This window comes from Vicia villosa, linkage group LG7 (assembly GCF_029867415.1).
Source record: "Vicia villosa cultivar HV-30 ecotype Madison, WI linkage group LG7, Vvil1.0, whole genome shotgun sequence".
NCBI lineage: Eukaryota > Viridiplantae > Streptophyta > Magnoliopsida > Fabales > Fabaceae > Vicia > Vicia villosa.
In genome coordinates, this window is record NC_081186.1 from 28,189,753 (window position 1) to 28,261,841 (window position 72,089).

Genomic DNA, 72,089 nt, shown 5'->3' on the forward strand with positions numbered 1-72,089 from the left:
GTACCCGAAAATTATGCGCCATAAATCCCTAAGATCCTTGAAAAAGGTTAGTCAACATATTATGTAAAAGCATAAGGTAGTATGGACAAGTAAGTCCTAAAAACAAAACTTGCAAGGAAATCAAGTGGTTAGATAACAAACAAGTCACACAAGAGTCCTTAGGTTTAAAGGCTTGCATGAAGTATGACCAGTTGACTACCCTTCCCCAATAGGTACTTCTAAGGATATGAGTGAATTTAGTAACAGGGTTCTACCAGTTACTCGGAATTTTCAGTCCCTCTAAAGCACCCTCGAACATGATACATACATACCATGCAATGATACATTGAGAAAGAACCTATCTGAGTTGTAGTATTGGGTAGCGACTATGCCCTCAACATACATCAAGAGTAGTCCCCCCACTACGTTCCTAAAGGCCAAGATGGATTAAAGGTAACTAAAGGTCATTAAGCTCTGACTCACCCAAGGTACATACGTAAACCTCCCTCATACAAGAGAAGTGTGTACATACCCATGGAGGCCTAAGTTAAGCGTGAACTCTCATATTGACTCATCTCCCACATACATGAGAAAGGTCACCATGACTATGTCACTTCCTATCTTAAGGTGCACTTGAATCTGGGTATAGGATTCATCTTCCATTCAATGCCCAAAACAACCTCAAAGAATAAAGCAAGTAAAACAAACAAATATTAAGTGATCTAAGCTCTAAGGTAACCCCTCTTTTAAATAATTCCCTAGCAGAGTTGCCAGTTCTGTAATACGGTGGGAGAATTTACTTTGAAAATGTTGCATATAGCAAGAGTCGCCACCAACTTTTATTTTATCCAATTTAGGAAAGGCAAAAGTAACAGGAAATACCTTTTTAAAAAATATTTAGTTCGAGGGGTAGGTTATACAAAGGGAAGGTGTAAGCACCCTTTGTATCCATGGTTATCCATGGGCTCTTAATTGCTTAGATCCCTTGTTTTTGTTTGAATTGTTTGAAAAGAGTGTAGTGTGTGTTTAGAAAAACAGTTTGTAGAAGAACTTGACTTTGTAATGATTCATCATTCGAATATATACAAATGATTTTTGAAAAACAGTTTGTAGAAGAGCTTGACTTTATGATGATTTTTTAATCGAAGGCAACATGCTAAGGTGTCTCTATGCTCGAGGGACTTGACTATTATTCGAAAAGGCAGCATAAGAGAGGAAACCCTAGAGGTGAGTGTGTGAGCAGTAAAAAGGAGTGTATTATGTTCACATATTTAATCTTTTGAAGTTAGTGAGCTAACGATTCAGTTTTAGTCTTTCCATGCAATCCTATTAGCATACATCTAAGCAGTTCATAGGTGCGGAAAGTAAAAGTAGAAAGATAAAGTCCTACGCTATTACAGGGCTTCGGGATGGGGGATTACATAATAGGAGGTGCAGAAAGTAAAGAGCATAAATTAAAATCCTAATTAAAACTATTACAAACCCAAATAAAATAAAAACGATAAATATACAAAAAGTTTATAAATGTCCGTAAAAGTCCGAAGGCCTCAAGCGTAGTACCTCGCAACGGTAAACAGCAGCATCTCCAGATTCGCGCAGTGTTAAATGGTGTGCGGTGCTGACGGAGATCTCGTGGATTGCTACGGTGATGGTGGCAGTCGACTTGTCAGGCATCGTGTGGAGACAAGGCCAGTCACTTGGCAACGACAACTCCGGACCGCAGATGTTGGAGCACTTATTTTCCACTTCTTCCTCTTTTTGATTCCTGTAAACAAATAATCAAACTTTGCGCAAATATAGTTAATGATGAAAGTTTGAGATTTTTGAAAATAAGTTTATTGAAGGTTTATGGCTTTTTGTTTAAGAAGAATATGAACATGGTGATGGTACAATAAATGGTGAGGTTTGATATTTAAGAGGTTTTGTTAGTTTATTGGAAGAGACAAATTCACATGAGGGAGTGAGGCTCTTCGCTTTATGTAGTATAAGGGCTGAAAATCGATGGGACCTCTATGAATAGGTTAGGTGGATTGCTTGATGTATGTGATGATGATGGTTTGCTGTGAAGGGTTGGTGAAAAAATATTATACAAATTTTGCTACGTGAAAGGAAAAAAATAGGATTAGAAATTGGTTAGTGTATATTTCCGTGAGAGAGGTGGAGAAGGGTTGGAGATTGTTAGTTGTTTTTTTAAGTGTTAGAATGAGGACATATTTATACACATAAAAATTAGGTCAAGTAAATAAAGTAATTAATCAAATATAATCAAAAATTAAATCAAATATAATTTGATTTTGATTTCTTACCCTTTTTTATTAATTACAATTAAATTGCTTGATTGCCTAAAAAGATGCTTGAAATAACAAATCGAAATTTAAAATTTTCTTTTTTACGATTTTTGGACTAAAAAGGCATAAAAATGAAGAATAGTGAAAAATAATTAATTTTTAAAAAAACCTAATTACTAAATACGAAAATTAATAATAAAATGATAATGTAGATGTTTTCATGTTGGCTGCATTTGTGGTAAAACATACATGGGTGTTTAATGTCTTGACTGATGTCATGACCTGATTTATAGTGTGTTATGCAGGTTGCATTTGTGTTTAGCTAATACAGGTTTTGTAAGTGAATGTCATGACCGATGTCATGACATCCTTGTCTGACACCAGAGGCTGTTATATTTTATTAATGTGTTTCCTGATTTCTCTCAATCTACAATTTAGGAAACCTTTTATTGTATGCTGAATATTTCGTCTAGAAGATTTCGCTGACAGCACATTCTGTAACAACCAGATGGTGTGTAAATTAGGTTAACTTGGTTAACCCTAATTTGATTCATGAAAAGCCCAAGGCCTTAGAGCTGCATATAAGAAGACTGCAATCCTAATTTGGAACACAGAGAGAGTATTTTTAAATGTGAAGCACCGTAGTTCTGTAGCTGTCTCTTGTACTCCAAGCAATTGTCTTTTGATGATTGTATTGGAATAGGTTGTTTGTTAATTGTCACTCTAAGCTTTTAAGCACGAGTGTGTGTCTCTTGATTGAAACTTTTAAGCAAATCAAGTTGTGTTTTTGAAGTGTGTCTTCTCTCTGAATTTGTTTAATGTTTGTTTGTAGTCACTACTGTGATTAAGGGGGGGTGAGTGGAGATACTCAGGTCTAGGTATAGATTGGAATTTCATTGGGTAGGTTTTAAGTGAGGAGTTGTAAACGGGGGAGTTTAACTCCGAATTAATTCTACTTATATTGGATTCCCTCCCTGGCTTGGTAGCCCCTAGAGTAGGTTGTTTGAACCGAAATGGGTAAACAATTCTGTGTGTTCTTTATTGTTTTTATGTGTTTGTGTTTTAACATTTTGTGCTGTGTAAATTGTGGATGTCATAACATCCAGTACGACATCGCGTGAGTTACTATAATTTTCAATTGGCATCAGAGCAGGCACCCTGCCTGTTTACATTTGGGTGAGATATAGGGACAACAAAATTCTGGTACTATGGAGAAAGAATTGTTAGTGTTTAGGAATAGACCACCCATCCTGGATGGCTCTAACTATGACTACTAGAAACCTCGTATGGTAGCTGTCATAAAGTCTGTGGATAGAAAGGCCTGGAGAGCTTTGGAAAGTGGATGGAAATAACTTGAGAAGGTTATGGAAGATGGAACCACTGCTCTAATCCCTGAAGCACAATGGAACAAAACTGAAGAAGAGTTGGCTTTGGGAAATTCCAAGGCCCTAAATGCCTTGTTCAATGGAATTGACAAGAACATATTCAGGCATGTGCAACACTTTGAACTAGCTAAAGAGGTTTGGGATATTCTCAAAACATTTCATGAAGGCACATCCAAGGTAAAGATGTCTAAACTTCAAATGCTTACCATGAAAGAGGATGAAACCATTTATGAATTTTACATGAATGTCCTTGAGATTGCAAATAACTCAGGAGCCTTAGGAGAAAAAATGTCTGAAGAAAACCTGGTAAGAAAGATCCTCAGATCACTGCCTAAGAGATTTGATATGAAGGTGACTGCCATAGAAGAAGCCCAAGACATCAGCAACATGAAGTATTTGTGAGTCTGTTGAAAAGAAGAACAAAAGCATATCTTTTGTTTCCAACACAGAAGATAATTCAAGAGGAAGCAATGGTGGAAGTGATGAAAATCTATCAGAAGCCATAGCCATGCTTGGAAAACAATTCAATAGATTAATTAAAAGGGTTGATCAGAAGTCCAGACCCAATGTTAAGAACACTTCCAATTACATCAACAAGACCTATGATCCTAGCAGAAGATTCAATGCTGAAGAGAAGCCCAATCAAGGAAAAGGGGTTCAGTGTCATGGATGTGAAGGATATGGACACATTAGAGCTGAATGTTCTACCTACCTCAAAGAACAAAGAAAAGGGATGTCTGTCACTCGATCTGATGGAGATTCAGATAGTGATTCTGAAGAGGAATGTGCTGCACTAACGAGTGTGTGTACACTTGAATACAAATTCGGCAAAGAGGATCCTACCTTTGAACAACTTGCTGCCTCATACAATGATCTATGTGTCAAGAGTACTGAAGTGTGTAATATAAGGGAGAAGCAAAATAAAATTATAAAAGAGTTGGAAGTCGATAAGAAAGAACTTCTAGAAACCATAGCACATCTCAATGGTGAAGTCAGCACACTCAACTTCAAACTAGATCAGATGTCAAGATCAATCATAATGCTAAACAATGGGACTGACTCCCTGGAAAGGATTCTGGAACTTGGACAGGAAGTAGGGAATATGTCTAGATTAGGTTTTATGAATAAACCAGAATACAATCTAGGATGCAAAAGGTCAAAACCTGAAGCTCACCATGTCAACCAAATGTCAGCATCGATGTCACGACATCAGGAAAAGAGAAACTAGAACCAAACAAAGAAGGAATTTCAAAGATGGAGATGCCACTACTGTGGAAGGTTTGGCCACCTAAAACCATTCTGCTACAAACAATTTTGTTATCCCTATCAAACAGCTCAGGACAATCTCAAGCAGCATAACCCTATCAATAAACAACAATGGGTTGCCAAAGTTTTTGCCTTGATTGCTCACATCTCCTTGAGGGTGTCAACCAAAGGAGACTGGTATTTTGATAGTGGATGTTCAAAACACATGAAAGGAATGAAGAACTTGTTGGAAGAGATCAAGCCGCATTCCACTAGCTATGTAACTTTTGGTGATGGAGCTAGAGGAGAGATCAAAGGGGTAGGAAAACTAGAACATTCAGGAGCCAGAGGAGAGATCAAATGGGTAGGAAAACTAGACAATGTTCTGCTGGTCAAAGGACTTGCTGCAAACTTGATAAGCATCAGTCAACTGTGTGATCAAGGACTAAAAGTCAGCTTTACCAAAGATGAATGTGTAGTCACAAATGAAGAAAATGTAGAGGTCATGAAAGTAGTTAGATCCAAAGATAACTGTTACTTGTGGGAACCCAAAACCGCAAGTCATTCATCTATATGCTCCATGGCAAAAGAAGAAAAAGAAGTGAGACTATGGCATCAAAAATTGGGCCATCTACATATGAGAGGAATGAAAAAGATCATAAAAAAGGAAGCTGTGAGAGGAATTCCAAAACTACAGATTGATGAAGGCAAAGTGTGCGGAGAATGTCAGGCTGGCAAGCAAACCAGGACTTCTCATCCAAAGATTAATCAACTCACTACTTCCAAAACTTTGGTTTTATCGCATATGGATCTAATGAGACCAATGCAAGTGGAAAGTCTTGGAGGGAAAAGGTATGCATATGTGGTGGTTGATGATTACTCTAGATACACATGGATAAGCTTCATTAGAGAAAAGTTAGATGTGTTTGAAGTGTTTAAGGATCTCTGCACCAGACTGCAGAGAGAAAAGGAAAGTGCTATCATCAAAATCAGGAGTGATCATGGAAAGGAAATTGAGAATGCCAAATTTGCTGAATTCTGCTCAATTGAAGGAATCAGACATGAATTTTCTTCTCCTATTACACCTCAACAAAATGGAGTAGTAGAAAGGAAAAACAGGACTATACAAGAATCAGCCAGAGCAATGATTCACGCAAAGAAGCTACCTATGAACTTTTGGGCTGAAGCTATGAACACAGCCTGCTATGTCCATAACAGAGTAACATTGAGAAAAGGAACCTCCTCTACTCTTTATGAACTCTGGAGAGGTAAGAAACCAATTGTCAAGTACTTTCATGTGTTTGGTAGCAAGTGCTATATCTTGACAGATTGTGACCAAAGAAGGAAAATGGACTCCAAAAGTGATGAAGGTATATTCTTCGGATACTCCACAAACAGCAGAGCTTATAGAGTATTCTGCACCAAAATACAAGTGTTGATGGAATCCATCAATGTTATTGTTGATGATCAACATAGAGAATTCAATGTCACAGAGAATGTCGAAACATTCCTTGAAATTCAGGCTGAACAGACAAATCAACCTGAAGTGAGTAATGAGGCCCCTTCAGAACCCGAATCTGAAGCAGTGAGCAAAGATCCATCTATCATAATTCAGAAAGATCACCGTAAGGAATTATCATAGGAGATCTCAATGGTGGAATAATGACCATTTCAAGAGGAACCATAGACAACTCCTTCTTTGTGTCCAAATTTGAACCAAAAATTGTGAAGGAAGCTCTGACAGATGAATTTTGGATCAATGCCATGCAAGATGAACTTGCACAGTTCAAAAGAAATGAAGTATGGGAGCTGGTACCTAGACCAGAAGGAACGAATATTATTGGTACCAAATGGATATACAAGAATAAGTCTGATGAACAAGGAGTCATTACCAGAAACAAAGCCAGACTTGTAGCACAAGTATATACTCAAGTAGAGGGAGTAGACTTTGATGAGACTTTTGCGCCTGTAGCAAGACTTGAGTCAATCAGACTACTACTAGGAGTAGCCTGCATCTTGAAGTTCAAGCTATATCAGATGGATGTAAAAAGTGCCTTTCTCAATGGATATTTGAATGAAGAAGTGTATGTGGAACAACCTAAAGGTTTTGTTGATCCAAATCTATCTGATCATGTCTACAAACTAAGAAAAGCTCTATATGGTTTGAAACAAGCTCCCAAGGCTTGGTATGAGAGGTTAACTAAATTTCTGACCACGAATGGATAAGAAAGGAGGAATAGACAAAACCTTCTTTGTAAAGAATGAAGATGGAAGAATCATGAGTGTACAAATATATGTGGATGACATAGTGTTTGGAGGAATGTCTGATGCAATGGTAAAACACTTTGTCTGTCAAATGCTGACTGAGTTTGAAATGAGTATGGTTGGAGAATTGACTTACTTCCTTGGTCTTCAAATCAAGCAAATGGAAGATGTGGTGTCGTTTTTTTTTACCTTCCCGTTTCACTTGGGAGGACGGCACGCTAAACCCTTCATGTGAAGTTTGGAAGGAGAGAAGCGCCCTTGTGGGATGAATTTTGTTTCAGTACTTCCTACGATAGCACACAAACTTTTTAAGTATCCTACAAGGAGGAAGGGGAAAAAGATCTCAAATAGACCCTAGGAGTTTGCTAAGTGTGGGGATTCACCTAGACTAGAAATTCTGGAGTCCGGGAGGTCGGTTATACATAGGGAAGGTTTTAAGCACCCTACATATCTGTAGTACTCTACGGGAACCTTCTCTATGTCTATGTGTTTGTGTTTGCTGCTAATTGATTGGGAAAGTTTCTCCTTTGTGTTAGGAGAGAGAATTGAATTGAATTAAATGAAAGACAGACAGACTGACTATTTTTGTTTTTTTGATTAGCTCGCTGAGATTCCTTGTGAATCTCATGCCTACATATCCCTAATGGAAGTCAGAGCTTTTTGTAGTTCGGGGAATTAATTAGGGAAATGAATTGTTTTTGGATGCGTTGCTTGAAGCTCAAGATTGAAGCTTGAATTAAATCTCTGTTTACAGTAAAGAGACATGAAGTCATCTTTATAGAGAGGTATTTCTACTATTCCACCACAAACATTTAAAGTTACAAAAAAGCTGAGTTCATTTCATTAAGAGAGGGACCTTACTTGTGTGTGTGCAAGTATGCCAGTCGCGTGTCTCTTGAATGAAAGAAAGATTCTCGACCAAATTAGGGAAAGTTACACAAGCCTGGGGATACAAGCCAGAGCATGTCTTTCAAAGTCCTAAATGGGAGAATGTTTGAAATTGAAATTGAAATGTTTATTTGTTTGTTTGAATGTGGTAAGATAGGAGAAATATCTCTCTATAGAGATAAGCTATGTCTATCTATTGTATGAAAGATTTGATTTTTAGCTGGCCTGTATGAGGCCCAAGCTTGAGGCTTGAAAGGTTTTTTATTGACTCTGGGAGATAACTCCACCGGGAATTTCACTTTAACTGAATGATTTGTGTTCTGTATAAAGCCCAGAATTAAGGCTGACTCTAGCTGGAGAGTGTTTATTTTATTTTTGATTGAAAGGTTTATTTAATGTTCTGTACAAAGCCCAGAATTGTGGCTGACTCTACCTAGGGAGACTCTATTTTGTGCCTTGTATGAAGCCCAAGGTTGTGGCTGACTCTAGCTAGGGAAGACATTATTTTCTGGTTGTACGAAGCCCAAGGTTGTGGCTGACTGCTGAGGAGACTGAGTATGGATGACTCTATTTTGTGTGCCTTGTACAAAGTCCAAGGTTGTGGCTGACTCTCTAGGGAAAAGATCCTGAAGGTTAGGAATCTTTTGACACAGGAAATGATGTTTATCTGCCTTGTACAAAGCCCAAGGTTGTGGCTATTAGATGGGGAAGGAATCACTGGGGAGACTCTATTATCTGCCTTGTACAAAGCCTAAGGTTGTGGCTAACTTTGGATAGGGAAATACCTATGAGTAGAAGTTTTGACTCTAAGGGGGGTATTTGCCTTGTACAAAGCCCAAGGTTGTGGCTGACTCTTAATGGGGAAAAGATCTACCAGTGTGGGATCTTTTGACTCACAGGGGACTATTCTGGTGAGGATTACTCTATTGTTTAGAGATTAAAGGTTGACCCTTCTGGGATTGTACTTTTGTTAAGCAGGGATTGATGAATGAAAGATCCAAGTTTGAAGATTGACTCTACTGGGGGATTTTGTTTGAGTGATTGATACTAACCCTAGGGTTGACTCTACTGAGGAGTTTTTGAAGGTTTGAAAGATGATTTAGAAGCTAACCCTTTCCAAGGAAATTTGATTTGAAGAATTGATTTTTGAGGCTGAACCTTTCCAGGGGTTTTTGTTAAAATAAAGGAATTAAGGGAGGCTAACCCTTTCCCGGGGATTTTGTTTAATGAATGAATGGGTAGCACTCCATTGATATGAAAGGATGAAAGGATTAATTGAGACTTCTTGTTTAAAGCCCAAGATTAAGGCTGACTCTGACTGAGGATAGACAGATGTGGAACCTAGACTCGACTAAGGAGGAAAACTATTGGAGATTGAGAATAAAGGTGACAGAGACTTTTCATGTCTCTCATTCCAAAAGTTGAACTTAACATTGAGGTTAAGACATTCTTAGCTTGTTTAAAGTCTGGTTTTAAGAATAGAGGAAACTCACCAGGGTAGGCTAAAAGGTGACTAAAGACTTGTTCCTATGTTTATAAGAAACATGATGGGTCCTTGTATACAAGCTCAAGAGAAAGCTGGGAATATGATTTTAAGAAGCCTGTGGGTCCTTGTATTGTAAGCCCAAGAGGAGGCAAATCGAGGGTCATCGAGGGTCCTTGTCATAGCACAAGAGAAAGCTATGTGGTTTTGAACTTATTTTGGCTCTAAGCAAATGGGTAAAGGTTTCACCGGGAATAATTCCTCTTGGGTGGATGTACCCTATTTTTGTTCTAAGGCTTTTTCAAGATGTTTCACCGGGAATAATTTATCTTGAGGTTTAAACTAAGGAAATCTAATTAGGAAAGAGCCTTCACCGGGAAGACATTCTCAATCCTAGGCCATAGTCCTATAATATATATATATATATATATATATATATATATATATATATATAGTTTATTTGTCCTAAGGTTGTACTCAGACGTAGTTCTAAACAATATATATATACAGTTTATATTTGACAAAAATTTAAATGAAAGCTTGTAAATTGAAAGCTATGAAGCCTAACCTAGATGAAGAGGAGGCCTTTGAAATATGTATGTACAAAGCCTTACCAGTAGCTTGGTTGTTTATTGATAACAGTTGAATGTTCATTGGAAACAGTTTTGAAATGTTTTTGTTTTGAAAATAGAAGAAGTGAAGATGGACACTAGGTCACATAGGTATCTGAAGAGTTTCACCGGGAATAATGCCCTTCAAATACAAGAAAATGTTTTGAAAACAGATGAGAAGATTTTGTAAAGAAATACAGTTTTGAAAAACAAACTATGAAAAGAAAAAGGTGTTGGGTCTTACACTCTATTAGAGGCCCATTGAAAATGATTTACTGTTTAAAAAAACAGTTGAAAATGATTTGCTGGATATAAGGTTTTGTTGAATGAAAACCTTAATCGTTGTTTGATCGAAGTTGAAAACAGTTCAAGTTTTGACAAAAGTCAACTTAATTAGGGTAAAGACAAAGTCTATACCTAATTAAGACCTAAATGATTAGGGTTTTATCACAAAATTACTTATGAAATGATTAAGTTTTGAAACTTAAAAGAAAAAACTATATTTTAAAGTATTAAAACATACTTAAAACATATGATTTTAAACCTAATTAAAATATATTAAAATAATATATTTTTTGTGATTTTTTGGATATTCTCAAAATAGATATATTAAATGAGAAGTGTGTGAAAAATCAAGTGAAAATGATTTAATTTGAAGTGTGAATCAAATGGTTAAAGTTGTGAAGAAAATTAAATGGGAAAAGTGATAAAAAATATGGTTTTTTCTCCACCAAGGCTTGAACCCACGTCCTCATGGTCACCACACAAAACAAAGCCAACTGAGCTACACGCTCAGTGTGACTAAAGAGGGGTTTTGTTTGGTTATATGTGAAACAAGCTTGATAATTGGAAAAAAATAACAAAAGGTCTGAGGGGGGGATCGAACCCCAGACCTTGTGGCAAGAGAGAGTGGAAGCGCATGTGACCAAGAGAGTTTGAAAAATGGCGTGCTTCACCATTTTCATCTTCAACCTCCAGCTCCACCATTTTTGAATTTCCAAATCTCTCAAATCTCAACCATTTGCAAAGATGTAAAGAGCAAACTTGCTCTAAATTCACTCATGATTCCAGATATATAACTAATATGAATTTATATTAACTATACCTACTGAATTAAATAGAATACGTGAAGAACCCTAAAATTCAAAAATAAAATTAAATGATGATGCTGATGAATAAATGCATCAGAGTAGAGGGCTTTTGATCCTCTAATGACACTGAATGAACTGGTATCGAGCTTTACCATAATAGGTACGTAAATTAAAGAGGTGGAGTTCAAAAACTTACCTCTGAAAATGAAGGTCGTGGTGATGGTGGAGAGCTTCTGGCTATGATTGAATGATTGCAAAAGCTTCTTGGGACCTTGTTGATGCTATCTGGCCACTTGAATTACTTTGAAAGCTTCTGAAATGCTCTGCTCGACTCCTTCTATTTAAGCTTCAAGTGAACATGCAGGTTAGTGATTCTGCACTTACAGATGAGCTGTGACCATCTGGATAGCTTCACTACTCCCTAAGGAATGTGTCTGAATGCTTAGACTTGTTTGACACCTTCTGAAATGTTCTACAGACCTCCAACTTCTTAGGCTCCAAAATGAAAGTGAAGATGGTGTTCTTGCACTTACAAAAGTGTTCCAGGTACTTGGATCACTTCTAATGAACCTCCTTGATATGTTAGAAGGCTTACTTTCAAAAGAAAAGCTCTAGTTTGAAGAATTCGATTCTTCTTGCCAAAGAACTTTTGAAAACCATAAGCATGAGGGAGAGAATGAGAAAGCAAGAATTTGATGCTGCTTTGGTGTGCTTATTACTGAGGTATCCACTTCTATTTATAGGCAGATGATGCAGAGTAGTTTGGGAGAGTGAGCTTTCTTAGTGAAGTCATTTTGGTTTCTTGGCCATGAAGAAATTCAAGGAATCTCCAAAATGCAATGATGAAATTTCGAGCTAGCTCCCCATCCATCGATCTCTTCTGATCTTAGGGGACAATTCTGATGTGTAGAGCTCCCTAATTGGCTTTGAAAAGATTCCAATTGATTAATCACCATTTGCCATATAATGATTACATAATCACATGTTTTGGTTTTGGAATATTCTCTTCAATTATTTGTGTAATGATGCAAATGATTCCATCCTATCCCTTATGGTAATTCTGAAGTTTAGAGGTACCATTTGGTTAAGGCATTGCATAAAATTGCAAGTTTCAAACTTAGGCATGACCTATAATTTCACTTCAGATGCCTAAGTTTTATCCATCATATCTCTTAGCTCAAAATGTATTTGGAGAAGGTTGAGAACAATTTGGAAAGCCCTTAACATGTACTCCAATTCATTAGTTTGGAGTTTCTTCAAAATCATTTGGGAAATTTGTGAAAAATGGGCTTAAAGTTTGAAGAAAACTAGGGTTATTTGCTAGTTTCACGAAGGCAGCAATTTTGAAGCTTCATATCTCTTCAATGGTTGATTTTTAGCAAAAAATTTATTTGTGACAAAGTTGTTCATTGGATCAAAATCTACAACTTTGATGCTGGAAGTTTTTTTCAGTTTGTACTTGAAATTTAGAGATATTCCCTTCCAAAGTTTTGAAAAAAAGACCTTTAAACACTTAGAAAAATTTCTAAGTATGAAAAGTCAATCTTTGACTTTTTGATACTTGACTGATTTTTTTCATTTTTCTTGGTCAAATGACTTCAATAATCATATCTTGATGATATTGATCCTTAAAAGTCATGGTTTGACCCAAAATCCTCTGTAAGTATGAAATCTTGGACTTTTGTGATGAATCAAGTTCTCCTCCCTAAATGAATGATGTGAATGGAACATATTGAGGTAACAGAAGTTCTTGAACCAAGTTTTGAGTTGTGGAGCCATGTCCTGATTAAAAGTCAACTGTCTAGATGAACTAGGTCAAAAACCCTAATTTGTAGGCCAGATGAAATTGATGACTATAAATCTTGAATTGAAGTACAATTCTCATTGGATATTGTCATAGGGATCATTTGAGGATGATTGAACACTTTGAGTGATGCCCTGGAGCTTTTTAGGGTTTCCCAGATGTGGTCCCTGATTTCAATCCTTGATGGGCTCAAAACCCTAGTCTGGTGACCTGAGCAAACCTGAGTCCTGATGACTGGTGTCTAATCAACATAGGTGAATAAATGAATCATTTGAGTCCTATTATTTTATTAGAGGTTGTTCTCTTATTTATTGATCCTTTTCTTGAGCTTCTTTATTCTTGAACACCCTCGATTGAGTACCAGATAAACAAGTGACTGCTCTGAGTACCTGTCTTGAGTTGATGAAATGTCTGGAGGTATGAAATCTCAGGGGGGTCAAAATTAGGGTATGACAGAAGACTTCACCTTTTTTTCTTAAAGCAAATATGCCAAGAACATAATGAAAAAGTTTGGAATGGATAATGCGAGTCACAAAAGAACTCCTGCACCAACACATCTAAAGCTAACCAAAGATGAAGGGGGCATAAGTGTTGAACAGAGTTTGTATAGGAGCATGATTGGAAGCTTGATATACCTAACAGCCAGCAGACCAAATATTGCATTTACAGTTGGAGTATGTGCCAGATATCAAGCAGAGCCAAAGGTAAGTCACTTAAACCAAGTCAAGAGAATATTCAAATATGTAAATGGAACTTCTGACTATGGCATACTGTACACTCACGGGTGTGATCCTGTTCTGACTGTATATTGTGATGATGACTGGGCCGGAAGTGCTGATGACAGAAAAAGCACATTTGGAGGATGTTTCTTCTTAGGAAACAATCTCATATCATGGCTTAGCAAGAAGCAGAATTGTGTCTCGTTATCAACTGCTGAAGCAGAATACATAGCAGCTGGTAGTAGTTGTTCTCAAATGTTTTGGTTGAAACAAATGCTGACTGAATATAATGTTTCACAGAATGTCATGACTTTGTACTGTGACAATCTCAGTGCTATCAACATCTCCAAAAATCCAATTCAGCATAGCAGAACCAAACATATAGATATCCGACATCACTTTATCAGAGAACTCGTAGAAAACAAGGTGATCTTCTTAGAACATGTATCCACTAAACTTCAGCTAGCTGACATTTTCACAAAAAGCCCTTGATGCTACACAGTTTGAAAACTTGCGGAGCAAGTTAGGATCTGCATCTTTGAGGAACCATAATTAAAAAAAAATTATTCGGGAGAAGACAGTTGTTTGCTTTGGCAACTTTTATGGCCAAACAGGGGGAGAAGTAATATCACCCAAGAACAACAAGTATGTGTTTGTGTGATCAACAATTCTAATGTGCTTATTTTGTGTTGATCTGTGTGTACTACTCATGTGGTGTGGTTGGTTTAGCTTTGTGAGCACTGTGTGCATACTGGTGGTGTATGCTGTTTGTACTGTATTAGCTCTGATTGTGTTTGGTTGTTTTGTTTCTACTTCAAGTTTTTCTCTAATATGGTGTGACAAGTTGTTTTAGCCAAAAATTTGCCAAAGGGGGAGATTATAAATGTTTTTATGTTGACTGCATTTGTGGTAAAACATACCTGGGTGTTTAATGTCTTAACTGATGTCATGACATGATTTATATTGTGTTATGCAGGTTGCATTTGTGTTTAGCTAATACAGGTTCTGTAAGTGAATGTCATGCCCGATGTCATGACATCTTTGTTTGACAGCAGAGGCTGTTATATTTTATTAATGTGTTTACTGATTTCTCTCAATCTACAATTTACGAAACCTTTTATTGTGTGCTGAATATTTCGTCTAGAAGATTTCGATGACAGCACATTCTGTAACAACTAGATGGTGTGTAAATTAGGTTAACTTGGTTAACCCTAATTTGATTCATGAAAATCCCAAGGCCCTAGAGCTGCATATAAGAACACTGCAATCCTAATTTGGAACGCAGAGAGAGTATTTTTAATTGTGAAGAACCATAGTTCTATAGCTGTCTCTTGTACTCCAAGCAATTGTCTTTTGATGATTGTAATGGAATAGGTTATTTATTAATTGTCACTCTAAGATTTTAAGCACGAGTGTGTGTCTCTTGATTGAAGCTTTTAAGCAAATCAAGGTGTGTTTTTGAAGTGTGTCTTCTCTCTGAATTTGTTTATGTTTGTTTGTAATCACTGCTGTGATTGAGGGGGGGTGAGTGGAGATACTTAGGTCTAGGAATAGATTGGAATTTCATTGGGTAGGTTTTAAGTGAGGAGTTGTAAACGGGGGAGTTTAACTCCGAATTAATTCTGCTTATATTGGATTCCCTCCCTGGCTTGGTAGCCCCCAGAGTAGGTTGTTTGAGTCGAACTGGGTAAACACTTCTGTGTGTTCTTTATTGTTTTTATGTGTTTCTATTTTAACGTTTTGTGCTGTGTAAATTGTGGATGTCATAACATCCAGTACGACATCAAGTGTGAGTTACTAGAATTTTTCAGATAAAAAATATTATTTTTATTATTTTTTTTAATAAAAGATTAATAAAATAAAGTTAGAAATAAGTAAAAAAGTTAGAACTAAATAAAAGGGAAAAATTTTAGAAATGGGATTCATACACGGGACCCTGTATTTGCAAACCTTGCTTCCTTACTGACTGGGCTATGTCAACCATTCGAAATGAAATGACATATAAAAATATATACGGGCAAATTTCGGGGTACAACAACCGTGTTGAAGGCTTTTCCTTATGCCTCAGAATTACTGGCAATGTTCTAAGTTAGGAGTTTTACTCCAATGGTACCACATGCATATGCGCAATTGAGTCGCATTCAAGTCGTCGTTAGTTGTAGTTGGTTGAAGTTTTTGTTTATGCATTGTGATGCTTAGGTGTTGATTTATTGAAGATGCTTATGTGTTGATATCAAGACTATTCTTTGATGATGTTCTTTGTGTTGTTTATGTTGATGTTGTATGGAGCGATGATTCATTTATATTCTTTACATAGTGTACGGTTTATCATAATCTTGTTTATATAGTTTGATATCTCACCCCTTTCTGTTTGACTGTTGCCTCCACCAGGGTAATGTGCAGGTATTCCAGATGAGTAGTCGTTTCCGCTTATAGTCGAGTCTTGGGTGTTATTATTCTGATACGTAGCACTCGGGGGGAATGAACACTTACTTTATGTTGTTATTTGTTTATTGAACCTCTTATGTTGTACTTGAGGAGGTGTTGGTATTGTTGATATTTTATTATTCAAAGATGTTATATCTTAATTGTTGAATCATTGAGAATCTGTTGCATGTTGAACCTAAGTTTGGAATATGATATGAAAACTATGATATTCAGAAGTTGAGATATATGTTATGAGTTTATTCATTGCAATCCTGATAGTGTTATGTATTAGCTTAAAAAGCATGACAGGTTATGTATATGTTGAATGTGTGACATCCTGATTCCGTCGAGAATTTTTATACTTCGATATTTTCCGCATAAATGCTTGGGGTAGAATTGGGGTGTCACACTAATACCTTCCCTCTGTATAACCAACCTCCCAGACCCCAAATCTCTATTAGGTGAAATCCCCACACCTAAGCACCTAGGGTAGATTGAGAACTTTTTTCCCTTCCTTCTCGTTAGAATAAATTAAAAGTTCGTGTAACTAGGAAACATCCCCCCAAGGGTGCCTTCCTCCTTCCAAATTTCACGTGAAGGGTTGTGCGTGCTGTTTCTGAAAAAGGTTTCTAAAAACCGCGTTACAGGGAGTAATATCTATGGGGGGCCTTGATAGAGTATGACTGTAAAATGGATGGTCATGCTCAAATAAGTCGATATCAGATATTAGGCTTATTTGTTGTTTTCAAGTATACTCCGGGATCAAGGAATAAAATATTGAACTATACAGGGGGTGACACATTATATGTCTTCTGTTCAATGTAGATATAAGGGCAAAAGGACAATTGTACACATAATCATTATCACAGGAAGGTTATGTCAGATTACAAAACATTCTCGTCACTTGGGTAGCAGTGATGTGTTGCTAGATACCGCTAATTGTTTATAATATTAAATAGGTGATTTAATATTATTTCCAACGTTAAGAGAACCTACAAGGTCACACTCATAGAGTACTTATAGTGAAATGAATGATTGAATTGAATATGATTTAATTTAATTATGTGTTAATAGTATTTAAATTGTTTAATACATTAGCACATATATAAATTATTTGGTTAAATATGATTTAATTAAATAAATGAGAATTGACAAAGGTGGCGCAATCTTTACCCTCATTGTATCCATTCATTTGCAGCTAAAATCTTCACCCTCTTCGTTCATTTGTTTCTTCGGCTTCCCAGTATGGTACTCTTTAACATCTTCATTCGTTTTTTCTTGGTTTATGTTGGACATGCTTAAATATTCAACCTCTTCATTCAATTGACTCTTCAGCTTCGAAGTATGGTACTCTTCAACATTCTCATTCCTTACGTGCATAAGATTCTTCAACTTCGAAGTACGGTACTCTTCAACATCTCCATTCCTTTTTTCTTTGTATATATGCTCAAGTCAGTATGAAAGTAAATTTTTCATATGCTTTAGGTTTAGATTTGCTTTAGGTTTAGATTTCTGTGTGTCATTCACATTATTATACGTGTATAAATTTCAGAAGTTGTTATGGATTGTAGTTGGAAAAAAACCGATAGATTAGATCCGTTTTATGAAAAAAGAGTTATTGAATTCCTTGAATATGCTGATAAACATCTTCCCGACAATAATGGTATCTTTTATTATCCTTGTGTTGTTTGTGCGAATATCAATAAAGGTACAAAGAAATAAATATTCCAGCACCTTTGTTGTGATGGTATATGTTAAAATTATATAATATGGACGTGGCATGGTGAGGTGGATAAAGAGGAAAGTCGGGTGTCACTAAGTAAAAGAGTGAATGAAGATGAATATATGGAAGATCAACTAGAGGATATGTTATGTGATATTGGGGAATCTTCTTTTAAGAATCCTCATATTTATAATACCTAATGTAGTGATAAATACACCCCTTTATATAAATGATGCATAAATTTTACACGATTTTCGGCGGTATTAAAGTTGTTTAATTTGAAGGCAATAAATGGATGGTCGGATTAAAGTTTCACGGAATTACTTGAATTACTAAAGGAAATGTTACTAGAAGTTAACAAATTGTTGGATCTGTCATACCCAAAATTTTGACCCCCATAAGATGTCACATCGTATGACATCTCACATGCTCCATCAATTCAAAATAGATACCCAGAGCAGTCACTTGTTCACCAAGTACTCGGAATAGGGTTTTAAGCCAGGAAATTCAGGAAAAGGATCAATCAAAGATGGAAATGATCCTCAACACAATCATAGGGCTCAAGATGCTTCAATCATCTACATGTGATCTTCAATCTCAGGGCATCAAGCCTCAACTCCCTCAAAGGCACCAAATTAGGGGTTTGAATTCATTAGGGACTGAAATCAAGGCTTTCACTTGGGAAGACCCTTAAGCTTCAAAACATGATTCAAAGAGCTTAAGCATCTTCAAATGATCCCCACATTAATGTCTAAGCCAAGATGTACTTCAATTCAAGTTCTACAACTCCCAATTTTCATTTGGTCCACAATTAGGGTTTTTTTACCTAATTCACCTAGGAAGTTGACTTTTGATCAAGACATGATCCTATGGCTCAAATCATGGCTCAACAATCTCTAATACTCTATTATGAGTCACTCATATAACTCATTTGGCTAGGAGAGATTGCCTCAGTTAAAATCCAGAAGATTTCAGTTCATTTGAAAAAGTCAACTATTCAAGATCACCTTTGACTTTTGAGAAATTTGGTCAACTATAGACTTGTAATGATCAATATCATTCACATATGATTATTGAAGCCATTTGATCAATACAAATCAAGAAAATTAATCAAGAATCAAAAAATCAACATTTTAGGGTTTTGACTTTTTAATGAAGAATTACATATTCTTCATTCAAACTTTGAAAAGTCATGACTTTCTCATCCGTTGGCCAAAGTTTCTCAACCAAAGCTCATTTTGAAGAGAAAATCAAGATCTACAACTTTGTCGCATATAACTTTTTCTCAAAAAGTCAACCATTTGAGAGATATGGGTTCATGAACTTTCTTCCAACACTAAGAAAATTTTTCTAAGTCATTTTTAGCAACTTTTTCGCCAACTTCCAAGTCACTTTTCACAATGATCCAGGAAGAATTATTTCAAGCCATCAACAAGATAGTTTAAGTACATCATCTAAGCTTTCCAAAAAGTCTTAGAACATGATTGGATCTTACTTGAGAAAGAAGTTATAATTTTCCAAAGAAGGCTCCATAAAACTAGTTTTATGCATAACTAGTTTTGCCCCTGACCAATTTTTCACATGTTCTTCACCAATTATGCACATGTTCTTCACCAATTATGCACATGTTAATACATTGTCATCAACCAAGGGCAAGTGGTATAGTTTTGCATCATTAAAGATAATATCAAAGTACCATATTTTTCACTTGCCATGAGAAAAAGTAATGATTACTTTTTGGAAATCATTAGCAAATGTTGAATCATCAAACTTATCTCCAAATTATCAATTTGATTACATCATATAATCTGAATCAAACTCATAGTTAAAGAAATGAGAATCTAGATGATTGGAATAAAATTGTAACGCCCGTTTTTATTTTGCGTATTTTATTTAAATATGTCATGTTATGCTATGTGTTTTATTTTACTAATTAGGTGTTAATTAGGTGCTTATGTGATGTTGGTGTTATTATTTGGGTTTTTATAATAAATAATATAAGTTGATAAATTAAGAGAGTTATTGGGCTTGAGATAGCATTAGTAAGTGTAGGGTGTGATTTAAGGCCCATTAGTATTATGAGAAAGTTAGAAAGGTTAACTAAAACAAGGGTTTTAGAGGTTTAGAGGATAGGGACTCATTTTACACAAAATTGGGGAATAGAAGAGGAGAGTGAAGAGAAGAGAAAGGGAGAATTCCAAGATTCAAGTTCATAGAGTTGGCTTCAATCCAAACCTAAGGTAAGGGTGGGATTCTTTCATGCTAAAGGGATGTATGATGATGTTTTGGGTGGGTTTGATTGTATGTTTGTATCCATGGAAGTCGTGTGTAGAGATTTAGGGTTTATGAACAAAATGCATGAATCTATGATTTGAAATGTGTTTTAATTAATATGTAGTGATGAATGATGATAAATTTCATGCTTATACCTGATTATTTGATGTTTAGAACGAGTTATGGGTGAGGGGAGGGGGATTATGCATGTCTGATACTGTTACTGAATTTTTGCACAATCGCGCCTCCGCTAAGCGGAGCTAGTCCGCTAAGCGGACCTTGTTTTGCTTTTGGCTTCTAACACGGGTCGCTAGTGCTTCGCTAAGCAGACCTCGTGTGTATTTCGCTTCTGGAACCCTTCGCTAAGCGGACCCTGTTTTACAAAAATGGTTCCAACTTTGAAATGATGTAACTTTTGAACCGTAATTCCTTTTTAAGTGTCGTTTGGACCTACGTGCAGCTCTAATTGATGTTTTACCATTGAGTATGCTTAGTATAACTTTAGAAACACTTTGAATCTTTTCTTGAATTGGATTTTTGGTTGACATTGGAGATTCGAAATTGACCATGTCGTTTAAGTTGATCATGTCGTCTACGTGGAATATGTCGTTCGAGTTGATTATGTCGTTAAGTGTGATTGTGAATGTGCATCATTGAGTTACATTCATTGCATTGTTTGAGACGGCCCATGTGGCAAATGTTTGAGACGGCCCAATGGCAATTGTTTGAGACGGGAGTTTACTCCAATGGTACCACATGCATTTGCATTGTTCGTGTTCATAAGTAAAGTCGCATGATGAGTTATAATTGAATATTTGTGTGTGCTCAACATGAATGTTAACTTGTGTCGAGGTGATGGTTGTTTCGTTGATCATACTTGATAATTGACTATGTGTGCCTTAATTGAGATTGATATTATTGTTGTTGGTAAGATGTTGAATAATGTGAATTGTAGTAAGTGATATATGTCAAGGAGTGGTGACTAATGTATGATTATTTCTCCGCTTTAAATATTATCATACATTTCTTTATAATGAATGTTACCCTTCGTTGGCAATGTGCAGGTAATGACGCGGAGTAGTCGTGTACCTATAGCTCGAGTCGGTGTGTGTCGATGCTCTCATACGTAGCACTCGCGGGACGTTGGATTACTTGTTTATGTTTTGTTTCTTATCGTTTATGTTTGTTAAAAATTCTCCGTTATGTTATGTTGAGACTTGTTGGATATATTGTGCCATGTGGCCATGATGTTATGACTTATATTGTCGTTGATACTGGATTTCCGCCGCGACGTGAACACTTCTTTTATATTGATGATTAACGACTTCGATATTGTTCCCCTATATGTGTGTTATGTATCTAAGTAAACGAGCATGATATGTGCATGTGACTCTGGTTGTTTCAAATTGTGATGCCCTGAATCGTTCTGTTACATTTATTTTGAGATTCTGTACTCTGGTATTTCCTGTTAATTGCGGGGTAGATTTGGGGTGTTACAAAAACCATGGCCAAAAAGCTCATCATTACATAATTGGAATATTCCATAACCTACATACGAAGTTGTTCAAACTCAAGCTCATTTCTCTCAAGGCTATCTCATTTTATTTGCCTATAAATAGAGAGCTCATTCTCATTCAAAATCACACCAAAGCAACTACAATTCTTTCTTTCTCACTTCTCCCTCTTTCTCACATATTTCAAGATTTTCATGGTGTGAAGAATTGAATTCTTCAAACTTGGAATACTCCCTTGAAAGTTAGCATTCCTACACTTCCTACATATAATGTAAAAGTAATCTAAGTCCTCATTGAGGTTCTGAAACATCAGAATTATCATCTCCATCTTCAACTTGGTGCTGCTGCAGTTGAAGCCGAGTGGAGCAATTCAGAACGTCTCAACCCAATTGGAGCATCCAAACACCTTCTATGATCATCATAAAAGCTTCCCATATCAAAATGTTGCAACTGGAACACCCATATCAAGATACCATATTCTCCCTTTGAAGGGTAGTAAACTAAACTCGAAATCTATGATCAATGCATGATAAATGTTAAAACAATTTTCGATCATATTTTTGCACCTATTTAGATCATTAACCCTCAATCAATTGAACCAAATTGAACTCACACACGATTTCATATCATAAACTTAGAATTAGGGTTCTTCGTGTTCTTGTTGAAATTCTTAATCTACTCTTAAAATAAATGAATTCTAAGACCACCATCGTATTCCTTGTTAAAAAATGAGCAAAATCCATGTTTACGTCATTGCATTTGGTTAAGAAATGAGATAGTTAGAAATTTGAAAATCTAAAAACCTTGAGGTTGAAGATGAAGATGGTGATGCGAAGGTTTTCAAAATTCTAGGAAAATCGTTAGTTTTAATATATTATTAATTGAACACGTGTGTTGAACAACCAAAATGCGTGGCTTAGTTGGTAAGAGTTTTGAGTAGTGAGTATAAAGATGTGGGTTCAATACCTTGGAGGTCCAAAACCTTCTTTTTACCACTATTTTTCTTCATTTTTTTTACAACTTCACTCAATTAATTCACCTAGCAAAATTAATAATTTTTAAATAATGTTTTGCACACTAATCACTTATCATATATATATATATATATATATATATATATATATATTATGATCACACAAATATATTAATTATTTAATATATTTTTATGAGTTTAAAAAGGGTTACTTTTTTAGTATTTTTAAATACTTAAAAAATAAGTTTTCTCTTGATTTTTCAAAACCTAATCAAAGCTTAAATAATTATGTGAATAAAAATTCATCTCTAAGTCTTAAACAAGTATGGATGAGACATTTCCCTTTAACTTGGTATGTTTTTAATTGCTATACAACAATTCCCAATTTAACAGACGATTAGGGTTTTTCAAACAACAAAACCCTCCAAACTTTCAATCAAAAGAAATCAAAACCTCTGTGAATAATTCTTGGGTCTCTAATAGAGTGTAAGTCCCAACCCTTTTTCCTTTTAATGTACTTCATTCAAAGTGTTTTTTTTCAAACCATTACTATTTTCAATTAAAACATTCAACTGATTTTAAATAAACCTCTCATATGTTTGTATTCAAATCAATGGGCTTCTCCTTGAGTATAAGTCTCATCCCTTACTTCTCATCTCAAATTCTTGGGCCTCTATTACAGTATAAGACCCAACACCTTTTGTTCATACAATAAATAAATCTTCTGGGCCTCAGTGTAAGACCCAACAACTTTCTTTTCTTTCATAAAACAGATAACTTATCAACACATTTAAAAAACATCCAAAAAAACATTTCTTTTCATTCATATTTAAATTACTGTCTATAACTTATTATAACTGCCACAAGGTGAAGCCTCTCCTAATTGGACAACATAGTTTCTTACCCCACAAGATGAATTATTCCTGGTGAAACATCTTGAAACCCTTAGATCAAACAATAGGGCACATCCACCTAAGGAGGACTATTTCCCGTTGAAACCTCTTACCTCTTGCTTAGAGCCAAATAAAGTCAGACCAACATAGCTTTCTCTTGTGCTACAACAAGGACACTCGATGACCCTCGACTAGCCTTCTCTTGGGCTCACAATACAAGGACCCACAAGCTTCTTAAAAGAGTTTCCCTCTGCTTCCTCTTGAGCTTGTATACAATGACCCTTCAGGCTTTCTAAAAGCATAGGATAGTGTTGTACCCCAAAATATGCCCACCATCTTCAAATATTCAAAATTATTTCAAAATTGGATTTTTATAAAAATCTTGGGGTCATTTACATTGACATCTTGAATTTTATAAATATTCGATTTAAAGTCTATTTTGAAATATAATAGTTTACTCTTAAATTATTTATATTTTAATAAATAGCAAAATATTTGACTATGCCTCATACACCTTTAATTGGCATTTTATTTCAAATAAGTGACATAGCCCAGTTGGTAAGGATTTGAGAGTAAGGCTTGCAAGTATAAGGTCATGCGTTTGAATCTCACTTTTCTAACTTTTGACATTTTTTCCCTTTTATTTTGTTTCTAACTTTATTTTTAGTTTTTCATTTAAAAAAATCACAAAATCGTATTTTTTATTATTTTAATTTCCATTTTTGTATTTTTAATTAATACATTTTAAAAATATTATTTTTTCATTAAAATCATTATTTTATGCAAAAAATAGTCAAAAATCATAAAAAAATAAATCAACTCATTTTCAAATAAAATCTTGCACTCAACCACAAAACCATCCAGATTCATAATCTTGCTCACCAAGACTTAAATCAAATCTCAATCAATTTTCAATCTTCAAAACCATGCCAAAAATATATTAATTTCATTTAACCATAAACATAATTCTCATCTATAAATAGGACTCTATTTTCACAATTTTGGCAACTAACAATCTCCCCCTTTTCTAACTTTCTCACGTACAAAAATTCCAAACTAACAACTCTCTAACAAAACCAACAATCACCTCCGAAACCTCTCCTAATTCTCCTTCCACAGGTGAGAATCAAAATGTTTTGATCATATCTTATTGTTTGTATGAATGCATAGAATGTTTCTGGATCATTTGTTTTGAGAATTAGTGCAGGTATGGTGAATTGCCATGGCTAGGGTTTGTTCTTCGTGATTTTGGGCAACTGTGGTTTATGAACAGGTTTCCTATGAATTGGCTAAGTGGATGGAGCTTTACCACTTGACCTCAAGAGGGTGGGTTCAGGTCCTGCCCCATGAAATTTTTTTGGTCATTTGTTTTTTACTCCATTAACCCTTTTTACACTTCTTTTTCACTCCATTTAATTACTAACACTGATCTTCTTTTTATCAATAAATCTCTAACATTTTTTGCCAAAATCTTTTTTAAGCCAAATTAGGGTTATTCTTAAGTTTTGGCCATAATCTAATTTTCCAAATCATTTAAATATTTAGGTTTAGGTTAAACAATTGGGGTTAACAATAAGTCATATTTTCATTAATTTAACCTAATAATTAACCAACTAGCCCTAAAACTTTTTTTCAAACCCTAATTGCTTTTTTTTATTTTTTTCTGCCTATTATTCATTTTTGGGAAATTGTATATGTTAATCAAAGTCTTGTAATAGTTTAGATTTTACTTTCTTGCATTTTTAACCAATTATTGTATCTGCTTTTCGGTTGTAATATTTAGTTAGGATTTTACTTTTCCCTAATTTATTGTCTGTACCCCCGCTCCCGAAGCCTTGTAATAGTCTAGGACCTTTATTTCGTTTTGCCTATTACTATATAAAATTGTTAGTACTCAGGTGCATGGAAAGACTAACAAATTGGACATAGCTAACCTAATTTCATCATCGTCCTTTCGACACAAAAAGATCATTATCCCTCATTGACCCTTTGAGTTGCCTTCGGAAAAATGATCTTGTCCCTCGATGACCCTATAAAATGATGATAGTCCCTTCGAGAATGTTAAGATATCCTTACAAATGTTGCCTTCGATGACTATTCGATGACCCTACGCCTTTCCCTTCACATCCAATAGATAGGATTTCCTACCGACTAATGGCATGGATAATACTATCTCTAAAGGAAACAGAATAGAATAGGAAAGACCAATACTTAGTGGGTAGATGCTCCTAATTGCTTTCTCACACTCAAAAATCATTTTCACACCTCACGCTTTCAAAAAAAAAATTCAAAATGCTTTATCAACACTCTTGAGGACTGATACAAGAGTTGTCATAAAGCAAACTGCCTTACAGTTGGCACTTCAAACAAATATTTTCAAAAAAACACTTTGTATACATTCTAGAGGACTGATACAAGAATTATTTCAAAGTCTGCCTTATTAATGGCACTACAAATATTTCTCAAAAGCACACACACACACAAATCAAACAAACTGAGCTATGCAATTAAGAACCCATGGATAATCATGGATACAAAGGGTGCTAACACCTTCCCTTTGTATAACCTACCCCCTGAACTCAAAATCCATCAAGGTTTTTCTTGTTCTTTTTTACCTTTCCTAAATTGGATAAGATAAAAGTCGGTGGCGACTCTTGCTAACCGCATCATATTTTGTGAGAAACAAAACAAAAAGTCAGTTTTCCCACCGTGTTACAGATAGGACATAGCTCCCTTTAGCCAACACCTTCAAGTATTCTGAATCTCTATTTTGAGTTTCTTCCCCTGTAGAGAAAGAGATATGGAAAATCACAACTCTTAGTCATCCCCAGTGGATTTAGTCTCAATCTTGGGCTTTATACAAGACGGAAAATAGAGTCATTCACAGTCTCCAAAACTCCAAAAGTTCACCCTTTCATAACTTTTTCCTCAATGAGTTAGCCTTAATCTTGGGCTTTGTACAAGATAGTAAAAATCCCAACTCGGTAGAGTATTTTCCTCTCAGAGTCAGCTTCAGTCTTAGGCTTCATACAAGACAGTATTAACTCATCTTCAAAGTTGTGTCCCAGCTGTGTCAGCCTCAATCTTGAGCTTTGTACAAGACACCAAATACAATCTGTCAATACATACAGTTTTCAAAACTCATTCCTTGGTCAAGTCAGCTTTAATCTTGGGCTTTATACAAGAAGTATCCCATTCTCGCTAAAAGAGTCGGCTTCAGTCTTGCGATTCATACAATACATAAATAGTCTCCACTTAATAGAGTATCCCCTCTAAGTCAGCCTAAATTCTTGGGCTTCATACAGAACACATAAAGATCTTCCAATCAAAATATTCCTCAATGGAGACATCTCTAATAGAGTCAGTCTCAATACCCCTTTAAGCCTCAATCTCGGGCCTTGTACAAGACACTCAAAAATTCAAACCTTATCTCCAGAGATGAGACATGATTCATCTCTATGGAAGAGACATTTCTTCTATTAGACCATATTCAAAAAATACAAACATTATCAAAACATTTTCCCATTTTAGATAATGTAAGAGGCACACACTACTGATTTTAATCCAGGTTGTTGTCCTTCTCTAAATGGTTGAAAAACTGTTATTTCATTCAAATTAGTGTAAATGGCATACTTGAACGTTCAAGTAAGGTTCAGCTCTTATGAAAGAAATTCACTTTCTGTTACTTTGAAAAAAAATGTTTGTGGTGGAGTAGTACAAATATCTCTCTGTTAAGATGACGACTTGTCTCTTTTCTCTAAAATAGAGATCCATTTTTAGCTTCAATCTTGGCCTTTAAAAAAGACATAAAAGTTCAATCCATTTCCTTTTTAGTTCCTCGAACTACAGAAAGCTCAGACTTCCACTAGGGATATGTAGGCATGAGATTCACGAGAAATCTTTGTGAGCAAACAAAAAACCAAAAATAGTAAGTTTCCATGTCTTTTCATCAATTCACTCTCTCTCCTATCACAAAGTAGAAACTTTCCCAATAAACACTAAGCACATTCAACCATGGATAAGAAGAATAAAAATTACAAAAGGGCTCTCGTAGAGTACTATGGATACTTAGGATGCTAATACCTTCCCTCTGTATAACCGACTTCCCGATTCTTAGAATCTCTCCTAGGTGCTCCCCACACCTAACCAACTGATGGTTTATTAAGATATCTTTCCCTTTCCTCCTCGAAGGATAGATTAAAAGTTCGTGTTACGCGTTCTTTTTATACCATAAAGAAACCCCCAAGGGACCACTCCTTTCTTTTGAAAGGGTGTCATTTTCGCGCGCGACAGAATAATGGAGACTCTGCTGAGGATAAGTCAGGCCTGTGCTGGTCCAACCCCATGGGGAATTAGGGATAACAATCCCCCACACAAAAAAAGAGAGGTCTTGCCTACTTCTGTCTTTTTATTTTTCATCCATTCATTATTGTTGTTTGTGCATATCTACTTGTTTATTTTTAAATGGGTTGTATCGAGAAATGGCTTGATTCATCCTTTTGGTGAGAAATCCTACACCTGGATTTGAGTGAACACTAAGACAAGAGGTGGTATGACCAATAGTGCAACCAATGCCGTTCAGTCAACATATGGTGCAACCAATGCCGCTCAGTCAGTACTTTCTCTTTTGGACATATATGGCAAGTTACGAGTTTTTTCGTAACAGTTCCATTTTTCCAAGACAAAGAAGGTCTGTACTGGGAACCTAGTAACATTTTTAACCTAACTTAAAGCCTCTTAGGACGTAGAGCGATGATTACGAAAGTAATTTTCAAGCAGATACTACACCCAAAAGAGATTCTCTTGGGATACTGTTAACCTCACCTCGAGTGAGGTCATACGTATCTTTGAGATCGAGTCATTCTGAGACCCCTAGAACCCGTTCTACAGGTACAAAAATCAAATTCCCTAGTTTATCACCTTGTGACGAGGGTAGAGACATGACTCTATGACACGTAACAACACCACTTCAACCCCATGTTTTCAAATTATGTGCTTCATTCATGCATGTGTCCATTAAAACGTCCGTCTTTTTCAAAATTCTTCGAGGAAACTAAGTAGGTTTGTTGTAAAATTTGAAGATTCCCGCCATGGATTACGGAAGAAGTAGAACTAAGAGTTACACCTTCAAGATTCCTAAGGTAAAGGAATTAAGGAAATTGGAAGAACTGGTGGTCAGCCCCCATACTTTCGAGGAGAAGTACGGAAAACTTCTATCTCTTCTCAATACCAACATCATAGATGGAATCTGTTATACCCCAAAATTTGCCCACATATTTTTCAAGAAAACTCCTATCTGAAAATTAAGAGTCTCATATAATCATGGATTTTTATTTCAACAAATATCCTGACATATGAAATACTTAGTTTTTAGAATTTTTCTTATACAGTAATTTGGCCTGCAGTTGAATTTATTCTTACGCAAACGCCAAATACTGTTTATTACTTCACACATGCTATTTATTTATTTACAGATAAATAGTACTGACACAATTGGTACAGAGTTAAATCTTTTTGCAAGCGCAGAATCAGGAAACTCAGACTGTACTGGTAACAGTATATTAGTTATTTATTATGTCTATGTTTTTAACAAGTCATGTAAATAAACTTTCATTTTTCACATAAAACAAAAACAACAAAAAAAGAAAATTAACTTTGACTGTTGATTCTTCATTCTAACTGCTACGTCAATACCTGAACAGTCAGTTGACAGCTAAACTGCTGGCAGTACAATTCTCAGTGTTTTGTACCATCAATCAAATCAATCTTTCACAATTCAAAATTCCAAGATTTTTTGTGCTAGAAGTCTTCTGAATATCACGCGATTAGCAGAAACTCAACACTGCACAAAAATCAGGTACGCTTAACTGTCTCCTACATAAACAGTCCCTAATCAGGTTTTTTCTTGTTTTTACAGGAGCAACAAGTTTTTGAGAGCTCAAATGGATTTCATACACATCCATATATCTCAAAGTACCATCATACAAATTTTCAAACTTCAATTCACTCAGACGCACCGTCAGCAGCTCAAACAGTCAACAGACGACCCGTTTGACCAAAAAAGTCAACAGACAGTCAAAAATGAATTTTTTTGTCAAAGTCCATATTTTGTCAAAGGATTCATCATTTGATCATTGGATGATCATAATTCATCAAGGAAAGATCAAAAATCAACAAAACCCTAAGATTCAAAATTAGGGTTTTTGCCTGAAAAGTCAACTCAACTTTGACTGATCATAACTCTCTCATCCTTCATCCAAAAAATTCAAACCAAAGCTTGTTTTGAAGGAAATTCAATTATCTTTCAAATGCCATTGATCCCATGGTCATTGGATTCACCATTTGAAAAATATGATCAAAGATATTACAGGTCATTTTCAAAGTCAACAAAAAGACACTTTTTTCAAAAGGACACACAAGGAGCTTCAAAAATCATTTTGACATGAGACCAAAGGCATTGGTTAGAGGACTCTTTGAGGTTTCCAAAAAGTGCAAGATCTCCTTCATATGACAAAAATTGAAGGATTTACACCTTGTTAAAGTTGGCTAAATTTTGGGAAAATACATGAAATCAACATTGCTCAAAAATGTATTTTTTCCAAATGGGGCCAAGTTTTCAGCATTCAAACATCATTTCCATGATGTTATGGGCCTCCCACGACCAAGAAAAAGCCCACATCATTTTTCTCCATTTTTTGATTTAATTTTATCATTTAAGATTAAATTAAAAAGGAAAAAAGGAAGGATAAATCATAGCTTATTTTCTAAGCTAAAAGCTCACACATGTGGCTTAATTATGCAGCAAGAAAGCTGCAAGGAAAGGCTAAGGAAAGAGCAAGCCAAGGTTGCTTGAGTTCCAAGCTTGAAAGTCAAAATTCAACAAAAGCAATCATTGCTTTTAGCTTCAAATTTAAGCACTCCAAGGCCTATAAATGAAGCTGCATATTTCATAAGCAAAAAGAGCCAAGACACCCACGAAAATATAGCAAGCATAGCATAGAAACACACCAAAATTCTCTCAAAATTCCATAACTTTGTAATTTTCAATTTCCATATTCCAATCAATATTAATACAAATAAACACTTTCAATCATCTTCTAAGATCATATAAAGTAAGAACAAACTCTTTGTGTGGTCCCATGAGAGTCGTATCACGTGCATAAGCGTTCTTCATATTCATACATGAACAATTTTCGTTTTCCTATATTAACTTAACCTCAATATAAACTAATCATTCTAATGAGTTCATAAGGCCTCATAGGGTAGATCTGGGCTCTAACATGAGAGTTTCCACGTGAGAATAACCCTATGCCATTTAACAAGTGTTCTTACATGCTTAAGCTTCAACCTCTTCGAATCCCTAGATACAGCGCCCAAATAACAAAACTAACACCACCATCGTGTTCAGGAGGTGATTTTAAGTAGATCTGGGTCATTTATTTTTATTCATAACGCTTATTTTTGCAGGTGTGGGAAGCTACCAAAAGTTGCGTTTCTGACGTACAAATAGGGGAGGTTTAAAACCCCCGCTATTTGTTTAAAAAATAAGGCAGACGGAGGTTGAAGACGACCACGCGTCCAAGCGTGGTTCGTCAGTCAAAAGTTGACAATTCTATCTGCACGCGTGGCAGATTTCCTTCTCCTCATTCGTTGGTCAGCCAGCGTGGGTCCCAGCGTGGACTTTGAATATCTGACTAATCATATGCACTGATTTCCATATGGCTATCATGTTCCCTCATGATCTGAGCCATATGATCAATCTCAAAAGCCAATTCAACGCGCCAGATCAAACAGTCCATACCATGCACTTTCCAGCCCATCACACCTGATAAGTATCCCTTTTATTTCTATTTTTATTTTCTATTTTATTTTAATTTCTTTGTTAAATTAATTAAAAATAGTTTTAAAAATCCAAAAAATACACAAAAAATATTTTTAGACTTCTAAAATAATATATTATTTTCTGAAATAAAAATATTTTATTTTTCTTCAAAATTTTAATATTTTGCATAATTAATTAGTATATATTTATATATTTGCTTCTCAATTATTCTAACCAATCAAAAAATCATAAAAAAAATTGTTCTTTATATTAAATATTGTTTATATACTATAAGCTAATTTTGTACATATTTTGAATAATTTTCTCTTTAAGTTTTAATTATTTGTGTAATTATTTGCATAATTATGTATTAATTAACTTAATCAATTTCAAATCAATTTCAAAAATTCCAAAAAAATTAGTTTTGTTTTAAAATTAATTAACAAATATTTTGTACATATTTTAAACTTAATTTCTAGGTTTAAATCTATTTTCATTTTTTTCTTCATTTTAATTTAATTAATCATGCATTAATTATAATTAAAACCAATCATAAAAAATCCAAAAGCATGCCTTTTATTTTTCTTGCAATTTAAATTCCTAGATAAATGTATAGGATGTCAAATTCATGTAAATAGGCTAGTTTACATTTCCTGCACAATCGATGTAATAGCGTAGATTTACTTTCCGCACTTTACATTTCCGCATTTTAATTTCCAGCAAATATAAACTGCGTGTATGTCAAAGATAAAATTGAACCGTTAGATCACTAACTTCAAAGATAAAATATCTGAATACAAACACAATCACACTTGCACCTCTTAAGGTAAATCCCTTCTCATTCTTTTCAAAATCAAAGTCAAAATTCTACTGTTTTGAGTACAAAATCGAACCTTGCGTTTATATCCGGTGAAGGGATAGATTTTTAAAGGAAATAGGATAAAAACCTTACAACTCAGGGTAGACCTCCTAGTTTGCTTGCTCAAATCAAAACAAACAAAATTCTCATACACTGTTGTTTTTCAAAACAAAACTTTCTAAAAGACAATACTTTGTATACATCCAAACACGGATTATTACAAAGTTAACGCTCTTTTCAAAACATCTTTCGAAAGATAAACAAGCATTTTGTATACATCCACACACGGATCATTACAAAATTCAAATTACAAAGGTATTTAAAACCACATATGAGCAATTTCAGAGCAATTGAAAAGTGATCGAAAAACAAGTGAGCTAAGCAAACTTAAGAGCCCATGGATAACCATGGATACAAAGGGTGCTAACACCTTCCCTTTGTATAACCTACCCCCTTACCCAAAATTTCTTAAAGGTCTTTTTTCTGTTTCTTTTATAAACCTTTCCTTAATTGGATAAAATAAAAGGTCGGTGGCGACTCTGTGATATTTTCAAAAATGCGAAAGCATTAAGCGATAAAAAAGAGTCAGTTCACGTATCTCTACAGAACAGAGGTATGGCCCGGGATAAAAAAAATCGGAGGTCCACAGAACTGGCGACTCTGCTGGGGACATACTTTCAAAAACAAAATGTTTTCAAAAGGGGTTACCTTAAGAGAATAGATCACTTCGATGTTTTCAATTGTTTGATTTGATTGCTCTATTTTTCAAAGGTTTGTTGGGGTATTTTGCTTGTGTGAAAGATTCTAACCCGAATCTCGAGATACCTTAAGTATATGACAATAGACCAAGGAAACTGTACGGCATGTACCGATACGGTTGATCTGGTAGTCATCGTTAGTGCGATACTTTGGTTTATACTGATGTCCCTTGAAAACGATCAAGGAGTATATTAGGCTTCCGAAATGTCATTAAACACTAATTTGTCTTAGAACCTTTTTAGTTGAACTTGACTTGTGGCCTATTAAGTGGCTAGCTTTGAAATTGATCGAAGTTAGTTATCCTCGAGGAATATTTTGATCGGCCGCTCGAGCGCCGCATTGAGATGTTACTTCCAAGGATCATAGAACCCAAATACTATTCTAGGACAGGTTTTAACCAACTCAACTTCAGTGGGGAGGGTATCACCTATCAGCTCCATGCAAGCCTTTAAACCTAAGGCTATTGTTTGATTTGTCTTTGTGTGCCACATGTTTGCATCATAAGCATATCATTTTTGCACCAAACACTTCAAGGATCAAAGAGTTTACCTTTGTTTTTGCAGGTAATGGCTCCCGCCACCAAAGATTACATCCGAATCAACATCTCAACGGTACCATCTGAACTAAAAGACTTAGTGTCAGAATTCCCCAGGAATGTTCAATTCACTGAAAGGCATGGTCACCTACTCCATTTGGTTACCTCAAAATTTGAAGAAGACATGATACGGGTCCTGTTCCAGTTCTTTGACCCTGAACATCATTGCTTTACCTTTCCTGATTACCAGTTGGTACCCACTTTGGAAGAATTCTCTGAACTAATGGGATTACCTATTCGAGATCAATTACCTTTCACTGGTTTAGAAAGGATTCCAAAACCTGAAGTCATTGCTGCTGCTTTACATCTGCAGAAATCAGAAATCGAGTCCAATTGGGAAACAAAGAGTGGAGTTAAGGGTTTACTTGCCAAGTTCTTGTTGGAAAAGGCTCGACTACTGCTAGAAAACAAAAGTTACCCAGCTTTTGAGGAAGTTATGGCACTTTTGATCTATGGGTTGGTTTTATTCCCAAATCCCGACCAGTTCATAAGTATACACATCATCAACCTTTTCCTAATCCGTAACCCGGTACCAACATTGCTGGGAGACATTCTACATTCTCTACACACTCGTACCATGAAGAAACGAGGAACTCTCATGTGCTGTATACCACTACTGGCTAGATGGTTTACATTTCATCTTCCCCGATCAGTGTTGAGAAATGAACAAAGAATGCATTGGTCTCGCAGGATTATGTCTTTGTCTCATTCAGATATCCGGTGGAACAACTTCTTTCAAAGAGACATTACTATCATTGATCATTGTGGAGAGTACCCTAATGTGCCACTCCTTGGCATCAAAGGAGGCATCACTTACAATCCCTCTTTAGCTCTACGCCAATTCGGATATGCAAGGAGCAACGGTCCTCATGACATGATTATCCATGGCATTGTGTTTGATTACGAGAGTGATTCTCATAGACACCGACGAAGGTTCATACATGCATGGGGCAGTGTCTATAGAATAGAAAGCAAAACTCTGGGGCAATGGAATTCTATTCCTATGGAACCTTACCTCAGATGGGTCCGCACTCATGCTCAGAAACTCCTTATGCCATATCCTGCTGTTCTACCTGTGACTATTGAACCAGAGGTCGAAGGATATGGACCTCAAGTTATTCTACACCCGGACATGCCAACTGACCTAGAAGAGTTGCAAAAATCTTGGGTTCAACTCAAAGAGGAAAGAGACACCTTCAAATCATACTGTCAAGACTATGAGAGAAGGATATTGGAGCTCACCGGACAGCTTCAAGAAGAACAGCAGATCAACACATTCCTGGGGGCAAAGAGAAAGCGTCCACGGGAGACCTGAAGGATCATTTATCTTATTTCTGTCTTGTAAGCCCAAATGAGGCAAAGAAAAAAGAAGCAAAAAAAAAAGAAATAAATTGATTAACTAACGTTTGTTTCTTCTTTAACAAATCTAAACTCTAAGATCCTTGAAACATTGCACACACATTTCACTTCATGCATTGCATATACATTTCATACATTGCATTCATATACATTGCATATACATTCCATACATTGCATACACATGGCATCCAGTCATACACATTTCATAACAGGTTCTCATGACGGATTTCTCATCTCCTCGCTGTTTATTTCAGTCAGAAGAGATGGAATCCGAGGCAAGTATCAAGAATCTCGAAGCACAGAATGCCCAAGTTCAAATGGCAATTCTGGAACTGGCAAAGGGGCAACAAGAACTGAAAGCCCTGATAATCAAGAAGAAAAAGAAGCCCAAAGGATCTGTAGGTGTGAGTCACCTGAAAAGGAAGATCAAAATCCCAGTCAAAAAGTTCAAAAAACCAGGGTTCTGCTAAACCCTCTCTCTCTTCAAATGAAGAAAATGATCATTCTGGGGACGAACCGGATGATGAAAATTACCAACAGCTGGAAGACCGTATGAAAGCTATGGAGATACAAAAAATACCTGGCCTAGATTTCAATGATCTAGGGCTCATCTCGGATGTTGTTATCCCTCCAAAATTCAAAGTTCCTGTCTTTGCAAAATATGATGGAGTTTCTTGCCCGAAACTACATCTGAGATCCTATGTGAGGAAGATACAACCTCATACAACAGATAACAAATTGTGGATTCACTTCTTCCAAGAAAGTCTGTCGGGTACACAACTCGAATGGTACTATCAGCTGGAAAATACCAAGGTTCATACTTGGGAAGAATTAGCTGCTGCTTTTTACAAACAGTACCAATACAATGCTGATCTTGCACCAACTCGTACTCAACTAAGGGGCATGTCTATGGGACCAAAAGAAAGTTTCAAAAGATATGCACAAAAATGGAGAGATATGGCTGGAAGGGTTCAACCACCCTTATCTGATCGCGAACTAGTTGACATGTTCATGGGCACTTTAACTGGCCCTTTCTATAGCCATTTGCTGGGAAGTTCATCATCAGGTTTCACTGACCTGATACTGACCGGAGAACGTGTCGAAAGTGGCATTCAAAATGGAAAAATTCAAATAGGCTCCACCTCTGGTACTACAAAAAGGCCCATCAGCGGGAGAAATGAGGTCAATGCAACACAAATTCAGAAAAGTCGCAAAAGTGAGCAGCATCAATCTGTAGGGGCAGTTCTGATCTCCACATCTGCACCTCAAAAAGATCAACAGCCAAAATATACGCATCGACCAGATGCACCAAGAAGAAATTTCACCAAAATCAACATGCCAATCTCTCAGGCATTGCAGCACTTGCTAAAAGCATATCTGATTACCTTAAGAGGTCCTCCAAGGAATGTCAACACTTCCTCTCCGAATTATCGCCCTGATGCGACATGTGCCTATCATTCAAACTGTCCAGGACATGACGCAGATCACTGCTGGGCCCTGAAAAATAAAATACAAGATATGATAGATGCTGGTGAAATTGAGTTCGATCCTCCAGAAACTCCAAATGTCATCACTGCACCTATGCCAAAGCATGACAAAACTGTCAACGCTATCCTGGACACTGTTTACATCTATGATGTGAACGAATTATCAACCCCACTTTGCGAAGTCAAGGGAAAGCTAATCCGAGCTGGTTACTTCCCAGGATGTGACCCCGACTGCTTTTACTGCTCCTGCCTGCCCAATGGTTGTGAAAATCTGAGGATGGGAATTCAAAAATGGATGGATCGTCGTATCATTATGTTTGAGAGGCTCCCTTCTATGGACGTGTTGTGCGAAGTCTTTGCAAACAGGATGAGAATAGAGGATGCCTCAGTGATATCCAGCTTACCATTCAAAATCTCTGCCAAGGCTCCATTCAAAATTTCTGCTACACTCAAAGTGGCATCAGTAGTCATTGCTAGTCCAACTCCATTTCCATACTCCTCAGACAAAGCTGTCCCATGGGGATATGACGCTAATGTCTACATTCATGGAGTTAAGCAGGGTACCTCGACTGAAGAGACCGCAAAGTTAACTACTCCAACTGTGGGTAATATTGTGGGTACCAGCAAGATCACGAGAAGTGGAAGAATCTTTTCACCAGAAATTTCTCCAAATGTTGCTGCTGGTCCAGTCCGAGTTCCAGTTCCTAATCAAAATGTCAACGCTCAAGGCAAAGAGCCACAAGTTGAACAAGTTCAAACCCCGGTGGAGATCACTGCTGAGGATCCATCAAAGCAAGAAATGGAGGAAATATTGAAAATCATCTGCAAGAGTGATTACAATATTGTTGAGCAACTGGGGCACACTGCTTCAAAAATCTCAATGCTATCTCTGCTAAAATATTCAGAAGCTCATGCCAAAGCTCTGATGAAGTTCCTGAAAGCTGCGCATGTGCCTCAAGAGATCTCAGTCGACCAATTTGAGAATTGTGTTGCCAATTTAACCGTGAGCAATGGTCTCGGTTTCTCCGATGTGGATCTAACCCCTGCTGGAAAAAATCACAACAAAGCCTTACATATCTCCATTGAATGTAATGGCACCACTCTATCTCATGTGCTAGTAGATAAAGGTTCTTCTCTGAACGTGTTACCGAAAACAGTACTAGAAAAGCTTGACTTCGAAGGAATTGTGTTACAGCCAAGTGATGTTGTGGTAAGAGCCTTTGACGGGTCAACCAGAACGGTATACGGAAAAGTGAATCTCCCAATCAGAGTGGGTTCTCAGATCTTTGATTCTATCTTTTACGTAATGGAAATTCACCCAGCCTACTCCTGTTTACTTGGACGCCCTTGGATACATGGGGCAAACACTGTAACTTCTACCCTGCATCAGAAGTTAAAATATCCAGTAAAAGGAAAGATTGTCACAGTCTATGGCGAAGAGGAATATGTGGTTAGTCACCTAAGCAATTCCAAATATGTTGAGTTGGAGGACGAATTCATCGAAACTCCATGCCAATCATTTGAGGTGGTCTCTCCAGATGTCTCTACCATCAAGCATATTCCTGCTACTCCAACTACAACTATGGCTTCTTTCAAAGATGCCAAAGCCATGATTGAACAGGGTGATTGCACAGTATGGGGACAACTTCCCAATATACCCTACAAGTCTGACAAACTAGGTCTGGGCTATGATAGTGAAAATCAAAAGAATGATCAAAGTCCTCGTTCTGGAGGATTGATGTCACACTTCGTCAGCCAAGAAATAAACGCTATTGAAGATGAAGGAGTGTGCATGAACCATATCATTCAGCCATATCCAGATGAAATTCCACCCATTTCCATGGGAATGTGGGATGCTGTTCAAGAACCAAACGGCGGGTATAATTATCAGTATGCCGAACCTCAGAATTCTTATATTGCTATGGAGGACCTTACCCCGACTGGATGGGGTGATCAAATTGGAAATGATCAAATTTTCACAAGTCCTGTCACTGAGCAATATCAAAATCCACCCAAAGAAGTATGGGACACGCTAGGAGAACCCAGCGGCAAATATGACTATATGGTGAAATATTCCGCTCCTCCAAGCTCACAAATTGCTATGGAGGACATTGTCCCAACTGGATGGGATGAAAATTACGATGACAATTTCGCTCTTGAAAAAGCCAGGGAAATACCAATTAACGAGGGTTGCTTTCTGTCAGCATACACTCCTCACCAAGATGCACAAGTCTCTATTCAAAACATCATCCCGACTGCATGGGACGGCCTTATCGAGCATCTCGCTCAGCCAACAGAGATATCTCAGCCTGGGCTCTCGTATCCAGCAGAGTATATCCCTTATCCCGAAGGATCACCGACTCATTTTCCCACTAATGAAATCAATGCTGTGGAAGATGAAGAAGACAACTGCAACTGGAACAGCTGGATACTCCCTGCTCACAACAGTGGATTGAACAACTGGAAAGCTGAGGATGTGATCTCCTTTGACCAGGAGTAAATGCCATTTCCTGTTTTCTTTGTGTATATTGTGCAAAGATAAAAGTGGTTCCTGAACAGTCGAACCATGAGCTTGAAAGCCGTGTGCCTTAGCACACCGGTCCTTCTATAAGGGCTTATCATATCATGATCATGTGCATTCAATAAAATCATGGGACGCTTGCATATTTAAATTTTGTGATCCTTTTTCCTTCTTTCTTCGCTTTCAAATAGCTATGTTTTTTCTTCACACATACTCACATAATTAACATGCAGATTCACATACACTCTGGATCCAGTCAACAACGATTCTGCTATTGCCCGTCATGACTTTGAAAATCCGATCTACCAAACTGAGGACGAAAGTGAGGAAGATTGTGAAGTGCCAAGAGAATTTGCAAGGCTGCTAGAACAAGAAGACAAGGCCATACAGCCTCACGAGGAGCCAATTGAGGTAGTCAACTTGGGCAGCAACGAAGAAAAGAAAGAAGTCAAAATAGGGGCTGATTTAGAACACAGCGTCAAGCAAAGACTGATTCAAATGCTGCGAGACTACGTCGAGATATTCGCCTGGTCCTATGAGGATATGCCAGGCCTTGACACGGACATCGTAGTTCATCGCCTGCCAATCAAAGAAGGTAGCACTCCAGTCAAACAGAAACTACGAAGGAGTAGGCCTGATATGTCAAAAAAGATCAAAGACGAGGTTGAAAAACAGTTCAATGCCGGATTCCTAAAAGTTGTAAGTTATCCTCCTTGGATAGCTAACATCGTCCCTGTACCTAAAAAAGACGGGAAAGTCAGAATGTGCGTGGACTACAGAGATCTGAACCGGGCAAGTCCCAAAGATGATTTCCCTTTACCACACATCGATGTACTGGTTGACAATACCGCACAATGCAAGGTATTCTCCTTTATGGACGGATTCTCAGGGTACAATCAAATCAAGATGGCACCCGAAGACATGGAAAAAACAACCTTCACAACACCCTGGGGAACCTTTTGTTACAAAGTAATGCCCTTTGGTCTGAAAAACGCAGGAGCGACTTATCAACGTGCAATGGTAGCACTATTTCATGATATGATTCATCAAGAAATAGAGGTGTATGTCGATGACATGATTGCAAAATCCAACACCGAGGAAGAACATTTGGGTCATTTACACAAGTTGTTTCACAGACTCAAAAAATACAAGTTGCGACTGAACCCAAATAAGTGTACCTTTGGAGTAAGATCCGACAAACTCTTAGGTTTCATCGTCAGCAGCAAAGGTATTGAGGTTGATCCCGCCAAGGTTAAAGCCATTCAAGAAATGCCTATACCTCGTACCGAGAAACAAGTCAGAGGATTCTTGGGACGTCTAAATTACATCGCCCGATTCATTGCCCACATGACTACTACTTGTGTGCCGATCTTCAAACTGTTGAAGAAAGATCAAGTGGAAAGGTGGAATGACAAATGCCAGTTAGCCTTTGACAAAATCAAAGAATATCTCCAAAAACCTCCAATCTTGTTGCCACCAGTGGAAGGCAGACCTCTGATAATGTACCTAACTGTGTTAGAAGACTCAATGGGGTGTGTACTAGGACAACATGACGAATCCGGCCGAAAGGAGCACGCAATCTACTATCTTAGCAAAAAGTTTACCGATTGTGAAACAAGATACTCACTACTCGAAAAAACTTGTTGTGCCTTAACTTGGGCAGCTCGCCGGCTAAGACAGTACATGCTAAATCACACCACTTTCCTAATCTCCAAGATGGATCCCATCAAATACGTGTTCGAAAAACCTGCTCTCTCTGGAAGAATAGCGAGATGGCAAATGATCTTAACAGAATATGACATTCAATACACTTCACAAAAAGCAATCAAAGGAAGTGTGGTAGCTGATCATCTGGCTCATCAAGCAGTGGATGATTATCAAGCATTGAACTTTGACTTCCCAGACGAAGACATTATGCTAGTCAATGACTACAAACAACCAGGACCAGAAGAAGGACCCGAGCCAGGATCCCGGTGGACTATGGTTTTTGACGGAGCTTCTAATGCACTTGGCAATGGCATCGGAGCTGTGATCATTTCCCTCGCAGGAAGTTACACACCGTTCACTGCCAGATTATGCTTCAATTGCACTAACAATATAGCCGAATACGAAGCATGTATTCTGGGTCTTAAAGCTGAAATCGATCTAAGAATCAAATTCCTGGAAGTCTACGGGGACTCGGCCATGGTAATCTACCAAGTCAAAGGGGAATGGGACACGAAGCACCCGAATCTGATTCCTTACAAAGAATATGTGCTGAGTTTGATTCCTTACTTCGAGGAAATCATTTTCGAACACATCCCACGCGAGGAAAATCAACTAGCTGATGCTTTAGCTACCATGTCATCCATGTTCAAAGTCAGGTGGGACAGCGAGGCGCCTATAATCACCATTTACAGGCAAGATGAACCATCTTATTGCAATGAGGTCAATACCGAAGGAACCGAGGAAAAACCATGGTTCCATGAAGTAAAAAGATATCTCGAAGCTCAGGAGTACCCTGAAGGGGCATCCATTAACGACAGAAAGTTTTTAAGAAGATTTGCTGCCAAATTCTTTCTAAGCAATGGAACCCTATACAAACGCAACCATGACTCGACTTTACTTCGCTGTGTAAACAAGAAGGAAGCAGAACATATCATGGAAGAAATACACAATGGTACCTTCGGTACTCATTCCAGTGGACATACAATGGCTAAAAAGATCCTTAGAGCAGGTTATTACTGGTCTACCATGGAAACAGACTGCCATCATCACTCCCGAACATGTCACAAATGCCAGATATACGCTGACAAAGTACATGTACCTCCAGTTCCATTAAGCGTCCTGACGGCTCCTTGGCCTTTTGCAATGTGGGGTATTGATATGATTGGAGAAATCAAACCTACTGCCTCCAACGGACATCGCTTTATCCTGGTCGCTATTGACTACTTCACAAAGTGGGTAGAAGCAGCTTCATTTGCTTCTGTTACCAAGAATGTGGTGGCCCGGTTCATCAAAAACAATCTCATTTGTTGGTATGGCATCCCTGAACGGATTATCACAGACAATGGCACAAATCTAAACAACAGAATGATTAATGAACTTTGCACACAGTTCAAGATCAAGCATCATAATTCCTCTCCATATCGACCAAAGATGAACGGCGCGGTGGAAGCTGCCAACAAGAACATCAAGAAAATCATACAAAAAAATGACAGTAACCTACAAAGACTGGCATGAGATGTTGCCTTTTGCCCTTCATGGTTATCGCACATCTGCGCGTACTTCAACAGGGGCAACTCCATTCTCCTTAGTCTATGGTATGGAGGCAGTTCTTCCAATTGAAATTCACATTCCTTCCCTAAGGATTATGAAAGAAGCCAATCTAGACGAAGACGATTGGATTCAAACACGGTTGGACCAGATAAACTTGATTGATGAGAAAAGGCTCGCAGCTATTTGTCATGGTCAGCTATACCAAAAGCGTATGATCAAAGCCTTCAACAAAAAAGTCAAAAGTCAAGCATACCAAACTGGTGGCTTGGTTGTCAAACGCATCATCTTACCACAAGGTGATCCCAGAGGCAAATGGACTCCCACCTACGAGGGACCATTCATAATCAAGAAAATATTCTCCGGCGGCGCCATGTTGCTTACCACCATGGATGGCGAGGATTTCCCACATCCTGTGAATGCTGACATAGTCAAAAAATACTTCTCTTAAAAAGAAAAAAACACAGCTCGCTAAGTTGAAAACCTGAAAGGGCAACTTAGGCAAAAATGAGCGTCTCGGTGGATTGAAAACCCGAAAGGGCGGTCCAGGCAAAAATTAGAGACTAAACAAATACTATCCCGGTAGGCTGAAAACCTGAAAGGGCAGCCTAGGCAAAAGTTAGGGAATGAAACATACAACTGTGTTCCGTTCAGCTGCCTACTCACCATCAAGATTCAACACCTCAAAGACACCGATCAGTCCAATCACTTTCTTCCAACAAGTGAGGGATGAGATGCTCGAGGACAGATTGGCAATAGCAGAGTTGAAACTTGACTGGATTGTTTTCACATAGCTATTTATCTTCATAAATATTTTCCAAAACTTTCTGACAATTTCCTACTTCTAGGATTGTTGTCTCCCTGTGCTAACCAGCCTATCATGGCTCTTTTTCAATGCAGCTTAGGCTCAAAAATCACTATTTTTACTTTTTCTGTTTTAAATACGTAAGCGTCCCAATGATAATTTTGAATGAACATGTGCATTTGAATATGATTGATGTTTACCAGGAAAAACAGGAATAGCATTCAGGAAATGTCCCAGTTATCTGGACATCATTCCATCAGAAGAAAATCCCCAAGAGAAACGCGTTTCTCAGCAAATTCCTCAAAAAGATTTTCTCTTCAAAAGAAGTCTTATCCCCCAGCAGGGTTGTTCCAGATTACTATCTTCAGAAGGTGTGATCCCCGCACCCGGACTTGGTCAGATAGTGCATCGGAGGATTATGCATCTTCCTCATTCCCGTTTGAAAGGGCATAAGAACTTCCAGCTACCTTTCATTTTCAAGAGATATTCAAAGATCCTTCAACGGAGTACCAGGGTTCTCAAAGAATTTCCCCAGCCGAGGGTACTCAAAAAAGACAAAAGATCATCAACGATCACAATACATTCATGTCCAGATGACTAGTGGGAATTTATTTTTCCAACTAGAAGCTTGACACGCATCACATTCACATTCACATATTCATACATCACACATTCACATTCACATATTCATACATCACACATTCACATTCACATATTCATATATCACACATTCATATTCACATTCATGCATCATGCATCATGCGCATATTCATACGCATAGTCATACACAACATAACATGCATATTTCTCCGGGAATATCTCACATTTACATGCATCATAAACATTGCATATCACTAACTTGATTTTTCAGGTAGACGGATATCTTCAACAAAGATGTTCTCAATCACATGCAGTGTTCACCTGAATTCCATGAACAGCTCTCTCAGATATAATCAAGCCGAAGATTCATTATGATCACTAACCAACTCAAAAACAAACATCACAGATCTAAAGTTGATACCTCAGACGGTTCCAGAACGATCTAGCATCACAGATCTAAAGTTGATACCTCAGACGGTTTCAGAACGATCTAGCATCACAGATCTAAAGCGATACCTCAGACGGTTCCAGAACGATCTAACGTTGCAGATCTAAAGCGATACCTCAGACGGTTCTAGAACGATCTAGCATCACAGATCTAAAGCGATACCTCAGACGGTTCCAGAACGATCTAACGTTGCAGATCTAAAGCGATACCTCAGACGGTTCCAAAACGATCTAACATTGCAGATCTAAAGCGATACCTCAGACGGTTCCAGAACGATTTAACATTGCAGATCTAAAGCGATACCTCAGACGGTTCCAGAACGATTTAACATTGCAGATCTAAAGCGATACCTCAGACGGTTCCATAATGATCAACTTTCAAAATCTAAAGCAAAAAAAAAACTTTGGACAAGTTCCGTAGCAATCATCCTCCAAGACTTAAGGCGGTAACCTTGGACGGTTCCGAAACAGTCAACACAAAGACTTTCAAATCCTTCATCAAGATATAATCAATGGATTCATTCTGATGAACAAACCATCAACCCATTCACCAGGTGGCATCTGAAAGCCCATCTCAGGTAATGTGTCAATCTGCCAACAACATTTCGCAGACGATATTCAAATGCAACTTCCAACATCTCTTCTGATCGAGGTAAGTGCAAATTTTCAGGGCATCTAAATATTCAATCATCTTCTACCTTCAGATTTCAGACAATCTCTTCAGGTTTAAGAAGATTGAATAGGGGCAACTGTTATACCCCAAAATTTGCCCACATATTTTTCAAGAAAACTCCAATCTGAAAATTAAGAGTCTCATATAATCATGGATTTTTATTTCAACAAATATCCTGACATATGAAATACTTAGTTTTTAGAATTTTTCTTATACAGTAATTTGGCCTGAATTTATTCTTACGCAAACGCCAAATACTGTTTATTACTTCACACATGCTATTTATTTATTTACAGATAAATAGTACTGACACAATTGGTACAGAGTTAAATCTTTTTGCAGGCGCAGAATCAGGAAACTCAGACTGTACTGGTAACAGTATATTAGTTATTTATTATGTCTATGTTTTTAACAAGTCATGTAAATAAACTTTCATTTTTCACATAAAACAAAAACAAAAACAACAAAAAAAGAAAATTAACTTTGACTGTTGATTCTTCATTCTAACTGCTACGTCAATACCTGAACAGTCAGTTGACAGCTAAACTGCTGGCAGTACAATTCTCAGTGTTTTGTACCATCAATCAAATCAATCTTTCACAATTCAAAATTCCAAGATTTTTTGTGCTAGAAGTCTTCTGAATATCACACGATTAGCAGAAACTCAACACTGCACAAAAATCAGGTACGCTTAACTGTCTCCTACATAAACAGTCCCTAATCAGGTTTTTTCTTGTTTTTACAGGAGCAAAAAGTTTTTGAGAGCTCCAATGGATTTCATACACATCCATATATCTCAAAGTACCATCATACAAATTTTCAAACTTCAATTCACTCAGACGCACCGTCAGCAGCTCAAACAGTCAACAGACGACCCGTTTGACCAAAAAAGTCAACAGACAGTCAAAAATGAATTTTTTTGTCAAAGTCCATATTTTGTCAAAGGATTCATCATTTGATCATTGGATGATCATAATTCATCAAGGAAAGATCAAAAATCAACAAAACCCTAAGATTCAAAATTAGGGTTTTTGCCTGAAAAGTCAACTCAACTTTGACTGATCATAACTCTCTCATCCTTCATCCAAAAAATTCAAACCAAAGCTTGTTTTGAAGGAGATTCAATTATCTTTCAAATGCCATTGATCCCATGGTCATTGGATTCACCATTTGAAAAATATGATCAAAGACATTACAGGTCATTTTCAAAGTCAACAAAAAGACACTTTTTTCAAAAGGACACACAAGGAGCTTCAAAAATCATTTTGACATGAGACCAAAGGCATTGGTTAGAGGACTCTTTGAGGTTTCCAAAAAGTGCAAGATCTCCTTCATATGACAAAAATTGAAGGATTTACACCTTGTTAAAGTTGGCTAAATTTTGGGAAAATACATGAAATCAACATTGCTCAAAAATGTATTTTTTCCAAATGGGGCCAAGTTTTCAGCATTCAAACATCATTTCCATGATGTTATGGGCCTCCCACGACCAAGACAAAGCCCACATCATTTTTCTCCATTTTTTGATTTAATTTTATCATTTAAGATTAAATTAAAAAGGAAAAAAGGAAGGATAAATCATAGCTTATTTTCTAAGCTAAAAGCTCACACATGTGGCTTAATTATGCAGCAAGAAAGCTGCAAGGAAAGGCTAAGGAAAGAGCAAGCCAAGGTTGCTTGAGTTCCAAGCTTGAAAGTCAAAATTCAACAAAAGCAATCATTGCTTTTAGCTTCAAATTTAAGCACTCCAAGGCCTATAAATGAAGCTGCATATTTCATAAGCAAAAAGAGCCAAGACACCCACGAAAATATAGCAAGCATAGCATAGAAACACACCAAAATTCTCTCAAAATTCCATAACTTTGTAATTTTCAATTTCCATATTCCAATCAATATTAATACAAACAAACACTTTCAATCATCTTCTAAGATCATATAAAGTAAGAACAAACTCTTTGTGTGGTCCCATGAGAGTCGTATCACGTGCATAAGCGTTCTTCATATTCATACATGAACAATTTTTGTTTTCCTATATTTACTTAACCTCATTATAAACTAATCATTCTAATGAGTTCATAAGGCCTCATAGGGTAGATCTGGGCTCTAACATGAGAGTTTCCACGTGAGAATAACCCTATGCCATTTAACAAGTGTTCTTACATGCTTAAGCTTCAACCTCTTCGAATCCCTAGATACAGCGCCCAAATAACAAAACTAACACCACCATCGTGTTCAGGAGGTGATTTTAAGTAGATCTGGGTCATTTATTTTTATTCATAACGCTTATTTTTGCAGGTGTGGGAAGCTACCAAAAGTTGCGTTTCTGACGTACAAATAGGGGAGGTTTAAAACCCCCGCTATTTGTTTAAAAAATAAGGCAGACGGAGGTTGAAGACGACCACGCGTCCAAGCGTGGTTCGTCAGTCAAAAGTTGACAATTCTATCTGCACGCGTGGCAGATTTCCTTCTCCTCATTCGTTGGTCAGCCAGCATGGGTCCCAGCGTGGACTTTGAATATCTGACTAATCATATGCACTGATTTCCATATGGCTATCATGTTCCCTCATGATCTGAGCCATATGATCAATCTCAAAAGCCAATTCAACGCGCCAGATCAAACAGTCCATACCATGCACTTTCCAGCCCATCACACCTGATAAGTATCCCTTTTATTTCTATTTTTATTTTCTATTTTATTTTAATTTCTTTGTTAAATTAATTAAAAATAGTTTTAAAAATCCAAAAAATACACAAAAAATATTTTTAGACTTCTAAAATAATATATTATTTTCTGAAATAAAAATATTTTATTTTTCTTCAAAATTTTAATATTTTGCATAATTAATTAGTATATATTTATATATTTGCTTCTCAATTATTCTAACCAATCAAAAAATCATAAAAAAAATTGTTCTTTATATTAAATATTGTTTATATACTATAAGCTAATTTTGTACATATTTTGAATAATTTTCTCTTTAAGTTTTAATTATTTGTGTAATTATTTGCATAATTATGTATTAATTAACTTAATCAATTTCAAATCAATTTCAAAAATTCCAAAAAAATTAGTTTTGTTTTAAAATTAATTAACAAATATTTTGTACATATTTTAAACTTAATTTCTAGGTTTAAATATATTTTCATTTTTTTCTTCATTTTAATTTAATTAATCATGCATTAATTATAATTAAAACCAATCATAAAAAATCCAAAAACATGCCTTTTATTTTTCTTGCAATTTAAATTCCTAGATAAATGTATAGGATGTCAAATTCATGTAAATAGGCTAGTTTACATTTCCTGCACAATCGATGTAATAGCGTAGATTTACTTTCCGCACTTTACATTTCCGCATTTTAATTTCCAGCAAATATAAACTGCGTGTATGTCAAAGATAAAATTGAACCGTTAGATCACTAACTTCAAAGATAAAATATCTGAATACAAACACAATCACACTTGCACCTCTTAAGGTAAATCCCTTCTCATTCTTTTCAAAATCAAAGTCAAAATTCTACTGTTTTGAGTACAAAATCGAACCTTGCGTTTATATCCGGTGAAAGGATAGATTTTTAAAGGAAATAGGATAAAGACCTTACAACTCAGGGTAGACCTCCTAGTTTGCTTGCTCAAATCAAAACAAACAAAATTCTCATACACTGTTGTTTTTCAAAACAAAACTTTCAAAAAGACAATACTTTGTATACATCCAAACACGGATTATTACAAAGTTAACGCTCTTTTCAAAACATCTTTCGAAAGATAAACAAGCATTTTGTATACATCCACACACGGATCATTACAAAATTCAAATTACAAAGGTATTTGAAACCACATATGAGCAATTTCAGAGCAATTGAAAAGTGATCGAAAAACAAGTAAGCTAAGCAAACTTAAGAGCCCATGGATAACCATGGATACAAAGGGTGCTAACACCTTCCCTTTGTATAACCTACCCCCTTACCCAGAATTTCTTAAAGGTCTTTTTTCTGTTTCTTTTATAAACCTTTCCTTAATTGGATAAAATAAAAGGTCGGTGGCGACTCTGTGATATTTTCAAAAATGTGAAAGCATTAAGCGATAAAAAAGAGTCAGTTCACGTATCTCTACAGAACAGAGGTATGGCCCGGGATTAAAAAAATCGGAGGTCCACAGAATCCTTCCCACATTGGTACAGTTTTACGATCAGACGTATCACTGCTTCACCTTCTCAGATTATCAACTCGTACCCATGTTAGAGGAGTACGCTCACCTAGTTGGAATACCTATCTGTATGTAAGATATGTACTCTGGTTTGGAAAAGGATCTCAAGGATATGGTTGTTGAAGCAACCACTCCTTTGAAATTATTGGATGTCATGGCTCACATGACCAGAAAGAAAGGAGTCAAGGGTTTGTCCGCCAAGTTCTTGATAGAACAAGCTCGACACTTCGCCCATATTAAGGATATAAGTGCTTTCGATGATATCTTTGCTCTGCTTCTATACATACTTTTCCTCTTACCCAACATTGACAACTTGGTTGAAGTTAAAGCGATCAAGATTTTCATAATCAGGAACTCAGTTCCTACCCTGCTGGAGGATGCTTACCACACTATCCACTTAAGGAATTTACACACTGGAGGAATGATCACATGTTATGTACTGTTACTATATAAATGGTTTGTCTCACATCTACCCAAGTCTAGAACCTTTTGAGACCTAAAGGATGGTTTCCGTTGGTCGCAAAAGATTATGTCTCTCACGCATATTGACATCAACTGGTGCAAATGCAGTAACCTTGGAATCAACATAATCAACAGTTGTGGTAGTTATCCCAACATACCCCTTATTAGAACTAAGGGAGGAAACAACTACAATACGGTCTTAGCCCTTCGTCGGCATGGCTACGTCATGAAAGATATACGGAGCAATATTCAGTTGGAAGTACTTTTCTTCTTAAACGACAATCACAAAAGCAAAATGCTGAGAAAGGAGACTATGTAGGCATCGCGCCATGTTCATAAGAAAGGGACAGAATCATTGGGAAAAGATTTATGTGTTTCTAAGGAGCCTTACCTCCATTGGGTTCGCGATAGAGCTATCAAGTTGAAAATGTCGTATCCACGTCAAGAGCCTGTTCCTCAAAAAGAACGTGTCTCCTTTTTCACTAACAACATTGAAAAACTGCAGTTGGCTTTAACTATAGCACGACAAGAGAGGAACGCTTAGAAAAACTAGTATATGGATGTCAACTTGGAAAATGATGAAATTCAGATTCATCTAAAAAAGAAGGATGAGCTGATTAAGATACTCGAGCAATACGCGGTAAAAGGGAAACCAGAAGATGCTCTTTCCTCTCATATCCCGCCTGCCACTTGGATTATCCATCAACTCACCATGGAAAATGATCAGTTGAAGAAAAAACAGAAGAAAGGATCAGAGTTTGAAAATGGATCTTCATCAGAGTCTTAGTATCTCTTTTCTGTATTCCTGTAAATTACCGCTTAAGCTTGTAAAAATTGTGTGTTTTAAATCAATAAAGTGTGTTCAACTTTTCGACAATAAACTATCGAGTTTCCTTGGAGAATTCATCTTTTGCTACATTTCATACCATGCATTCATCTTTTCATGCATTTTACTCATTCTCTGTCATACATCGAGTCTCACTAGTTGAACTTCTTGTTCCATTTGAAATAGGAGCAGAAGAAAAAGAAATTCTCAACTTTGAAGAAGAAATAGAAGGGAAAGAATTCAGGCTGTCTCATTCGTACATTACCCACGGAAGTCGCAAGAAAAGAATGGATGACTTAGAGGAAGAGAATGGAGAACTCTGAGAAGAAGGTGCTACACTAAAAAAGACCTTGGAAAGACTTAACTGTATGGTAGAAGCTTTGACTGCTGTGCAGAATCGGCCGACGCCTGTGATTTCAAAAGTTGTTTCTACACTGATACCTACGGCTCAGCCTACATATGTCTAGGCCAGGCCAGGCCAGGCTTTTATATTAATAGAAAAGGCCTAGGCTTTTTTATAAGCCTATTTAGCTAAAAAGGCTAGGCCACAGGCCATATGAAAAGCCTTTTAAGCTTATGAGGCCAACCTATTTAAATAAATATGAATAATTTTATTATTATTATATTGTATTTTGTAATTTGAATTAAACTATAAAAATAAATCTTAGTTATCTTGAAGAAATTATGAAAATAAGATGAAAAAAATCTTATGAACAATGTAATAAGTTGCTTCCATAAGTGCTCTCAAACAAATAATATCACAAAATTTATGCTATTAGGTAAACTCAAATAAGTCAACACAAACAAACATTTAATCTCACTAATATTTTAATTTGTTAGTCTATATAAAGTTGAGTTGAATGAATTATTTATAATTGTTCAAATGAAATAGGCTTTTAACTAGGCTCATAAGCTAATCAGGCCTTCAAAAAGGCCTGGCTCGGGCCAACAAAACAAGCCTACAATAGGCTACATGCCAGGCTTAGGCTTCAAAAAGGCCACGCTCAGGCTTGGAGAAGCCTAGTTCGGCCCAGCCTATTCCCACCCCTACCTGCGAGTATTCCTCAGAATACCATGCCACCCAATCGACCTTGGGGTATGCCATACAACTTTATGCCAGAGGGTTACAAACCTCTAGGGGCTTATATACCAAGAAGAATAACGGCAATGACTAAGGGATTCAGCCCGTTGGTTCTAAAATACCAAGATCTGTTGTTGTAATGACTATGCCACAACTAGTAGTACATATTGTTCCTCCACTAGAAGAACAAGTATATCATTATGCTCCTAGTGAAAGTACTAGAATAGGAGAAAGATTGGACGAGTTCCAAGAACGGTTCTGCAAATGCATAAGGAACTCAAGGCTCTTCGAGAACAACATTTATTCGGAAAGAATGCTGCAAACCTTTGTCTAGTTCCGAACATTAAGATTCCTCACAAGTTTAAAGTATCAGACTTCGAGAAGTACAAAGGGAATTCATGCCCATAGAGTCACTTAGTGATGTACGCTCGAAGGATGTCAACTCAGACTGACAACCAATAATTGCTCAATCATTATTTTCAAGACAGGCTGACTGGTGCTGCACTTAAATGGTATATGGACTTGGACAGTTCAAAGATTCATACTTTTGGAGACCTTAAAGAGGTCTTTGTCAAACAGTATAAGTACAACTTGTATATGGCTCCCGACAAGGACCAACTCTGAGCTATATCTCAAAAGGATGGAGAAAGCTTCAAGGAACATGCTCAGCAATGGCTTGAAGTTGCTGCTCAAATTTGTCCTCCTCTTGAAGAAAAAGAGATGACGAAAATCTATCTCAAGATGTTGAGTCCATTTTACTATGGACAGATGGTTGCAAGTGCACCTAGTGACTTTACCGAGAGGGTAAACATGGGATTACGGCTAGAAGAAGTAGTTCAAGAAGGATATGCTTAAATAGAGAAGCGGAATCATCTACTGGTCCTAATAAATATGGAAGTTCTTTCCAAAAGAAAAAGGATCAAGACGTCAGTACCATCTTACAAAACAAACCCAGAAAGAGGTATCAACCTCAAGGTGCTACAGTTACTTCGGTTGTTATCTCAGCGTTAGTCTATCAACAATAACTCTCTCAACAACAAATTCATCAACAGGCTCGTCAACAAAACAACAACAATCAGTTTCAAAGATTTCCAAACTTTGATCTTGTACTGATGCCTTACACAGAGTTGTTTTCTGCCCTACTGTCAAAGGGGAACATTCATACAAGGTCTCCACCTGTTATTCCGAAGGATCTTCCTTATTGGTTTAAAGTTGATCAGTTATGCCCCTATCATCAGGGAGCGCCAGGACATAACATAGAAAACAGCTACGGTTTTAAGGCAGACATCCATAGGTTAGTAAGAAGTGGAATGTTATCTTTCAAAGATACAAATCCCAATGTTCAAACAAATCTATTACCGCAACATGGAAATGTTTCCGTCAACATGGTATATGGATGTCCAGGAGAATATCGTATCAACAACGTGCTTCACATGAGAGGTGACTTAGTGTGAATACATGCCACCATGGGGAGAATTGCCAATCTACGAAAACACAACTACTGTTGTTGTCCAGTTTGTTGTATAAAATCTCAAGGATTTTTACTGGTCAAAAGAGGTGTGCAATACTTGCTGGACCAAAACATCATTCAAGTCACGAGAAACAAAGACAAGAATGAAATCAACATGGTTCAAGGTTGCCTTGGAAAATACAAAGTCTTCAACATATAGCACATTTGGGGATCGATAGTCCGATTTCACAAAACTTTGAGCGAGCTCGACTACTTCAGTTCAAAAGCTCATCCATAATGGAGATGTAAAATTTGTTGAAGAAATTAACGAGGGTGCTCACGTATTTGTAACGACATCTAAAGTTTAATCAACCGTAAAATCATCGCAGTGCTCAACAACGGAGATGAGGAAGAATTTTTCGTTGTAACTCCTCAAATCAACAAAAGTGAACCATTAGAGATTGAATATGACAGCAGAAAATCAACAGTTGCTCCGTTAGTCATCTACTTGCCAGACCATGTGCCATTTACATCATAAAAAGTTGTACCATACAAGTACAACACTACCATGATTGAAAATGGGAAGGAAATATCATTACCATGCGTTGTCAACATCACGGACATCCGTCGAGTTACTAGAAGTGGAAGAGTCTTCAACACAGTAACAGAAAATGCAAAAACTCCTCAAGAAGAGGTACCTCTTGGTCAAAACACTCCACCGACCAATGCTTCTCAAGCGAAAGACAACGACGAGATTCTCAAGTTGATCAAATGAAGTGAACACAACATTGTGGACCAACTGTTGCAAACTTTGTCTAGAATATTTGTATTATCATTGTTGTTAAGTTCCGAAGCATACAAGGAAGCTTTACAGAAAGTCCTGGAACAGGCTTATGTGGAACCCGACGTTACCTTAGAACAATTCAGCAATATTGATTCTAACATCACTGCCGGAAACAGTTTAGGCTTATGTGACGAAGAACTTCCCGAGGAAGGAAAAGATCACAATATGGAACTCAACATTTTAGTCAAATGCATGAATGATACCCTAGTAGGCATATTAATAGACACTAGTTTAGCTCTCAACATCATGCCAAAATCTACTCTCTTAAGGCTATCTTTCATGGGTACCCCATTAAGAGACAGCAGCGTCATCGTCAAAGCATACGACGGATCTAGAAAAGCTATTATTAGAGAAGTGGATCTTCCCATAACCATTGGACCTCATACTTTCAAAATTGCATTCTAAGTGATGGATATTCAAGCTGTATACAATTTTCTGTTAGGATGCCCGTGGATTCATGAAGCATGGGCAGTCACTTCAACACTTCATCAGAAACTGAAATTCATGCAAAATAACAAACTGGTGATGGTATATGGCGAACGAACTTTAGTTATCAGCAATCTATCATCATTCTCACACAAAGAAGCAGAAGAAGTTGTCCGAACAAAATTCCAGACACTTTCCTTGGATAAGGAAAATAGTAAGGAGAAAGTAGTGTCTATTTTGTCCTACAAAGATGCAATCCAAGTGATGAAGGGTGGCAACACCAGCGGTTGGGAACAGATTGAGATTCCTACCGATAACAAAAATATAACAGGAATTGGTTTTTCTCCAATATCATCAAAACCTGCTCACAAAGACGAGACCTTTCGTCCAATTGAGGAAACATTCCGTGGCGGAGGTTTTCTTCACCCTCTTCAACAAACAGTAAATATCGTTAGTACTGAAAACACTGGCGAAAGTCTCAAAGAGGAATGGATGTCTTACCTCAACAGATCAGGATGTTAGAACAAGATTTGTTCTGATCAATTATCTTAGTTTTGATGATAACAATAATATGAATTTTGCTTAAGATAATATGGTACTCTAATCCAATGCAATTTCCTTTTCAGGAAATATATAAAGAGTATGCATAATTCAGCGCTCAGAAGCTTTGTCTCAAGGGTTCAGCATGCAACATCAGAACATGGTCTGGCAAGACATCAGAAGATGGTCGAAGCAGAATCAGAACATGGGTCTATGGAAGCATCAGAAGAACTAGAGAACAGAAGCACTGAAGTTCTGATGGTATCACGCTCAGAAGCACTTCAAGGTCAGAAGATCAGAAGATGCTTTGCACCAAGCTGTTTGACTCTGATGATATTCAAACGTTGTATTCACAAACATCAGATCAGAAGGAAGTACAAGTGGCAAGCTACGCTGACTGACAAAAGGAACGTTAAAAGCTATAATAGGCTACGTCAGTAGACACAGCGTGAACAAGGCTCGAGGTAGTTGACAAAAGCGTATAACATTAAATGCGATGCTGTACGGAACACGCAAAGCATTAAATGCCCTCAACGGTCATCTTCTCCAACGCCTATAAATATGAAGTTCTGATGAGAAGCAAGGTTAACGATTCTGCACCAAAACAACTCATATCAACTTGCTGAAACGCTGTTCAAATCAAAGCTCAGAATCTTCATCTTCATCAAAGCTCACTACATTGCTGTTGTAATATATTAGTGAGATTAAGCTTAAACGTTAAGAGAAATATCACAGTTTGTGATTATAGCTTTTAAGAAGCAATTGTAATACTCTTAGAATTGATTACATTAAGTTGTAAGGAACTAGAGTGATCGTGTGGATCAGAATACTCTAGGAAGTCTTAGAGGTTATCTAAGCAGGTTGTAACTAGAGTGATCGTGTGGATCAGTATACTCTAGAAAAGTCTTAGAGGGTATCTAAGCAGTTGTTCCTGGAGTGATCAGTGTGTGATCAGAAGACTCTGGAAGACTTAGTTGCTGACTAAGTGGAAAACCATTGTAATCCGTGCGATTAGTGGATTAAATCCTCAGTTGAGGTAAATCATCTCTGCGGGGGTGGACTGGAGTAGTTTAGTTAACAACGAACCAGGATAAAAATAACTGTGCAATTTATTTTTATCTGTCAAGTTTTTTAAAACTACACTTATTCAAACCCCCCCTTTCTAAGTGTTTTTCTATCCTTCAATTGGTATCAGAGCCTGGTTCTAAGGTGCAAGCACTTAACCGTGTTTAGAAAAGATTCAGGAAGAGAAAAACGCTTCAGTAAAAGATGGTTGATGAAAGTGTAAAGTCTACACCTGCATCTACATCTGGCTCTGCTGAGCAACACAACGGTAACAATGGTTATACTAGACCGCCGGTATTTGATGGTGAAAACTTTGAATACCGGAAAGATAAACTGGAAAGTTACTTTCTTGGTCTAGATGGTGATCTATGGGATCTTCTGATGGATGGTTACAAACATCCAGTAAATGCCAGTGGCGTAAAGCTGACAAGGCAAGAAATGAATGATGATCAGAAGAAGCTTTTCAGGAATCATCATAAATGCAGAACTGTTTTGCTGAATGCTATCTCTCATGCTGAGTATGAGAAGATATCTAACAGGGAAACGGCCTATGACATATATGAGTCCTTGAAAATGACTCATGAAGGAAATGCTCAAGTCAAGGAGACTAAAGCTCTCGCTTTAATCCAGAAGTATGAAGCCTTCAAGATGGAGGATGATGAAGACATTGAAAAGATGTTTTCAAGATTTCAAACTCTTACTGCCGGATTGAGAGTTCTTGACAAGGGATACACCAAGGCTGATCACGTAAAGAAGATCATCAGAAGCTTACCCAGAAGATGGGGTCCTATGGTGACTGCATTCAAGATTGCAAAGAATCTGAATGAAGTTTCTCTGGAAGAGCTTATCAGTGCCTTGAGAAGTCATGAAATAGAGCTGGACGCAAATGAGCCTCAAAAGAAAGGTAAGTCTATTGCATTAAAATCAAATATCAAGAAATGCACTAACGCTTTTCGGGCTAGAGAAGAAGATCCTGAAGAATCAGAATCTGAAGAAGAAGATGAACTGTCCTTGATCTCCAGAAGGCTAAATCAACTCTGGAAGACCAAGCAAAGGAAGTTCAGAGGCTTCAGAAGTTCAAAGAAATTTGAACGTGGAGAATCTTCTGATGACAGAAGATTTGACAAGAAGAAGGTCATGTGCTATGAATGCAATGAGCCTGGACACTTCAAGAATGAATGTCCAAATCTTCAGAAGGAAAATCCCAAGAAGAAGTTTCATAAGAAGAAAGGTCTTATGGCAACCTGGGATGAGTCAGAAGATGATTCAGACTCTGAAGATGAGCAGGCCAAATGTGCGCTGATGGCGACAGAAGATGACGGATCAGAATCTACATCAGAATCAGATTCTGAAGAGGTATTTTCTGAACTTACTAGAGATGAGTTAGTTTCCGGTCTAACTGAACTTCTGGAACTCAAGTCTCAGATCAGTCTCAAATACAAAAAGCTGAAAAAGCTATTTGAATTTGAAACAAAGAAGCTTGAGTTGGAGAATTCTGAATTAAAAGAAAAACTTTTAAAATTATCCAATAATGTTGGATCTCCTTCTGATTCAGAAAAATCCACTCCTAGTCTAAACCATATTCTGAAAGAATATGATTTAAGTTTCAGGAAGTTCTTATCTAGAAGTATTGGCAGAAGTCAGCTAGCTTCTATGATATATGCTGTGTCTGGAAACAAAAGAGTCGGCATTGGTTTTGAGGGTGAAACCCCATACAAACTTGAACCTGTTGATGAAATGAAATTCACATACAAGCCATTGTATGATCAGTTCAAGTATGGTCACTCCCATGATATTAGGCACACATCACATGCTCAAAATTTTCACATAACACACACCAAAAAGCATGTGACACAACCTAGGAAATATCATGAAACTCACATTAAAAACTATCATGCTGTTCCTCCTATTGCTTACAATGTTAAACCCAAGTTCAATCAGAACTTGAAAAAATCTAACAAGAAAGGACCCAAAAAGATGTCGGTACCTAAGGATAAGATTATTCCTATTGCAGATATCCTTGACTGCAAAAAGGACAAAGCACAACATGTCATGGTACCTGGACTCTGGATGCTCACGACACATGACAGGAAGAAGGTCTATGTTCCAAGACCTGGTGCTTAAGTCTGGAGGAGAAGTCAAGTTTGGAGGAGATCAGAAGGTCAAGATAATTGGCTCTGGAACTATAAAATCTGGTAACTCTCCTTCCATTTCTAATGTACTTCTTGTAGAAGGATTAACACATAACCTCTTATCTATCAGTCAATTGAGTGACAATGGTTATGATATAATCTTTAATCAAGAGTCTTGCAAGGCTGTAAATCAGAAAGATGGCTCAATCCTATTTACAGGCAAGAGGAAGAACAACATTTATAAGACAGATCTGCAAGATCTTATGAGTCAGAAGGTGACTTGTCTTATGTCTGTTTCTGAAGAGCAGTGGGTCTGGCACAGAAGATTAGGTCATGCTAGTTTGAGAAAGATTTCTCAGATTAACAAACTGGATCTTGTCAGAGGACTCCCTAATCTGAAATTCAAATCAGATGCTCTTTGTGAAGCATGTCAGAAGGGCAAGTTCTCCAAACCTGCATTCAAGTCCAAGAATGTTGTTTCTACCTCAAGGCCATTAGAACTCTTGCACATTGATCTGTTTGGCCCAGTCAAAACAGCATCTGTCAGAGGGAAGAAATATGGATTAGTCATCGTAGATGATTATAGCCGCTGGACGTGGGTAAAATTCTTGAAACACAAGGATGAGACTCATTCAGTGTTCTTTGATTTCTGCATTCAGATTCAATCTGAAATAGAGTGTAAAATCATAAAGGTTAGAAGTGATCATGGTGGTGAATTTGAGAACAGATCCTTTGAAGAATTCTTCAAAGAAAATGGTATTGCCCATGATTTCTCTTGTCCTAGAACTCCACAGCAAAATGGAGTTGTAGAACGAAAGAATAGGACTCTGCAAGAAATGGCCAGAACCATGATCAATGAAACCAATATGGCTAAGCATTTCTGGGCAGAAGCAATAAACACTGCATGCTATATTCAGAATAGAATCTCTATCAGACCTATTCTAAATAAGACTCCTTATGAATTGTGGAAGAACAAAAAGCCCAACATTTCATATTTCCATCCTTTTGGATGTGTATGCTTTATTCTGAACACTAAAGATCATCTTGGTAAGTTTGATTCCAAAGCACAAAAATGTTTCCTTCTTGGATATTCTGAACGCTCAAAAGGCTACAGAGTATACAATACTGAAACATTGATTGTAGAAGAATCAATCAATATCAGGTTTGATGATAAGCTTGGTTCTGAAAAACCAAAGCAGTTTGATAATTTTGCAGATTGGGATATTGATATATCAGAAGTTGCTGAGCCAAGAAGCAACGCATCAGAAGCAGAGCTTCACAGAAGCAAAGAATCTGAAGATCAAGTATCAGCTTCTCTGGAGAATCTAAGCATTTCTGAAGAACCACCTGTCAGAAGATCATCCAGACTCATTTCTGATCATTCAGAAGATGTCATTCTTGGAAAGAAGGATGATCCAATCAGAACAAGAGCATTCCTTAAGAACAATGCAGACTGTCAATTAGGTCTTGTATCTCTGATCGAGCCAACTTCTGTTAATCATGCTCTAGAAGATCCAGACTGGATAATTTCTATGCAAGAAGAACTGAATCAGTTTACAAGGAATGACGTTTGGGATCTTGTTCCTAGACCAGATGGATTCAATATAATAGGTACAAAATGGGTCTTTAGAAACAAGCCCAGAATGAGAAGATGAGAAGTTCTTATGTATGACTATCTTCTGAAATGAAAATTTTTTTTAAGAAGTTCTGATTGAAATCTATTAGAAATTGTGATTCTGTTATTACTAACGTTTCATTGTCTAAGTTGATTCAGAATCTCTTTAAAAGCAAAACAGCTGTAACTGGCTATCCAGATGGTAAACACGTGTTCACTATTCCTGGACAAGCGTGCGTGCAGTTGAGGGGACGCCGACCATAGGTAACTGTGCCAAGTCACCTCATTTGTCTTTATTATCTCTCCTCACGTCACGTAACATTAAATGCTTTTCATCATTTACTCTCTTTCAGTTTTCTTTTTATATTCTTCAAACGTTTCTTTTCCCTCTTATATTTCTCTCACTTTGCATTCAGTTTCTTTTTCGTCTCTCTCTTTACATTCATATCATAAACCCTAGCAGTTTCCAATATCTGCAACTTCATCATGAATCCATCGTCAAGCTCTGGGAATCAAGATAATGATCGGAAACAAAAGAGAAAGGCAACTGCTGAACCAGAAACCAAACCAAAAAGAGTAAGGATCACTTCCTCTTCAAAGACCTCCACCACCTCTTCCTCCTCATTCATCCTCTCGGAACCACCTTCTTCACCATCTGATATCTCCTCTCCTTCAACCCATCCATCAGGTTCACTGTCAACCCTCCAACCCCTACCACTCAATCATATCTGGAGCTGTTACATTCTGATGTAAATGGCTGGTTGGAGATTCTGGGTGCTGCTCACCTTAACCATTTGGATGAGTATGCTACAAGCAACCTTTGGAATACCTTTCGTCAGGATTTTCTGGATAGGGCTACAGACACTCAGAGAAGGATCATGTCTGAAGCTCCTGGTATTCGTAGTCTTCGGTTGGAAGCTGGTGAAAGCAGCTATCACCATCTCATCAGGAACAGAAGTGTTCTTGAGAAGAAGATACCTGCAGATGAGTTGGAAGAAGAAAATCTCTGCAGAGACATCGTGGTGTGGAAACCATGGTTTCCAGTGCTGACTGGAGATTTTCAGTGGCTGTTTAACTGGTTCAGAATGAACCCTTCTGAAAAAGCACCTCACATGGTCTTTCCAGTAGTGGTTTATCCTGCTGAAGTTGCTGGTCCTACTCCTCCAACAAACCTTGCAGCTATTCTTCAAGCGTTGGAAGCTGGAACCTCTGAGCTGCCTGAACCAGAATATGCTAAGGCTAATTCTGAGTCAGACTCAGATGAGGAAATGGAAGATGCACAAGCTGAAGATCTTCCAGAAGATCACCCGGCTGAGATTGCTGTCCCTTTTGGCAGAAATACTGGTGCCTCTTCTTCTGGTGAAACCTCAGCTCTGATGGAGACCTTGGAAACTCTTCATCAGAATCAAGCTATGCTGGCTTCTCGTTTGGACGCGCAAGAAGTAGCCAATGCTGAGTTTCGCTCCTTCATGGCAAGGCAAGCTACAAGCACTGACGGGATTCATGATGTTCTGGCGCGGATTTTGCGTAGGCTAGGATCTTAGTTTTTGGTCTTAGTAGTTTCCTTTCCTTATTGCATCTGCTTGTTAAACATCATCTCATGTAATATCGCTTGATTATCAATGAAAAGTTTCTTGTTTTTTACATTTCAGCGATTTTATTTGTCGTTTTATTCATCTGAATCTTTTGAAATATTCTTTTTGATGTTATGACAAAAAGGGGGAGAAGATAAATGATAAATGATTTAATTAATCTATCAGTTGCTGGGTAAAGCTCCCACACATTTACTAACAAGAACTGCAAGTTCTATATGGTTTAAGTGTTTTGCAGGTATAAAGAAGTGAAGAGAATCTTCAAAGCAAACACAACAAGCAAAACCATAAGAAGTGTTATTCTGTAAAAAGAATAAACTCATGGAAACTGAAGCAAGCTGAGTGCTGTCAAGCTTCAGGAATCAGAAGCAAGAAAGAAGAATAAATCAGAAGCACTGATAATAGAATTTGATCCATATTTGTCTATTTGCTTTGACAAAATTCTATTTGCTCTGATACATTATTTTAGCCTATATGGCTCTGATACATATAATGTGTTCTAATATACATTTTATGTTCTGACTCGTTCATGCTGACTTTTGTCGTTTAGTTTTTGTTCTGTAACATTTCAGGATGTAGAGATGCTCTGATGATGCTCTGGTACATTCAACAATGTTCTGATACAAATCTAGCATGAAGTGATGTTGGTAGAAATTCAAGCTCTGAAGCTATCCGAGGGAAGCAGAAATCAGAAGCTGTGAATGTTCTAAAAGGTCCAGAAAACTCAAGTTCTGAAGCTGTCCTAAATGGAAGCAGAAATCAGAAGCTGTGAATGTTCTGAAGATCAAAGAAATTCAAGCTCTGAAGTTGTCCTAAATGGAAGCAGAAATCAGAAGCTGTGAATGTTCAGAAGATCAAAGAAATTCAAGTTCTGAAGCTGTCCTAGATGGAAGCAGGAATCAGAAGCTGTGAGTGTTCTAGGGATCCAAAGAAATTCTAGTTCTGAAGCTGTCCAATGGAAGCAGAAGTCAGAAGCTATGAATTCTCTGAAGACAGAAGCTTATGTGATCGTCTCTACCGAAATAATCAGGGAAGTCTTTTATTAAAGTTCTTCGAGTATTTATTTCAGGGGGAGATTATTTATCTCAGGGGGAGATTGTTAATCTCAGGGGGAGACATATTCATATGCTTATGCTATAGCTGTGTAATTTGTCTTTTGCCGTCTACTCTTTCTGATCGCAAATTCATATCATTTATATATGTTTTTGTCATCATCAAAAAGGGGGAGATTGTTAGAACAAGATTTGTTCTGATCAATTATCTTAGTTTTGATGATAACAATAATATGAATTTTGCTTAAGATAATATGGTACTCTAATCCAATGCAATTTCCTTTTCAGGAAATATATAAAGAGTATGCATAATTCAGCGCTCAGAAGCTTTGTCTCAAGGGTTCAGCATGCAACATCAGAACATGGTCTGGCAAGACATCAGAAGATGGTCGAAGCAGAATCAGAACATGGGTCTATGGAAGCATCAGAAGAACTAGAGAACAGAAGCACTGAAGTTCTGATGGTATCACGCTCAGAAGCACTTCAAGGTCACAAGATCAGAAGATGCTTTGCACCAAGCTGTTTGACTCTGATGATATTCAAACGTTGTATTCACAAACATCAGATCAGAAGGAAGTACAAGTGGCAAGCTACGCTGACTGACAAAAGGAACGTTAAAAGCTATAATAGGCTACGTCAGTAGACACAGCGTGAACAAGGCTCGAGGTAGTTGACAAAAGCGTATAACATTAAATGCGATGCTGTACGGAACACGCAAAGCATTAAATGCACTCAACGGTCATCTTCTCCAACGCCTATAAATATGAAGTTCTGATGAGAAGCAAGGTTAACGATTCTGCACCAAAACAACTCATATCAACTTGCTGAAACGCTGTTCAAATCAAAGCTCAGAATCTTCATCTTCATCAAAGCTCACTACATTGTTGTTGTAATATATTAGTGAGATTAAGCTTAAACGTTAAGAGAAATATCACAGTTTGTGATTATAGCTTTTAAGAAGCAATTGTAATACTCTTAGAATTGATTACATTAAGTTGTAAGGAACTAGAGTGATCGTGTGGATCAGAATACTCTAGGAAGTCTTAGAGGTTATCTAAGCAGGTTGTAACTAGAGTGATCGTGTGGATCAGTATACTCTAGAAAAGTCTTAGAGGGTATCTAAGCAGTTGTTCCTGGAGTGATCAGTGTGTGATCAGAAGACTCTGGAAGACTTAGTTGCTGACTAAGTGGAAAACCATTGTAATCCGTGCGATTAGTGGATTAAATCCTCAGTTGAGGTAAATCATCTCTGCGGGGGTGGACTGGAGTAGTTTAGTTAACAACGAACCAGGATAAAAATAACTGTGCAATTTATTTTTATCTGTCAAGTTTTTTAAAACTACACTTATTCAAACCCCCCCTTTCTAAGTGTTTTTCTATCCTTCACAGGATACGTCTCTCAAGATTCTGCCAAGTAACGATAAGGTTTTCAAAAACCTCGCTACTGAGCAACATTAGATTTCACTAAAGGAAATTCCTCCTATCCCTGAAGAAACCTGGGATACATTGAGAGACCCAAGCGGAAAGTTCGACTTTCTAGTGAAGTACATTTCTCCTCAGAGTTCACATATTTCCATTGAAGACATTCTCCCAACTGCATGGAATGATCATTACGAGCATTTCACTTAACCGAAAGAGATATACAAGCCTTTCTGTTCATCTCAGTCTGTTGAAATCACCACTGAGGATTATATCCCTAAGTCACCCTCCAGGGCCATTGAGTGGGAGTATATATACTCTCAGGTCAACGCCATCTTTGGAGAAGACCAAGACAAAAATACATAGGATGATCTCGAAAATGTCTCCGACAATGAGTCTCTCCATTTAGAAGATTGGAATTTTCCTCCCAAAAAGATCAGACATACACTATCAGAAAACGTGTATGCTCACACACCTCGATCTGTTGAAACAGAAGAAAATCGTCTCAGTGTTGCAAAGAAAAGGATTGATAAGCCAAGATCTACCAGTCCCTTTCCATCAAAAGGAAAAAACAAATCCAAGACGAATATGCCAAAATACTTAGTGCATAATGCAGTCCGCCACTATTAGACGGTTGTAGAAGTTTCAACTGTTGTTCGCATTCCGAAGTAGAAATTTACACTGTTATTTTGTCCTCTCATGAGAGCCCATGGTGAAGAGATGTTTCATAGGTGTAGCGAGGAAAATATGAGATCAAAACCAGTGGATTAGACTTGACTCGTTATTGTAGTGAAAGTCGCCACCGTGCTTTATTATTTCCAAATGAAATGGGAAAAGAATGAAATAAAACCCAAAGTTTGTTTTTAAAACAAAAAGAGAGATCTTAGTTACGGATGTTGATTATACAAGGGGAAGGTTTTAAGCACCCTTCATATCTGTGGTACTCCACAGGAACCTTTTTGAAAATCTGTGTTTATTAAAAGATATCGTGTACGAAAAAAAGGGTTTGTTTGATTTTAAAATAAGCTCGGAAAGACATTACATCTTGTGCCTACATACCTCCTCGGTGCAATGGAGAAGTCAGAGCTAATGTAGTTCCACTTAAAAGGGAAAAGGTTTTTAAAAGGGATAAACACTTTATCGTCGTTGGGGAGAATACTCAGCCATTGATTTTATACATGAGAACAGATGGATTCTTTGCATCACAAATGAGAGAAAGGCTCTAACTTCGATAAAATCAACAAGTATGCCACTAGCTCTTTCAAGTGGAAAAGATTCCATCATATCAATAAATAACAAAATCTTGGGGTATCACAACTCACTATAACAATAAATCGTGTCTAAACTTTGAAAGAAATGCCAACAAGGGCAAAAGATATTTTTAAATAAAGATTTTTAAAATAATTTGCAAACATAAGAAGATTTTGGAAAAAGGGAGAAGATTTTGAAAATCTAAGAAGGGGGAGGAGATGAAGGGATTATCCTAGAGCATAAAATAAAAGGTTAAGGAAAGAACGATCTGACCAAAATAAGAAGCCAACACTTGACATTGAGAGTCAAGGTAGATTTCCCATCCTTTGAACTACTAACACTAAACCAACACATTACCAATTGGGGATACGAATGAACATATTATCTTTAGAACCACTTGCACCAAATCTTTGGAACACAATATAAAATTCTGATGAAAATTAGGCAGAGTAACGGTTATGTATAGGCGAAATCCTTATCTCAATGCCTTTGAATTAACCATCAAGGACTTTCGAGGAAATACCTGCACACACAAATAGACAACAACCCAACGCCAGACAGAATAACAAATAGAGTAACAGTAGAATAACAGGGTCCAGAGGTACTAAGTCCAAAAGTCCGGGTCTCCGAAATGCTCGGGATAGTAACCAATAGTTCATAGAGCCTTAAGTGTTTTTTTATTTTTTTAAGTTGTTTATGAATGTTTTAGTGTAAAAATAGAGTATGGTCCAAATGGACAAAAGGAAAATAACGGAAACATAAACAAACGTCCTAATGGACAAAGGGAAAATAGCAAAGACATAAACATGATGAATGATAAAGGCGAAAATAAAAGAAAGCATAAATTGCAAATATAAAGAACAGTATAATAAAGTGGCAAAATTAAAGTCAATTGTTAATTGTTAGTAAGATGACCATCTTGAAACTTGTCAAGTATATCATCCAAATGTTAGTAATGAAGATCGATGGTGAGTGAATGATGATCTCAAATTTAAATTTAATGAAAGTTTATCAGAATCTTGATAAAATCATAGCGACTACACGATAAACTTCCATAAGTCTTAAATCAACCGCATACAATCTCTGCCATATTGGATCTTTTTCGATTTAGGGACAATGTTGCGCTGTGTTAAGCAGATCACCAAGTGACTTATGTAGAAGTCACCCTACGACGAGGTCGGTCAACAATTTATGTGCTAATGCATGTGATAGAAACGATATATAGATCGTTCTCCGAAAGCAATACTGCACGAAAAGAAAATTGGTAGCGATCTCGTCTTTATCAAGAATCTATAAGAATTCTCAAGATATTGAAGACTTTCATCGATAAGAATAAAAATAAGAAGAAAAAAGATAAAGATACATTAAAATAAAATCACTCAAACTATCATTAATATCATTCATCTAATATTATGGATTTGGCTCTTTCAAACCTTCAACATCCTAGATCAAATGATATTAATGAAGTAGAGGAAGAAAGATACAAAAAACAAGGTCAAAAAGGCAAAAAACACATTCTGTCAGCGTGCAATCGATTACGCCTTCTTCAGTTTTCAAAATCTGTGCATAAACACAGTTGTGCAATCGATTGCATGAAGAGAGCAATCGATTGCACTGTGCAATTTTTTGAAAAAAACAGCAATCAAAGGGAGAAAACTTGTTTAAACATAAAACCAAACACCTTGTGATCTTGGATCAACTTGTGCGCGAAAACACCATCAAAATATCATCAAATAGCATCAATGTAGCACCAAAGTTGCATCACACACAAACAATAATGGATCACATCTTGGAATATGGAATGTATCTAGAGATTTACCAATTCTTTCACAAACTTTGAATCTTCTTCAAGAACACAACACCAAAGCTTGAATCTACTCACAATTAATGAAGAGATAGTGTTTTGATGAAGGTTTAGCTCAAAGTTAGTGAGGTTAAATATAGAGCTCACAAACTTTTTCTGGAATAAGAGAGCTTTGTGTAATTTGGGGAGAGATGGGGAGAGAAAATGCAAGAGTTTCTTTGGCTTTTCATGTTTGTTGAATGAAAATGTAGAGGCCTCTATTTATAGGATTTAGGCTTGGGATTGGTGGTGGTTTGGAGTTAGGTTTTGTAAATGAAATTTGTTAGAACAAGATTTGTTCTGATCAATTATCTTAGTTTTGATGATAACAATAATTTTGAATTTTGCTTAAGATAATATGGTACTCTAATCCAATGCAATTTCCTTTTCAGGAAATATATAAAGAGTATGCATAATTCAGCGCTCAGAAGCTTTGTCTCAAGGGTTCAGCATGCAACATCAGAACATGGTCTGGCAAGACATCAGAAGATGGTCGAAGCAGAATCAGAACATGGGTCTATGGAAGCATCAGAAGAACTAGAGAACAGAAGCACTGAAGTTCTGATGGTATCACGCTCAGAAGCACTTCAAGGTCAGAAGATCAGAAGATGCTTTGCACCAAGCTGTTTGACTCTGATGATATTCAAACGTTGTATTCACAAACATCAGATCAGAAGGAAGTACAAGTGGCAAGCTACGCTGACTGACAAAAGGAACGTTAAAAGCTATAATAGGCTACGTCAGTAGACACAGCGTGAACAAGGCTCGAGGTAGTTGACAAAAGCGTATAACATTAAATGCGATGCTGTACGGAACACGCAAAGCATTAAATGCACTCAACGGTCATCTTCTCCAACGCCTATAAATATGAAGTTCTGATGAGAAGCAAGGTTAACGATTCTGCACCAAAACAACTCATATCAACTTGCTGAAACGCTGTTCAAATCAAAGCTCGGAATCTTCATCTTCATCAAAGCTCACTACATTGCTGTTGTAATATATTAGTGAGATTAAGCTTAAACGTTAAGAGAAATATCACAGTTTGTGATTATAGCTTTTAAGAAGCAATTGTAATACTCTTAGAATTGATTACATTAAGTTGTAAGGAACTAGAGTGATCGTGTGGATCAGAATACTCTAGGAAGTCTTAGAGGTTATCTAAGCAGGTTGTAACTAGAGTGATCGTGTGGATCAGTATACTCTAGAAAAGTCTTAGAGGGTATCTAAGCAGTTGTTCCTGGAGTGATCAGTGTGTGATCAGAAGACTCTGGAAGACTTAGTTGCTGACTAAGTGGAAAACCATTGTAATCCGTGCGATTAGTGGATTAAATCCTCAGTTGAGGTAAATCATCTCTGCGGGGGTGGACTGGAGTAGTTTAGTTAACAACGAACCAGGATAAAAATAACTGTGCAATTTATTTTTATCTGTCAAGTTTTTTAAAACTACACTTATTCAAACCCCCCCTTTCTAAGTGTTTTTCTATCCTTCAATTGGCATCAGAGCGCCGGTTCTAAGGTGCAAGCACTTAACCGTGTTTAGAAAAGATTCAGGAAGAGAAAAACGCTTCAGTAAAAGATGGTTGATGAAAGTGAAAAGTCTACACCTGCATCTACATCTGGCTCTGCTGAGCAACACAACGGTAACAATGGTTATACTAGACCGCCGGTATTTGATGGTGAAAACTTTGAATACTGGAAAGATAAACTGGAAAGTTACTTTCTTGGTCTAGATGGTGATCTATGGGATCTTCTGATGGATGGTTACAAACATCCAGTAAATGCCAGTGGCGTAAAGCTGACAAGGCAAGAAATGAATGATGATCAGGAGAAGCTTTTCAGGAATCATCATAAATGCAGAACTGTTTTGCTGAATGCTATCTCTCATGCTGAGTATGAGAAGATATCTAACAGGGAAACGGCCTATGACATATATGAGTCCTTGAAAATGACTCATGAAGGAAATGCTCAAGTCAAGGAGACTAAAGCTCTCGCTTTAATCCAGAAGTATGAAGCCTTCAAGATGGAGGATGATGAAGACATTGAAAAGATGTTTTCAAGATTTCAAACTCTTACTACCGGATTGAGAGTTCTTGACAAGGGATACACCAAGGCTGATCACGTAAAGAAGATCATCAGAAGCTTACCCAGAAGATGGGGTCCTATGGTGACTGCATTCAAGATTGCAAAGAATCTGAATGAAGTTTCTCTGGAAGAGCTTATCAGTGCCTTGAGAAGTCATGAAATAGAGCTGGACGCAAATGAGCCTCAAAAGAAAGGTAAGTCTATTGCATTAAAATCAAATATCAAGAAATGCACTAACGCTTTTCAGGCTAGAGAAGAAGATCTTGAAGAATCAGAATCTGAAGAAGAAGATGAACTGTCCTTGATCTCCAGAAGGCTAAATCAACTCTGGAAGACCAAGCAAAGGAAGTTCAGAGGCTTCAGAAGTTCAAAGAAATTTGAACGTGGAGAATCTTCTGATGACAGAAGATTTGACAAGAAGAAGGTCATGTGCTATGAATGCAATGAGCCTGGACACTTCAAGAATGAATGTCCAAATCTTCAGAAGGAAAATCCCAAGAAGAAGTTTCATAAGAAGAAAGGTCTTATGGCAACCTGGGATGAGTCAGAAGATGATTTTGACTCTGAAGATGAGCAGGCCAAATGTGCGCTGATGGCGACAGAAGATGACGGATCAAAATCTACATCAGAATCAGATTCTGAAGAGGTATTTTCTGAACTTACTAGAGATGAGTTAGTTTCCGGTCTAACTGAACTTCTGGAACTCAAGTCTCAGATCAGTCTCAAATACAAAAAGCTGAAAAAGCTATTTGAATTTGAAACAAAGAAGCTTGAGTTGGAGAATTCTGAATTAAAAGAAAAACTTTTAAAATTATCCAATAATGTTGGATCTCCTTCTGATTCAGAAAAATCCACTCCTAGTCTAAACCATATTCTGAAAGAATATGATTTAAGTTTCAGGAAGTTCTTATCTAGAAGTATTGGCAGAAGTCAGCTAGCTTCTATGATATATGCTGTGTCTGGAAACAAAAGAGTCGGCATTGGTTTTGAGGGTGAAACCCCATACAAACTTGAACCTGTTGATGAAATGAAATTCACATACAAGCCATTGTATGATCAGTTCAAGTATGGCCACTCCCATGATATTAGGCACACTTCACATGCTCAAAATTTTCACATAACACACACCAAAAAGCATGTGACACAACCTAGGAAATATCATGAAACTCACATTAAAAACTATCATGTTGTTCCTCCTATTGCTTACAATGTTAAACCCAAGTTCAATCAGAACTTGAAAAAATCTAACAAGAAAGGACCCAAAAAGATGTGGGTACCTAAGGATAAGATTATTCCTATTGCAGATATCCTTGACTGCAAAAAGGACAAAGCACAACATGTCATGGTACCTGGACTCTGGATGCTCACGATACATGACAGGAAGAAGGTCTATGTTCCAAGACCTGGTGCTTAAGTCTGGAGGAGAAGTCAAGTTTGGAGGAGATCAGAAGGGCAAGATAATTGGCTTTGGAACTATAAAGTCTGGTAACTCTCCTTCCATTTCTAATGTACTTCTTGTAGAAGGATTAACACATAACCTCTTATCTATCAGTCAATTGAGTGACAATGGTTATGATATAATCTTTAATCAAGAGTCTTGCAAGGCTGTAAATCAGAAAGATGGCTCAATCCTATTTACAGGCAAGAGGAAGAACAACATTTATAAGACAGATCTGCAAGATCTTATGAGTCAGAAGGTGACTTGTCTTATGTCTGTTTCTGAAGAGCAGTGGGTCTGGCACAGAAGATTAGGTCATGCTAGTTTGAGAAAGATTTCTCAGATTAACAAACTGGATCTTGTCAGAGGACTCCCTAATCTGAAATTCAAATCAGATGCTCTTTGTGAAGCATGTCAGAAGGGCAAGTTCTCCAAACCTGCATTCAAGTCCAAGAATGTTGTTTCTACCTCAAGGCCATTAGAACTCTTGCACATTGATCTGTTTGGCCCAGTCAAAACAGCATCTGTCAGAGGGAAGAAATATGGATTAGTCATCGTAGATGATTATAGCCGCTGGACGTGGGTAAAATTCTTGAAACACAAGGATGAGACTCATTCAGTGTTCTTTGATTTCTGCATTCAGATTCAATCTGAAAAAGAGTGTAAAATCATAAAGGTTAGAAGTGATCATGGTGGTGAATTTGAGAACAGATCCTTTGAAGAATTCTTCAAAGAAAATGGTATTGCCCATGATTTCTCTTGTCCTAGAACTCCACAGCAAAATGGAGTTGTAGAACGAAAGAATAGGACTCTGCAAGAAATGGCCAGAACCATGATCAATGAAACCAATATGGCTAAGCATTTCTGGGCAGAAGCAATAAACACTGCATGCTATATTCAGAATAGAATCTCTATCAGACCTATTCTAAATAAGACTCCTTATGAATTGTGGAAGAACAAAAAGCCCAACATTTCATATTTCCATCCTTTTGGATGTGTATGCTTTATTCTGAACACTAAAGATCATCTTGGTAAGTTTGATTCCAAAGCACAAAAATGTTTCCTTCTTGGATATTCTGAACGCTCAAAAGGCTACAGAGTATACAATACTGAAACATTGATTGTAGAAGAATCAATCAATATCAGGTTTGATGATAAGCTTGGTTCTGAAAAACCAAAGCAGTTTGATAATTTTGCAGATTGGGATATTGATATATCAGAAGTTGCTGAGCCAAGAAGCAACGCATCAGAAGCAGAGCTTCTCAGAAGCAAAGAATCTGAAGATCAAGTATCAGCTCCTCTGTAGAATCTAAGCATATCTGAAGAACCATCTGTCAGAAGATCATCCAGACTCATCTCTGATCATTCAGAAGATGTCATTCTTGGAAAGAAGGATGATCCAATCAGAACAAGAGCATTCCTTAAGAACAATGCAGACTGTCAATTAGGTCTTGTATCTTTGATCGAGCCAACTTCTGTTGATCATGCTCTAGAAGATCCAGACTGGATAATTGCTATGCAAGAAGAACTGAATCAGTTTACAAGGAATGATGTTTGGGATCTTGTTCCTAGACCAGATGGATTCAATATAATCGGTACAAAATGGGTCTTCGGAAACAAGCTCAGTGAGAAAGATGAAGTGGTAAGGAACAAAGCCAGACTGGTGGCTCAGGGTTATAGTCAGCAAGAAGGGATTGACTATACAGAAACCTTTGCACCAGTGGCCAGGTTAGAATCTATTCGTCTATTAATTTCATTTGCCACTCAACATAATATCACTCTCTATCAGATGGATGTTAAGAGTGCCTTCTTAAATGGTTATATAGATGAAGAAGTTTATGTCCATCAACCTCCTGGTTTTGAAGACTCTCTGTCTCCTAATCATGTTTTTAAACTAAAGAAATCATTGTATGGATTGAAACAGGCTCCCAGAGCTTGGTATGAACGCTTAAGTTCTTTCCTTCTGGATAATGGTTTCACTAGAGGAAAAGTGGACACTACTCTCTTTTGTAAAACCTTTA

General features: G+C 37.1%; 1 protein-coding gene across 1 annotated transcript; it reads left to right on the top strand.

Annotated features, from left to right (window-relative positions):
* The first annotated feature begins 6,559 nt into the window (after positions 1-6,559).
* On the top strand, positions 6,560-52,773 carry LOC131618801 (uncharacterized). The gene is made up of 2 exons (XM_058889958.1): positions 6,560-6,817; positions 52,372-52,773. The coding sequence occupies exons 1-2, from the start codon at positions 6,560-6,562 to the stop codon at positions 52,771-52,773; spliced, it is 660 nt and encodes a 219-aa protein (XP_058745941.1).
* The last annotated feature ends 19,316 nt before the right edge of the window (positions 52,774-72,089 follow it).

Excerpts from the sequence above, each read along its gene's own strand:
- LOC131618801 (XM_058889958.1), top strand. The coding sequence starts at position 6,560 with ATGACCATTTCAAGAGGAACCATAGACAACTCCTTCTTTGTGTCCAAA. Across the intron at positions 6,818-52,371 it reads AAGCCAGACTTGTAGCACAA|GCTCGTCAACAAAACAACAA; the intron begins GTATATACTCAA and ends ATTCATCAACAG.